The sequence below is a fragment of the Mastacembelus armatus genome, chromosome 8, assembly GCF_900324485.2.
Source record: "Mastacembelus armatus chromosome 8, fMasArm1.2, whole genome shotgun sequence".
Classification (NCBI taxonomy): domain Eukaryota; kingdom Metazoa; phylum Chordata; class Actinopteri; order Synbranchiformes; family Mastacembelidae; genus Mastacembelus; species Mastacembelus armatus.
The window spans coordinates 11,300,620-11,370,064 of record NC_046640.1 but is presented as its reverse complement, the minus strand read 5'-3'; the positions used below and the strand labels follow the sequence as shown (position 1 = coordinate 11,370,064).

Sequence of the window (69,445 nt, the reverse complement as noted above, 5' to 3'; positions counted from 1 at the left end):
TTTTCTACATCCACAGGATGACAGGACAGGACAAAAAGCATAAAAACAAACCTTTGGTTTCAAACCCTGTTTTCCTGAATATGATTTTTAGAGTTGGCCAATTCATGTTTTGTCCACAAGGACAAAACATAAACCTCAAGACAGAAGGAAATTGGGAGATTATACACTAGGCATTCCTGTGATCCAATATGGTTGCTAAATTTTAACGTTTTAGACTAAATGTCTTAAGCAAGTGCAAGCAAAAGTCACCTTCGTTAAGATGTGCAAAGTTAGTTTCTTTCTATCTTCTCAGAAAGAAGAAGTAAAGAGCGGTGTGACCGCTGCAGATAAAAATAAAAAAAGAAAGCAAACATTTTACCTCTGCACCTCCTTCTGTAAACTCAACCAGCATCGACCAATGGGAAATCAATGCTCTGACTGCTGCTGTGAGTGTCAATGAAATGTTTGGTGGTGCAATCCAAAAAACGCACCCACGTGGCTTCAGTCTAAGACAAACAGAAGCAAATGAGGACACACGGGCACACACATCCATTTCTACACAGACACGCATATACAAGGACAATTAAATAAGAAACAAATCTGCAAGGTGTCTTTTAGGTAAATTACTTCATTGCCAGGAATGTTTTACAGACCCATGAGATAGCCTTTCTTAAGTGTTTTTGTATTAAGTGAAAAGACACCAGAAAGCAATCTTAATCTGAGGATAAAAGCTAGACGCACACACAAAAAAAAAGTTTTATGTAAAAAGTGCTACCTGTCTCACTTTACTTTGTAAATCTCTCTTCACTGTCACACCAGGGTAAATGGAAGATGCAGCTCTGTACTGTAACACATCGATTGAAATATGACTCATATATTTCTGAATACCATCTGGGTGTTCTTAACATAACCCCAACCATCTGTGTCAGCACACAAGTCCGTAACAAGAAATTCGACTTGCAGAGGCAAATATGATTGAGGTAAGATTCTGCCTCAAAACACATTTGCACTGAAGAGAACCAAGGTAAACAGCAGAAGGGATTAATAAGCGAAAGAGAAAAAGAAAGGAGAGAATAAATAAGGAAAAACGTAGTAGTATGTCAAGAAATTAGTCATTGGTTACTATTCTCGCAGAATTAATAGTGTAACATTACTATTTTACTTTTAAAGAAAAAGACTTAGGAATAATAGAAATATTGATATTCTCAGCTAATTCATCCAAAAATGTGCTATTCATTTAAGATCAGTAATCACATCAGCCTCCAAAAATGGCAATCAATTGTGCGGGTGGTTTTAATCTAGACATCACACTTGACGGGTATATTTACCAAAAGATGAACGAATGATCAGTAAAGCGCCACGGGCTGTTCAGGAATAAACTTTACTGATGTCAAACCCATCATGCAAGATGTTGCCATCTCAATTGTAAATAAATAGCCTGAAAATAAACCAGTTACATAAAATTATGATATGGCAGGTGTACTATCTGTATGTATCTGTTTGCCTTTTTGATTTTCCATTGAGCTGTTTTCTTTTCTTGTCTCATTCTTGCACATGCTGCTCAGTTCTCAATTTATCTTCCACTGAGCCCAGGCAGATTAAAATGGCCTGCAACAAGCCAAGGTGCATTCTGGTGCTCTGCTCTACAAGCAGGAGGTGAAGAGGGACAGAAGGGTAAATCAAGATACATCCCTGGGTTGATAGATCCTGAACAGAACTGATAGAGAACATGGAGCAAGGTCGGCATCCATTAGCCATGCCTTGAAGTCACAAATAGACACATCGCCATTGTCAGTCTGCACTGCTGCTGTTTACGCCTCTATAATCACACTGGACTTTTCATGTTGTCTGCCAGCACACATGTAAAAACACATGTGCACAGAGGCATCTAGACTTGACAAACATGTGCATCAGATATAAACTGACTTGGTTATTTGTAATGGTGTCACATTACAAGTAATCAAAGTACTCGCTGTTGTGTGAAAAATAAACTCCACAAAAAAACATGCTAACCTCCACAAGCGATGCAGACGTTGTTGATGATCAACAATAAACATGAAGCTCATTGGACCAGCCATAGCAGTTTGGAAAATGCTGCAACATATTGTTGACAAGCTCTACTTCTCCCCTATTTCAACAAATATCAATTCAAACGCAAGTTTATTTTCACTATATTCATACAACATGCTTAAATTTACAGCAAATAAAAACAGTAACCACAATTTAATAATTATATTGAATTGTCCATATGAATAACAAACTTTCAGCATGAATAAATAAAACAAAATTATGTGTGTATACATATATATATATATATACATATATATATATATATACACATATATATATATATATATATATATATAGGATTACTATTGCAACAACACATCATCAGTAGGGTAAAACTAACTTGTCTCATGACGGTCTAAGCCGACCCCCCTATTAGTGGGTAACACTAACCATGGGGCTATGCGACTGTGATTAAGGCCACTGACTTTGATCGGTGCAGATCAAAGGGTTGGGGGTTCGAATCCTGACCATGGCATCACCAAGGTCATTAACACTACTAGCTTACCTCATTACAAATGAGCAATAGAAATACTGGAGTCGTACTGGCTCGGACGGCGCCCGGGTCAGGTGCTAGGGGACCAGGGCGACCTGATGAAAAACAGGCTACTGGAACACGACACTCATGGACGGGACGAGGGCTGAAAATAGAGAACTGTTGGAATGCTACTACTGAGTAACCCCAGCGATAGGGGTTACATGAATAGGATGCGGGACCTATGGAAACTTCGAAACGCACCATCTATACTAGGGCCAAAACAATCAGTAGCTCAGTGTTCCAACATCCGGCAATTGCTATCACAACTGGAGATCGAGGAGATACAACACAAATGCTACAGCAAGGGGGAGCCAGGACGCAAGGTCAGGGGGGAAACAATACCTTCCCCACCCGAAACTGGGTACCAAGCCCCAATAACAAGCCCCCAAACACTCAAAACAAGAACAGCTGACTTGAGTGAAGACATGAGTAAAGGAACACCTGGAACCTCCGTAGCCGGTTACCAAGACAAAGTGAAGTACCCTCTGAAAGTCTACTAGAAGATGTGAATGCAGCATTACGAAGGATCCCTACTGTGATCATCACTGAGACCAACAAGCTGATATACCACAGCAACAGAGATCCTTGAGATGCTTGGTCACAAAATACACACCACCAAGGAGCGGTATCCTGCATGGAGAAGGAGGTTGGAGGCAAAAATAAGGGCATCATGAAGAGAAGTTAGCCAACTATAAGAACTGCAAAGAAGTGGGATGAAGTTGGGTAAGAAGTACAGCAAGCTGTCCAGACCAGACGCCCTGGAGACTGCCAAACAACGACTGGTGTAGCTCTGGCTACACGCCTGAAGAGGTACACCAGAGAAATAGAAGCAAGGAGAGTAAACAGGGAGTTCTCCACCGAACAGTCCAAAGTGTCCTCTCAGTGGCAGGGTAGTAACATGAGAACAGACACACCAAGGCTGGAGACTAAACAATACCGGAAAAACATATGGGAGAGGGAGGCATCACATAACACCAATGCCCAGTGGCTGGCGGACCTGCGAGCAGACCACAGCAACCTCCCTGAACAGGAACCAGTAACCATCACAATGGTAGATATCCAAGAAAGGGTCTCAAACATGAAGAACTGGACAGCACCTGGGCCTGACATGACACCTACTGGCTAAAGAAGCTAACTGCACTCCATGAGCACCTGGCAGCTCAAATGAACCAGCTGCTAATGGATGGAACTCACTCAGAGTGGCTAACTGAAGGCACAACAGTCCTGATCCTAAAGGACCCCCAAAAGGGAGCAGTCCCATCCAACTACCGCCCGATAACCTGCCTCTGCACAACATGGAAGCTCCTGTCAGGCATTATAGCGACTACGATGACTAAGCACATGGCTCAATACATGAGCGGGGCCCAGAAAGGAATGGGTAAGGACACCAGGGGAGCAAAACATCAACTACTGGTAGATAAAGCAGTCACTCGAGACGGTAAGACCAGACAGACCAACCTGTGCACCGTCTGGATTGACTACAAGAAAGCCTACGACTCAATGCCTCACACATGGATCCTGGAATGCTTGGAGCTTTACAACATCAATAGGACTCTAAGAACCTTCATAAGGAACTCAATGGGACTGTGGAAAACAACCCTAGTGGCCAACCTCAAGCCAATTGCACAAGTTTCCATCAAGTGCGGCATCTACCAAGGAGATGCTCTGTCCCCCGCTGCTGTTCTGCATAGGCCTGAGCCCCCTCAGCCAGATCATCACTAAGACTGGCTTCGGATACCAACTGCGAAATGGAGCAACTATCATCCACCTCCTGTACATGGATGACATCAAGCTGTACGCCAGGAATGAGCGAGACATCGACTCACTGATCCACACCACCAGGATATACAGCAACGACATTGGAATGTCATTTCGACTGGACAAGTGTGGTCAAATGATAAAGAGAGGGAAGGTTGTCAGGACTGAAGGAGATAAACTTCCAGAAGGCAGCATAGCGGATGTTGAGGGAAGCTACAAGTACCTTGGAATCCCACAGGCAAATGAGAACCAAGAAGAAGCCACAAAGAAAGCCGCCACAGCCAAATACCTACAGAGAGTAAGGCAAGTCCTACGAAGTCAGCTAAATGGGAAGAACAAGGTCCAAGCCATCAACACCTACGCCCTGCCAGTCATCAGATACCCCGCTGGCATAATAAGCTGGCCAAAAGGGTCCCTTCTACACACACACACACACACACACATACTGCATTTAAATTTTAAGAAAAAAATAAACATTGGCGATTTGCATATACGGGTCCACTGCATCAAAAAAACCTCCATGCAATGTTGTCACTTCATGTAAACAAAGCCCTACTCATCTCATGAAGTTCCTGCACCACCAAAACAATGGATTGTCTTTACTTGTAAGGTATAAAGGCCAGATGTGGCCTCTTTCATTGTAGTGAAAAAGGGCAGACATGGTCCTCCAGGATCCCAAACCTGCACAGCAATGACGACGCCAATGTCACGCTGTCACCTGAGCTGAGCCATTATTACACAGGCATTCTTAATAGGCCTATAGATTAAAGTCCAGAGGAACAAGACACCAACAGATTAAAGAAAGAAAGATAGGAAAGAGGATGATGAATTGCCTCAGATTGCCAAGCAATCATGCATAAATTACTAGGATGTGCTTAGGTATAATAACCAGTGCTGTTTAAGTGATCACTCACTCTCAGGGAGCTGTTGTGTAAGTAGAAGTGGGTGGAGATGTAGGGGGGAAAGAGATGGGTGGTGGGTAAAGAAAGGAGCGGGTCGCTGCTGTCTACTCAATCACATCACCGTCAAGGGTATTGCACTGACACTGTCTCCACTCTGTGCCCCTAGCATCCACACAAATCTCCTGATAGACAGACGCAGCAGTCAAACCACCCTCCCCCAAGCTGGGGCCCGCGAGGTTCCCTGTGCGTGTCCCTGCGGCCCCACAATCTGCGGCTGGGAGCTCCAGCAACAATTGATTATTCAGGATCTAGGCTAACAAGAATCTGTCATGTGGATCTCAAAACAACATGTTCTGGTTGTGAATACATCATGAAGCAGGGGGAACAGGCTGTCTTCTGCTTCTTTCTCTCTGGATGCCTGCACTTTCAGTTACTGAGTAGGTTCAGCAAGGAGCAGTTTCAGGTAGGAGGATTGAAAGCAAACTGTTGGCTGTGCCATCTGGGTCCATGATACACATGCGTATATTGTATGGAGCAGTATGTAGAAGTTTCACAACAATAATAAGATTACTCAGAAAGACCCAAAAGACCGGTGGACTGTCATATGCAACATAGTATAAGCAATTCCTTATGTTTTAACTGTAATGCTGACATTTCTTGCTTAATGCCCATGGCCAGAGATCAGTAAACACACTGTAAAGGATGTTCAGCATGGGGCAGCAAAACAAAAATCTTCCCGGGCGACATCAGTTATTTTTGCATGGGCACTCACCCCTTGAAGGCAAGGTGATCAACAGCACAGCCTGAAAATAGCTTCATTAAGAAGTATAAATATTATTATACATTGTTTTCTTTCCTCTTCCATAATATGTGCCAGGCCACATCAGTGCAACTGTCTGTGCCATCTGCAACAACAAAAACAGCCAGTAAGCTTGGCAGGAGGTCAAGCTAGCCACAGTTGACTCTCCACTGCAGGGTGCCTCATAGGAACCATCTCTGAATGGTACAACACTTCTGGGCCCAGGCATTCGTCTCCCTTCACCACATGCTCCTTCATCAGCATCAGCTGCTGTACTTCTCACTTAAAACATGATACTGCAGTCCCTGTTGCTTTAAATCCCTGTATCTCTCTCGCCCTCTCTCGCTCTCTCTCTCTCTGATTGCTTATGGCTCAAGTAGTGTAGTAATGCTAGCACAGCAGGGAGCTGGGGAGCAAAACAAACTTAGGCCACTTAACTTAATAGTATTCACAGTGGCAAATTAGGCAGAAATACAAAAATGGTTACCAACTATTCCACCACACACACACACACACACACACACACACACACACACACACACACAGAGCATGAGGCTGTGCTTCTCCTCTGTGACTCATTACAGACCTGATAATAAGCAGAAAATGTAGGTGAACAGGCAAACCTGTAAAATGATACACCAGCTAATATTTATGTGGGACTCCATCATATCATATACACCACAGTGCACAGTGAGAGAGAAGAGGATTAATAGTCCCACTTTTCCTCCCATTAATCCAAGAAGACACTATAGAGCAACTCTCCTCCTCTCGCTCTGTGTTTTTCCTTCTCTCTTTTAGATCCCCCTATGACCCAGAGTTCAAAGCAGAAGTACAGAGCAGGGTTTGTTTGTACAGGGCTCTCTCCAGCAGTATCTGAAGGAAATGAGAAGGCACAGTTGAAGTCTGTCAGCCCTCGTCTCTAAATGGCAAGTGGCAAAAAAACAGAAAGAACAATGGTGTGGGAAAGAGGAAGTGTTGGTACGTTAGGACAGCCAGGGCCTTGGAGATGGTATGAGGATTCATTGCGCCAGAATAAAAACATTCACTCTTTCCGTTCAAATGCCACATGCATGCACACGCAAAAGGTGGACACTCGAGCAGATATAGAGAACTCATTTGGCACTGGTGCATTTGGTGCATATGATCTTCTACTCGAGCCGGAGGTTTCATCTTAGCACAGTCATGCATCTTAAGTTAGTTAGCCAGGGTTTACTCCTCTGGAAAAAGCTCCAAGTGGATCACACCAAAGACATACCACTAAACGCCGCTGCACAGAACAGAGGCCTCTAACGAAGGAGCCAGCTGCCAGCTCATACATGTGCTGTGGTGTACCATCCAAGCTTGGCACCACATACACGCAGGACTGCCATCGCTGGTTTCAACAGCATCACAAACACACCAGGCGTGCACACGAAGCATGCAACATGAAGAGGCAGCTGACCCGAGTGGGCTGAGCTCACCCCCAGGGTAGAAGCAGCATATAGATAACCAAAGTACAAACTCAGTGACCTGTAGAGACACACTCAGAGGACAAAGTGGATCTATGTCTGTTGTAAGTGGCAGTTCACTACAGTACCATTAACCTTGGAGAAAGGAACTAAAAGTGTGCTTCTGTACCCTTTCCTTACTCTACTTAATTTGTCTTGTAAATGAATTTCCCTGAGGTCCTGTGTCTGAGTAGACCTAAGAATAATGCAGGAATAACACAAGAATTTCACTAATATTGTGTGTAACATTTGCAGGAGTAGAATCCAAAAATCTAGGCAGTGAGTAGAAATAAAGAAGCAGGTTACAGCAGAGACAGAGGAACCATGCCTGCCAGTAAACAATGGGTTGGTAACATAAAAAAATACTTTCAGGGAGAGAAGGTTCAGAAAACATCATTAAAATCTGGATGGCTCTATCTCATCTGACCCCGAGTGCAAAACAGTAAGCATTTAACTGTCAGTGAATGTTATTTGATTTCAATAACTGATTTTTTCCCCCAGTATGGTTCATGATTGGCCAGTCACATCACTGTAAAGACAGAAGAAAAAAAACAAGAGGACATGACTCTTACCCAGCCACAAGCAGCCCCGCAGGTCAGAGCATCTGAAAAAGCGGAGCTGCATGTCAAGCATGCTCGTCTTTTTATTTCAAAAGACAATCAATAAAGGGTGATGCCTTCAGCAGCCACTGTGTGCATAGACGGTGACACAACTAGTATCTCATATGTCCTGCACTTCTCTCCTGCTGTCCTTGCACAGAGCTGGAAATCAAGAAGGTACAAGAGCAAGGACAAAGTGAGAATGTGGGCGTAAAGAAAGCAGGACCAGCATGCTGTAAGCAGGCAAGAGAGTGACATCCATCTCTTTGTAGCAATTAAAAAAGTAGCAAACAGGGGTTAAGTCAATAAAATGAACGCAAGCATACAGCCTCTCCTCACCAAGAATAACAAGTGATGAAGGCAGAGAGAGAAGAGAGAGATATTCGAAAGAAGAGCAAAAAGAATAAAGGGCAGGGATGAGGGACCTTCTAAAGGGTAAGCTTGTTAGTAAAAGGAGACAACATACAAAAAGGAGCGAACACCTCGTCAATTACTCACCTACAAACAGGCACAAATGGATATGATAACACACATTTTCATGTGACAGGCGTATGCATCCCTGACTGTGGCTGAAGACTGTGTCCCCCTGTGACATCAATACAGTGTAGCAGTTAACAGGCCAGACTTTGCCATTGTGCCTGCCACCCATCCTGCTCACCAAACAATAGACCAAACCTTGCACTTGGTGAATGGAAGAATGGGAAGGGGGAAGAAAAACAAAAGCGATTGATATAAATGATCTGCTGGCCAAGAGAGCCCCCCCAGGCATGGGCAAGCGAAGGTCCGCTCGATACCAATTGATCGTGGGAGGCCCAGGCATTTGTCTTAATTCTGACTAATTAGGGGAGCGGCTGACGAGGATGGGGTTAGAGGGACAAGTTGTTGGACAGTGTGTGTACGTGTGTCTGTGCATCAGTGGGACCTCCCAGATTACAAAATCAAGCCCCCATGTTTACAAAGCATGGAACAAGTGGAGGATTAAGAAAATCAGTTTAGGAAACAACAACCGTCACCACATTAGTGTTTCTGCCAAAATAATTCGCCTGTCTGTGCAGTGGGTTGCCTGACAGGCATGATGGGAGTAAATCCCTCCCTCACTTTTTTTTTTTTTTTATCTTGTTTGTGTGAGAACTGCTGATTATCTTCTGCCAGCACAACTCTGGCCTTTGATAGCCAAGAGGCACCAGAAGAGAGGCACTCTTCTAACCTCACCCATTCCACAGATAGACATCAAAGCCTTTTAATTGGCTGGAAAAAAAGTTTTACTTGATCACCGGAAAAGCTGGAACAAAATCATGAATTGCGTGCATGGTCCCCGGAGTGAAGAATGATGGGATACAAACTCCTGGTGTGAGGGTGAAAGAAACAAGACCATGAACACCTGAGGCAATTCACTTCAGTGTGCAATCCTGCAGTAGTAGATAATAGTGGGAACCTGATAATGGAGGGAGATGTGGGCTGGGAGGTATTTCAGAATTTAGAGTCAAAGATCTTTTAAGATCACGGCAATGGGGAGCAGACACGTGAACGGGCGCTGAGCTACTGAGAGCCCGGTTCAGACAGATTTCTATCTGTCACTCTCCGGTAGATGTTAGCGATGTGTAGTGGAAGGTGGCAGGAAGGAGGTAACGCCATGAACAAGGGGCAGCAGCGGGGACAATTCTACATGACTGGAGATCACAATCTGATGACAGAAACGCACACACAATGACATTCATATGAAGGTGCACCAGCTGGCCACACTGACAAAAGTGACAAAATATCAGTGAGTAAAAGTGACAGACAGGCAGCGTATCTGTATCAGACAAGTTGCCATTGTTGTGCAGAGACAAAAAAGCTCAGACAGGCCAGGCTGACCTGTGCCCTTTGTCGCTCGCGCTCACAGGCCAAGAGAGACTGACAGATTTAGCTGAATATCAGCTACTCGCACTTGTTCTTTGTCACATAAACTTCACTGCCCTTTCCACATCCAACAACCTGTTCCCTGCCAGCTATTCATATCCCGGCCCGCAGCACTCTACCGGGAGTTCAAGAACAAAACCACACAAACAAACGGTGGGTGTCTGATAATCCTCACCCAGGCTCCTGACGCAGTGTCATTCTACTGACATTAAATTAAACAATCAGACTGGACATGTCCCCTGAATTCTCTGCTCGTCAGCTCAAGTGTGATTTCCTAATGACTCCTTGGCCGTCAATACTGGTCCACATAACAATGGACCCTGAGGGGGACAATTAGGGAGAGTCAGAGATGTTTTTCTTGATAAATGTTGTCACTGCTGGTATTGGTACTAATAAGCTGTAATTTGCTGTTGTAGACTGATGATACACACTGTAACAGCACTACTGTAGACAGATGGGTGAGCCTTACAAGGCTTTACATTAAAGTGACACAAATGCTTTCATTAACTCAGAAGGGTGGGATCCACAAATATGTATCCAGTGTTTATGAGATTAGGCTAGCGTGACATGCTGAAAATTCACCAAATGTGCAGTTGTGTAACATAAAGAGAGCGTAAGGCACATTTCATTATCAAATCCCACCCGGAGTTTGGTTTCGATGATTACAGCCCAAATGTGCTGAATTTTCAGAATACATAACTGTTATTTTATGATATTAAGTTAGTAATAATCTACTCCTTCATTTTGTATCACTGATTTGAAGCTAAATTATTTTATATATATCAAACTGGGAAACTGGTGTTATCTGTAAACTTTGTTCGTACATAAACTGTACTAATTGTAAAAACCTATTGGTTGATCTGTTACTTTCTGTTTAAACACTGAATCACTTAGCCTATAGTGAATATCAAAGTTCTGCTAAATGCCCATCACAAGTTATTAGCACTGAACAAAACTCCAAGTCCCATTCAATTTATGATATGACAGCAAAAATCCAAGGAAAGCAAATTCTCACATTTCAACAGCTCGAACCAGCACATTTATCATGCTGTCACCTGAGGAAAGACTTCAATGATAAATCTATTATCAAAACTGTCATAGGGAAATTTTCTGCTGATTGAAATCTTGATTAATAAACTTATTGGTTTAGTATGGCTGAATGGCTACTGATTGCAACAGAAAAAAATATATATATCTTGTGATAGATTTCCTCTCTGACAAGCATAAGCGTGCATTAAGCTCTATTCCATCCGAACAAGAAAAGCTCTTTCTGGGTCTGAGCAGAGGGACCAGATGAAGAATAGGAGGCCAGAGAAACAGATCATCATAAAGGATGAGAACACAGACTACACCGCGCTGTCTGATGTGTGGGTGAATGACAGCTACCAGTAGAGCAGGGTCGACTCAGCCCATCATCAAATGCGACACCAGCAACAGTCTGCAGTACTAACCAGCATTCAGTATGAACATCTGAGCGTCGAACCGCTCTCTCTCCCTCTCTAATTTTCATGCTTTCTCCTGAGTGTCACCGTCCTGACAGAATAGTGACAATATGGGACGTGCACTGTTGTCAGCGTAGCAGCGTGGTGTCACCATAAACTGTCATGTGCTGATTTGCTTGAGCAAATATTTACACTGATTTGAGTAGCCTTGTTAGGCAGTCATCTGATTATAGACTTGTTCAAATGTGGCATAGGCAGAGAGGAAATCCATGGGAATTTGCTTGAATTTGGGAAAATGCTGGAGCCTGCGTGTAAACCTGTAGTACCATCAAAAATCCGTTCAGACATCAACAGTAAAGTAACAATTTGCTTCAAAATGAGGTGGCTTGTGTCCCAGTGGAGATGACTGTGAGGAGTGGACTCTTCTTCCTTTAGTGAGCTCACAACTCAGTCAGACGTTCATGCATTCATTTATAAAGACTCCTAAATGTAGCCTAAGTAAGAGCTAAATCTACAGTATCCATTTCTTTTTCATATCATCTCACAGAGAAGTCCCCAGAATCCATCCTTTATGCCCTATACCAAGCCAGGTCTTCAATTTAATTCCCCATCTGTGGCCAGCTTGAAATATTATCCAAGAAATGAGATCCGTGACCCTGAATACAGAGCATGAAGCAGGGAGCAGGATGGAGACATGGCCTGATTCTGTGACTAAGAGGCATGCCTTAACTGGGGGAGGAGGTCTGGATCCCCTCCCTAAGTGGCATTGCTAAATATTTGCCCTCCTCCACTTGGCTGTCTAGACACATCCACTCAGTCCCCTTCCCATCACTCCTCTGTTCTGCTCTGAAGCGGCGAGAGCTGGCACGGTCAGCCAGTCAGGTCGCCAAACCCACGACAAAAAGTTTCTCTTCACTGCCAGAGGTCACAGAAGTTCACCAACCAGGAAAGCATAGGCTTTGCATTTTTAAAACCGCTGGGCCACCATTTGGGGAGTCACATTTGAGAGACCGAAGGAAAAAAAAAAAAAAAAAAACACTGTCAAATGGTCTTTGTGCTTCCCAATGATTTGGAGAAAGAAACCCTCAGAACTCGACGAGCGGTCTCTCTGGACTTCTCTGAGTTAGTGTTCCATATTCATTACCTTTTTTCCACACTCACATGGCAGGGTTTTAATTGCCTACAATTCAGACGAAAAAGCTCGATGAGCAGAGGCAAAACACCATGCCTCCTGAGAGGGAGCTGTGGGAAGTCCACCACCAGCACACTCAACCTGATAGACGCATAACTACTAATAAGAGCCCTCATTACACATAACCAGATTATTCCCTCGGCTATCGGCTCAAGTTAATTTTTTCTCTTCCAAAGAGGCAGGCAGTCACTGGGATTCAACAAACTGATGAACCAGCATGCATCGTTGCTGTGTAGTGCTGAAGCTGAAATCCAAGCAGCCCTGTACAGATCATTAAACAAGGCAAACAAAACATCTTTACTTTAATGACTGGGTGGTTTTTATCCATCAGAGGTGTGAACTCACGTCAGACGTGAGTCACTGATCTGATAACTTTATATTGCACCAGACAAAAATCTACAAACATCCACAGTCTGGTACATTGGGCATATTAATATTGGCATATTTTGGCTTTTTAAATGAAATGACTCGACACCATTCATAAATCAAAAGATTTAAAATAAAAACATGCTATTAACAATTACACTTCCATTAACCTACATAAAAATTAGAAACAAAGTAAAACAACTAGATTGGTAATCTGTCCAACAGTTTAAAAAAAAAAATCAATTTTGGCTCAAATTAAACAAATGAAAGATAATATGTTAATGATTGAGCTTAATGGGTGCAGATTTGACAATTTTATTAAATTAATTTTAATTGTTATGTGTCGACCCATCCAGCATATCTCACAGGTTGGATCACTGATGTGAAGTACTGTACACTCTGAAATTATAACAATGAATTAGAGATTTTACAATTTAAGAGAGTTATCTAAAACATATATGTGAATCCAGGTCTCTGCACTGCCAAACATTAAAGGCAGCAACTACAGCTGATCTAACAGGTTTTTTCAGTAGAATTACCAGCACTCTAAACTTCCACCATTGCTACAAACCAAGCTACCACATGATGAGCAAGCAAACTGCTTAAAAAATGAGGAAACACGCCTGTTACACATGCTATTTTTCATTGCTCTGCACCGCCTGGTTGTTCTGGGCCCTGGTTATATTCTGTCACATTAACGCTGGGAAAGAGGATATGTTGACAGAGAGAGGACATTGCACATTGAGACTGTAGGGCTTTTCTAAAGCTGGTGGCACTGGGACATGAAGACAAGTGTGTATCTGTGTGTGTGTGTGTGTGTGTATGTATGTATAGAAGCAGTGGGTTGCCTGTGGAGCAGTGCATGTGGATGCCCACCCACTCAGGAGCCTCGCGGCCCTCGTCATTTCGCATCAATCCACAGCCCCTCAATATAAATAGGACAGGCATCCTAAAGCTACGCAGCACTAAGAGAAGCTTTGGCATTATGCATCAACCATGGGCCCCTCAGCTTGAAATATGACTATGGCAGTTTCTTTCTCACTTGAATCACCATGCTGCTAACAGGCCACTATTTTGGCTGTCAGTACGCACTGAATTAATGGACTTTACCATTTTGTACTGGCTACAATAATATAAGGCAAGTGAGCACCAAAGGACATCAAAGAAGCTGCAACTGTGGAAACCCAATTGTTATTTTAAATGTTGAAACCTCAAAAATGTATTACATTTTCTTTTGTTACTGGTAGTGTCACCCAACGTCCCTGTTAACTTTTGTCATTTTTTCCAACATGGCACCAAATCTTGGGCAGAAATAAATAAATAATATACAGCTGGAACACAGTCTTTCTGTTCTGGTACAACATGAAACATCTGCAAAACATTATTAGCACAAAAGCACTTAGCATGACGCATCAACTTATCAGACTGGTTTCATAATTGTATGAGGGTGTTTGACAAAAGTTAGTTTGAATGTTGCCCGTAGAAAGTACAAAGTGAGCCAAATATTTGAGCAAATGTATCTGGGCTGTAGGGATTTGAAGGTGGTGCACTAAAATAGAGTACAGTTCCACATGGTAGCTTCCCTGTGGCGTCACAGAAGCTTCACACTTCATTACTGCAAGGCCAGCGACGTGTGAAGCCATTATGTAGGAGCAGTGGGATGGGGTGCTTGTGTGTGTTGGTGGTATAACTAGGGGACGTGGGGCGTGGATGTGGGCGTGGGTGGAGGGGGTGATGGCAGTGTTTCTGGAAGCAGGATCAAGTCATTCACATGGAAACATTGTTTAATATATTCAAACAGCTGGGAGGTGTTGTCTGTTGTCCCAGTGTCAAATGAAAGAGGACGAACAAACAGCTGGCAGGGCATTTTCTTGCTCCACGGTTCTGCTTAAAAGTATGCTTTAACAAACCGAATCTGATGCACATGCATGGAGCAATTTGCAATCAATCACATACAAAATAAGCTCCAAACCACTGTCATGCAACCAAATCAGAGACTCAGCTACATCCTCTGTCTCAATCATAAGAGAAGAACGAAATGTATGTCCTCCACTTCCACCCAGTGGCCAAAAACAGATGTCGCACTTCTTTATGGTACTGAAATCTTGGTAGCACCACATCTGTATTTAATTTATTGTCATTCATACAGGTTAGATCCCATTACTGCAAAACTTAAGAGGTAAGCTCTATAAATAAATATAATCTTAAGTAACTTTTTAGGATATTACCTAATGTAATCTGTAACAATCAACTCAGAGCTTTATGGTCAAATTACTCTTCAAAAATGCCTTTCTTTTACTTAGATGGTGGAACCAAGTACTTTGTAAGTATTTGGTATAATGATGGATTAACATCGTCTGCTGCCCACTGAATTTAAAAAGAATAGCTGGATATTTAGAAATCAGAATTTCAAACAGACTAGTACTGGCATGCCTAGTACTCAAGGGCTATGAGAGAGTCCACAACTACTTCTATAAACTGTGGGACAATCGGGCTTTAATTTTAAATCAGCAACTTTGAGATTGATGGCAGTCTCCCAGGGCACATGTGGGACTGCCAGTGCTGGGCATTTAGAACTGACTGAAATTTTTGGCTTCTGAAATGACTTTACCAAGCCAGGCTAGCAGCAGAACAAAGTTAAAATCTAATTTATCAGACCACTGCCCAGTGCGAGGTTTGTGTCACAGCTGGTGATTACCTAGATATTTTGTTTCTGTAATAATTAATTCAAGATTCTTCATTTGTACAGACTGTGCAAAACAAAAAATGCCGGACAGCAAACAAAAACATTTAACACTGAGGGCATTAAAGAAAAGAACATGAAAAAATAAATAGCTTGCTTGTCCAGTAAATAAATAACATCTTGGTCCAGTAGGTGTATGTGGTAAATATTTAGACGACATCAGATATATACCTGTGTAAGCTCTTTAGTCACAGTATTATTGCTAATAGGCTACTATTATTATTAGTAGCAGTTGTAGTAGTGTTTCTAATACTAAAATTTAATTGTTATTATTATGCATGAATTTTGGAAGAAATGCAGAATAAAAAAATATTTTTGTTTTTGACAGCTACCGATACTTTAAAGTAGTCTGCTCAATTTATAAGCTGTTATATTTGTATATTAGTTTATTACAAAACAAATAAAAATATTTTTCCAGTTACCTGCTCTGCACGGTGAACTTGTTAGCATGAAAAACGCCGAAATACCAAACACGTGTATTTTTTAACAGGCAATGACAAAGGACAGCCATGAGCCACCGAAAGACCTCAAAGGGCTAAGATGGCTGCGCCCGTGACCGACACAGGGGGGTTTGAAAGCTGGCTCAATGATCGGCTGGACTCGTTTGAGGTGGACCGGGAGGTGTACGGGGCGTATATTTTAGGGGTCCTGCAAGAAGAGGAGAGCGACGAGGAGAAAGAAGATGCTCTTCAAGGGATTTTATCCGCGTTTCTGGTGAATAATCAAAGCGGCATGTGTTGCTGTCTGTCTTGTCACCTGTCATGTATGGAGCCAACACACAGACACCACAGGCCGACAAGCTCCATTCAGAAATCTGGAAATCGTAGTTATTTAAGGTCTTGACCATTAGTATGATTCAACAGTCAATGGCCAATAGTCACTAAAGGTATTTTGACTCAGTCGGCTCAGAAACACTGATCTGAAATCAGTCATTCATCATTTTGGTGCGTCTGCATGTTTGGAATAGTTTAACTAAGGTGTTTACAACAAGTGGCCACAATGTGTGAACTAAATTGTGCTTGTTTACCCTCTCAGCCTCTGGTGGACAAATCACATATGGGATCGCAGTACCATGATGTACTAAGAGTGTAAAAGTAATGTATTATTTGTCCTGTTGTACTGTCCTGTGTGTGCAGGGCGAGGACACAGTGGAAGAGGTCTGCAGACAGATCATCAGGCAGTGGACAACGTGCTGCAGCAGAGCAGACGCCAGAAGAGACGCTGATGATGGTAGTTATTTAATTTTGCTTCACCCACATTCCTCTTATCTGACATTCTCAGTAAGCATTAAATATTGTAGTAACAGCAGCATATTTATATTAAACTTGCAACAGTGTGGTCCAAACGTCAGCAGGCCCATCAGTACATACAGAGGTTAATTTGTTTTACTCTGAGTTTGGTGCAGAGTGCACAAAGACAAAAACAAACTAAACTAAGCAAACACAGTTCCTATCCTGCAGATGTATTTGTGTGTGTGTGTGTGTGTGTGTGTGTTTGTGTGTTTGTGTGTTTGTGCGTTCTGCGGAAGTGTTTATGCTGAAAAGTAAATTCCACCGAGTTTGTTTTGTCAGTGTCATTACTGGATAGAGATTGTTTATTGTGTACATAACCATAAGGATGTGTGTACTCAGCTTAGATGGGTGCCTCCATGGCTCCTTCTGCACTTTTAATGGCCAAATACTTTCACTGCATGTAAAGATACTAAATGTTATCATGGTTTATTTACACTTTGGCCGTGTTCTGTCCTTCTCTGTAGCTGAGGTCCAGGCCATCGCAAGTATGATAGAAAAACAAGCTCAGATAGTGGTAAAACAGAAGGAGGTGTCCGAGGAGTCGAAGAAAAGGAAAGAAGCCCTCCTTGCTCAATACGCTAACATAACAGACGAGGAGGAATATCCTTTATTGGGTTCTACAGACGTACCTATTTCACATAAATTACCAGCGTTTCTTTGACCATGCGGTGAGACTATCCATGAACACGTTTATGAGAAGAGAGCAAACATTTTATGTTGTTCTGTCCAGTCTGTGTTTGTTTTTGAAATGTTTAATCTGCTGATTCCTTGACAAAAGTACTGAAGCTGAAGAAGAGGAGCCAGCAAGTTGCATTAACCCAGCAGGGAATGAGAAATGTATCCTTTCTACAGCTCTTTATGATAATAAGCTGTTTGAAATGACTTGAGCTTCAGTGTTGCTTATTATAGTATGAATCAATGCAAAACCCTGACGATACACTGTTCTAATAATTTATACCTCCATAGTAGTAGTAGGTGATTATGATGCTTTTGGTTCCGCTTTCCTTTACTGAAGGTGTCAGCTCTGTTTAAGAACACCAACGTGGAGGAGGTGCTGATGAGACAAAAGCAGAAGCGGGATCAGGCTCGGGAAGACGCTCAAAAGAAGAAAGAACTGGACAAGATGCAGCGAGAGAAGGACAAACTAGCCAAACAAGACAGAAAGGAGAAGGAAAAGAAGCGTACACAGAAAGGTGAACGGAAAAGATAGAACCCACATAAAGGACACTGTATGTGAAGAGGTTTTGCTACAAGATAAAAAATGGAAATAAACAATTGTTGCCTCTTTTTAACTCAACCTCATTGAAACTTTCAGTATGTCAACATGACCCTCCTTGTTCATTACTGTCTGCTGCTCTTTAATACATCTAAAGGTCAATGTTCTGGGTGAGTGCACATTCTGACCTTTTTTTAAAGATGTTCCCCAAAAATTTCTGTGATGATAGTCTCATGTTGTCATCAAAAAAACTTTGCTTATTTACACTAATTCTGTATCAATGTCTTGTCCAGTGAGAAACATGCTTTGTATTAAGCTTTGACCTCGCTAACTCTGAAATGATTCAAGTATACACCTCACATTCACATCCAACGTTATTGCTTTCATTTCAGTGCGTTAGGTTTTAGTTTCACTGTTCTATGCATACTGCCCAAGAATAAGAACAAAGCAGCACTTGCTAAATTATACCTCAAATATCATGTACCAAGATTTGAATGTTTAGAAATTTTAAAATTAATAAACATTTTTCAGCAACTTGGGATGCTTTATTTTAAAAACTGTCAGTTTCCAGAACAACAACCAAGGCAAAAAACTCAACATGAACATTTAAAAATTACAGTGAATGGAACAACACTGCTCATATTCACAAAGCATAGTCGAAGGAATGCCGATACAAAACACAGTATGGCTGGGCAATGGATAGAAGCATTGGTCTCTAGCAGACAACAGCTCACATTTCACTGATAATTTTTTCATTTGAAAGTAATCTGGTGATTAATACATTTAAATTAATACATATAAATTAAAAAGGATGGACTTCTCAGTATCTGTTACAGTTCAAACTTTTGACAATAGTGCACATAAATAAAAGTTTTCAGTTTACAGTGTTAACAGAAGAAAAACTTGTTAGAAAACATTTTTATAATTTAGCATGTTCATTTTAAACTACTCAGAGAACAAATGTCCAAAGACTAAACTGCATCTAGATTTATTTTTCTAATTTGTGGGTTGCATATGTTATGTGTGTTACGTATCACTGATAGGAATGGTGTTTGTAAAGTTCCTTTTTGAATATGTGATTAATACATTTGCATGTAAAACACAGAACAGATAAATAGAACTTTTTTCTGATTAAAGCATATTAAGGTTACATAAGATTAACCGAAGCTGCAGAAATTGTAAAATTTCATTTTTAATGTTTAGCATGTTCATTGTAAACTACTGCCCTTATGATTCAATTATTGCTTGTGAATGCCCTGAAGTGAGATCCCACTACATTACAATAAATAGGTAAAACACTGAAGAAATAACAGAAATCTTACACATAAATAGTGTCTTTAAATACAACAGTGATGAAGCAAGATTGACATTAATTTGGAACTGACACTAATTAATTGAAATGAAGTTAAGATGCAGCAGGTTAAATTACATTTCATGCAATTCCTATATTAAGGCTGGCCAACTGAAGTTCCATGGTGCCAAATGCAGCCATCGTGAAACTCCAAACTGTTCATCTTATATTCTGCAGTGATCTCTGTGTTGCAGGTAAAATGTCACTCTAGACTTGCAGATGAGTAATACTATAATAACACTTGTTTATGCATAGCGTGGTTGCCTTTTGGGAATTTATCATCAGGGCATTCTGGCATGGATTTAATTTAATCTACAAGTTGAGCTCATGTTTGGCACCTGCTAAATTTATAACTTAAAAGAGTATCCCTCATATGGCGACGAGCACGTCTCCCTGTGTGTGACCTCAACATAGTGGTCCTGCCTCTTGACAGGTTTTGGTAGTATCATCTGGAGAGCGCACCACAGGGCTGTGCGGAGCTTCCTCGTAGTAGCAGCTAGGTCCTTCAGTGCGACCAGCAGCAGGGTGTCTATGAAACAGTAGCAAGTTAGGACCTGCAGCATTGTAGAGGGAGAATCAATGCAAGACCCCGCAATGAAATATGAGTTACCTCTGTCCTCTGTGAAATGAGCCCTCTGCTGCTGGGGCTTAGACATATTGGCAATCTCTTTTTTGCGTCTTGACTGGGTGATGCAAATAGCCAGATAATGCCTGTTCAGTGCTGTGTGGATGCTCATATGGAGAGGAACATTGCAAAGACACTCCATCCTATCCAGAAGACTTGACACCTGCAATAAACATCATCAACCATTACATCAACGTCAATCCTATAAATGGATTTCCTACTAAGGAAAACTAATGCAAGAGGACTGCACTGTAAGAGGGGTATCATTTGCAGCTCAAACTTCACCTATAGGTGGCAGTATGGACGCAATTAATTCAAGAGTCTCACCTTTGCTTGTTCTTTGATCAGTTTAACAATGAGATGGTCGACTCGTGTGGGATTTGGGGGAGTTTTGGGTAGGTTAGTGTTAGCCACTGCTGCAGTTCGTTTCCCAAAAAACGTCTTGGTAAGAATGACCTCTATCTAAAACAGAACATTAGTGAAAACTTGACAACACTTACACTGAAGTGACAAAACATGTTGCTTTCAGTCTTTTATATTTTTAAAATTTAACTGAACAGTCCAATGTAAATAAAAATAAAATACATGTATAATTTGAGGTTTTCAGCTGAACATAAATGTGGTGATAATACTGTAAATGAAATAAAGACTTGTATCTATTGCAGTGATTAGATTGCATCTTCTATCTTATCTGTGATATCACTCATCCTAATTAGACCAAAAAGAAAAATCACATTTTGAAAACATACCTTCTTGCGCTCCTTCTCCAAACACCTCCACTGCTCATAACATTCGTCCAGAAAGAAGTAAAGCTGGATCGCAGGTCCTGCTTGATTTATCAGCACTGAAGTTGTGATGGTTGGGGCAATGCCATGATAAGTGCCCTCTCCTCTGTGGGTCATCAAGTCACTGACACAAGAGTTAAAAACCGCAGACTCGTCGCCTGACATCATATCACCCTTGTCCATGCCAGGTACACCACCTCCATAGTGCAGTGTGGCTCTAGAGCTAACGTTAGAGTTGATGGGAATGCTTGAGTGCCTTCTGGGGTCACTTACAGGATACATGAGAGACATGAACTGCTGTGTATTATCTGCATTGAGCATGTTATTTTCTCCATCAAATCTCTGGGCCTGCATGTTTCCCTGGAGGTCAAAGTATGGGTTTTGTGAAAGAGCCTGTTTCTTATCTGTGTCTCTCATGCAATTGTTGGTTAATGGTCTTGTAGGGAACCCTTCTCCCAGAAAACCAGATATGTGCATCATCTTTTCTTTCTGCATCTGTGGCTTGATCTTGTTGAGTATCTGGCCCTGTTGGATGTGATGTTTTGAATACTGATTTATGCCCATATTAATGTTGTCTCTGTGCATGGCTGTCTTGTTTTGGTACTGTTTTGGGAGGTTTAAAGGTGCAGAGAATGCCTTTGGTTGCTGGAAAAACTCAGTCTTTTGTGGGTTAAAACCAGGTAGATCTTGAAGGGCATCACATTTAAATGTTTCTTTCCTCAGTCCTCCATTTCTGTCCCTCTGCACTATCCCAAATTCTGCCATTGGTTGTTTTGGGGTCTGCCTTGTAATAGTATATTGTGTTGACAATGCAGGACTGGTGCTTTTCCATTGTTCAACCATGCTGTCGTCACAGTGCATGCCCAATGTCTGCTTGTGCATACTTGGAAAATCTCCACGGCAAAAGCTATCATGCTCACCAGCCATGAACGACTGAAAACTACTGACCAGTTGATTAATGTCTTGAGGCCCATACTGCTCGTGACTAATTGGCTTTGTGCTGCTCTGGATGTAGTGGTCTTCATACAAAGAATCAACGCAGGGGCTGTTCATGTCGCTTTGAGGTCCAAAGACTTTATTGGGGTCAGGGAAATTATTGATAAGCTGAGTATTTCCTCTGTCTTTATCAGCTGACATGTCATATTTGCTTTGTTGCATCTGTGACAGATATGTGTTTCCTTTGTTGGGCACTGGTAGACCTGGTGGCAGTTTCGGGGAATGCAGGGTGTAGCTGTCCCTATCTCTGTTAGGGAAATTAAAAAGCCACTGTTGATTGGTAGCAACGCCATTGGGCTGTTGACAAAACTCTTCAACGTCTTTAAACACTGACTGTGCCTGTGCTTTAGTGAAAGCCTCGTGGGACAGACAGTTTGGAGGAAAGGTAGGGTTATGTTGGGTTTTAGCCTCTGATTGAAAATACTGTAGCATTTCTTCTCTCAGTGTCTTTGGAGACCAGATAGTATTATATGTAGGTAGGATCCTGAAAGAATTTGGGTCTTTAGTTAATGTTTGTGTGTATAAAACCGATACTACATAAATCTGTCACATATATATGGGTGTTCAATTCTATGTTATCAAAGCTATAAATTATATATCACATACTGTAATATACACTCATCACAAGAATGTAAAAACCTTAAATCTTGACACACCCTTCACTGTAGTAGCTCTCCTGTGAATCTGCTTCATCCAAAATATTTGAAACTAGACCCTGTAGATCAGTCTCCCCATCACAATCATTATTATCAGTGGGCTTCCTTAAAAATAAAAAAAATATAACTTCAGAATTGCACATGACTTTCTTTTAAAACATTAATTAACAGTATAGCTGACATTATTCTGCCACAATAAGGAACCCGGTATATTTAAGTGCCTCCAACTTACTCTTAACTACACTTAGGATAGTGCACAGGTGAGTAATCACGCAGTTATCCTTAACAGTTCAAATGAAATACCTGCTTTTAATGCTGCTCTGGGCATATTTGGTAAGTTCATAGGGATCATCATGAGCATTGTGTGGCCAGGGCACGTAGGCTGTTGTATCCTGTTCCTGAAGTGAGTCACTGGGGATGGATACGAAGGGCAATGCCAAATTGTTTCCACCACCTACATTTACACTAGCCTGAAACACAGACACAAATGTCAAATGATCTGAAGCTCACCTGAAAAAATAGATGTTACTGCTGTGCTTTCTTAAAAGACTTGTTACAGCCAAAGATGCTTCTATGTATTTAAGAATAGTGACAGAACTAAAAACACAAAATTACAGCTGAAATGATTAGTTCATAGTAAATAATTATTCAGCATCTATTTTGACAACAAAATAACTGCAACTGCAAGAAAATGTGTTATAACCCAAGGTGTGACACAGGAGTTACTCCATGGTAGAAAAGTAAAATGTTCTGTGTTCTTTTGTTTTTTGTAAATTAATTTCAGAGTCTTTGTACCTAATGGACGAATCAGACAAATTCTCAAGACCTTTAGATACTCTGCAATTTCCCCATCATAAACTCCTAGTTAGCACATGGAGTTGCTGTAAATATGTCATGCCATTTAAGAATATCATAACTAGCGTAAAGGCCCACAAATTAACATTATTGCTTACCTGACGCTGATATATGGGGAAAGGTGAATTTGTGCTGTGATGCCCGTCAAATGCCATTGTGCCCTTGAACCTGAACAGTCTTTATTCCATTACGGGTCTGGCAAAAACATAAAACACAGTAGTCAATACCACTAGTTGTTTATAAACGTGTGTGTGTGTGTGTGTGTAATAACTATGGCATAAGTTTGGGAGATATTAGCTAACGATATCAACCTGTTATTTCAGAGAAAGCAAATGAACCACCAAGCTAACTTTTCCGTTAACGTTACTGGCTTAAGCTAGCAAGTTGTCCAATATGTCTTGGCTAATTTCGACTACACTTTCGTCCGTTATAAAACTCCTTACCTGACTCTTAAATTTGGCTAACTTGTCTAAAAAAAGCGAGCTACCTGAACGAAATTACCCATTTGTCTTACCTAACTATAGATACTGGTGTTTTCGGGGTTCAATAATCGTCTTTGGGCAGTATCTTCAGATGCTCTCGTGCCCCCCTCCACCCTCAAAAGTTCGCTACAGGGCACGCGACCTGAGCGCCCATTGGCTGAGCCTGAGGATTCTTTTTTTTTTTTTTTTTGGTCCAATTACCATCAAGCAGGAGATCGTGCGCATAGCAACACCGTGATTTAGGCCCATCACGTCCAGTTGGCATAGCACACTTGAACTAATACAAAACCTTAAGTATGTAATACTCAGAACATTATTTTAGATGTATGAAAACTGATGTAGATTATTTTACTGTAAATTATGAAAGGACTTCACAGAAAACGAAATCTACATTACTTTACGTTTATTATGTTTTTTGTGTTTGTCTGATTGATTGATTGATTGATTGATTGATTGATTGATTGATTGATTGATTGATTGATTGATTGAGTGACTGATTGATTGATTAATTGAGAAACTCTTAAGTGGATAATGGATGATTCTTAAAGTGCCCTAGGTGGAAAAGTCCTCCTTCTTCTCCCATAGACATTGTCTATAGTTCAAAGAGGAACTTCAAAGTTTGGCTGAGACACGCAATCCAGCTGTCGATTCAACAAAACCAAGAAAAAGACGACCAGAATACCGGCTACACTATTTTCAAAATAAAAGCATGTACTTTGCCAAACTGCCGAAGTCTGGCAACGACCAGTCTCTTATTATTTTAATAACTACATATTATTGTGGTGTTGTTTCTAAAATATATCATGTTCAGATAGTATGGACTAAATGGACGAATTCAACAAATTTTACATGAATATGGCTTTCCATGGGAAAGCTCTCCCGTTAAGTGTGTAGTAACGGTCCGACTATTTATGAAAACATTTGTATTAAATATTTTTTTTTTTATTAAATCTGTGTGCCATATTGGTACTCTGGCATAATATTTTACAAATATCCCAATTTACAATTTGGATTTTAATTTGAAATCAAAAACCGGAAGTTATATGCATTACTATTGCTGCTTTGACCAGGCTGAGGGAATAGGAGTTTTGGAAAAGAAAAAAGTCACCCAGCGGTGTTCAAAGCAGAGACCAAGCACAAAGACAGCAGCGTTCAGGTCTTCACAATCAAACTTTTCCCTTTAGTGAGTTATTCTTCTCGATGAAGTGTTTGCCGAGCTGATGAAACATACTAAACAAAGTCACAGCAAGTTAATCTGGACTAAATTGTTGTTTTAACTTGGGAAGATGGCTTTTTGTAAGACCTGGACTGTTGCGGTCCTGCTGCCTTTGCTGATATCAGCCCAGTATCATGGGGACAATGGAATAGTGATACCGGAGCATGGATTTTGTCAGCCGATTTCAATACCTCTGTGCACGGACATAGCATATAACCAAACCATCATGCCCAATTTGGTTGGCCATTACAACCAGGAGGATGCGGGACTCGAGGTGCACCAGTTTTACCCCCTTGTGAAGGTACAGTGCTCGCCGGAGTTGAAATTCTTCCTGTGCTCCATGTATGCGCCTGTGTGCACGGTTTTGGAGAAGGCAATTCCTCCCTGCAGGTCGATCTGTGAGAGAGCCAAGCAGGGCTGCGAGGCTCTCATGAACAAGTTTGGCTTTCAGTGGCCGGAACGACTACGCTGCGAGAACTTCCCCGTGCAGGGAGACGGACAAATCTGTGTGGGCCAGAACGACTCCTCCACCGTCACCGTCCCACCCATCATGCCTGTCCCGGGGACCCAGGACATCCCCGTAGTCTCTACACATGACAGGCCTTTCCGGTGCCCCTCTGTTCTCAAAGTGCCCCCGTATTTGAATTATAAGTTTTTAGAGGAGACGGATTGTGCAGCTCCCTGTGAGCCATCAAGGAGTGGTGGTTACATGTTTTTCAGCGACAAAGAGATTTATTTCTCCCGCATCTGGATTCTGGTCTGGTCGGTGCTTTGTTGTGCATCTACTTTGTTCACAGTAACCACTTATTTAGTTGATATGCAGCGTTTCAGATACCCTGAGCGACCCATCATCTTCCTGTCTGGCTGCTACACTATGGTCTCCATAGCCTACATAGCTGGCTACTTCCTGGGTGACAGGGTGGTCTGCAATGACAGCTTTAATCCGGATGGCTATAAAACCATCGTCCAAGGCACCAAAAAGGAGGGCTGCACCATCCTCTTCATGATGCTGTATTTCTTCAGCATGGCCAGCTCCATCTGGTGGGTCATTCTGTCCCTCACCTGGTTCCTGGCAGCAGGTATGAAGTGGGGCCACGAGGCAATTGAGGCCAACTCTCAGTATTTCCACCTGGCAGCGTGGGCTGTGCCAGCCATCAAGACCATCAGCATCCTGGCCATCGGGCAGATTGAAGGTGATATGCTCAGTGGCGTCTGCTTTGTCAGTCTCAGCAACCTGGACCCTCTACGGGGTTTTGTGCTGGCCCCTCTCTTCATTTATCTCTTCATCGGAACATCTTTCTTGTTGGCCGGCTTTGTGTCACTGTTCAGAATCCGTACCATCATGAAACACGATGGCACCAAGACAGAGAAGCTGGAGCGGCTGATGGTGCGGATCGGCGTGTTCAGCGTGCTTTACACCGTCCCTGCCACCATCGTCATTGCCTGCTTCTTCTATGAGCAGGCCTTCCGCCCTCACTGGGAGCGCAGCTGGGTCAGCCAAAACTGCAGGGGCCTGGCTATCCCCTGCCCTATGCAGACATGGCCACACATGACCCCAGACTTCACCGTCTACATGATCAAGTACCTGATGACACTGATAGTGGGCATCACCTCTGGTTTCTGGATTTGGTCTGGAAAGACTCTACACTCCTGGCACAAGTTCTACACAAGACTGACAAATGGCAAACATGGGGAGACCACTGTGTAAAGAGACATCTGCAATATTTATTACTGGGACTAATTTGTGTAATATTACCTGTTTCCTATGTAACAGGTAAAATAACACACTGAATAGTTATTATGTCATGCAGCATTTGTATTCTCCTGAGCTTTATACTCACACATGCAAGCCAGTCTGAGGGTTAAGATTTGACAAAAAGACAAGCTGGATAAACAAGGACTGAACCTGACTGAACAAATAACAAGCATGGCTTTGGATGCCATGTGCTGCATTGCTCTCCTCCCCCTCTCTGGCTTTTTCAGCCACCATGAACTCTAGGAGCAAAGAACACAGGCTGCAGGGAAAAAAAAAACTGTTTATTCTCTCTTTAATCATTTCATGTGTAATTAAATGCAATTGTAAATAGTATTTGTAAAAACATGAAAAATTCTATATTTGTATTTAACAAAAGTAAATACCTTTTAGTTATTTTTCAGTGTACCTGCTTTACTACAACTGTAAACATGTCATCTATTAAGAGCGAGACCTGCTCCTTGTGTGTTACTGCTGTTTAGAAGTTATGTTTTTTTAATAATTAAATGAATGTCTACATATCACTCTGTTTGATGATGCATTGTCACTCCTCTTTCATCATACCATCAAATTTCTACATCAAATGCTTAAGTTAGTTTCTTTGATAGCCTAAAAGGTCACATCATGTTGCTTTCATAAGAGGGTGTGGATTGTGTCACGTGAACATCTGTGGCCCCTGATGGGCCGGTAGCGGTAGAAGGGATTATTGGAGATCTTAATGAAAATTAGTTTCCTAACCAAGACAGGAGTCCTCTGGGAAATAAGGAAAAACTGTAATTTAAACATACCTCTTCTGATAATCATTTAAAACCCACTGTCTGTATATTCTGAAATATATCACACTTTTGTGTTGTACGTCTGAGAAACTGGTGCCAACCTGTAAAAAAGTGTGATGGAGGACTTCTTCTCACATGCACACTACCATCGCCTTTAAGTGCTAAACAAAACAAGAAGCCTTTTTCGCCTGTTGTCAGAGTGGGCTCGGTTAAATCAACAGGAGTCATCTGGCAGGAGAAGTCTGAGCTGTTACACAGGTGTGAAAATGTTGGTGCGTGCCTCTTTGGTGAAAGAGAAAACAAGGGTGTTCAGCTTTGCCATAGTGTTACTTCTCTGGAGCCACTGTGCTCTGTGCCAAGTTGGAATCCCCCAAGCCATGCATGGCTGAAATTGAATCTTCTTAGCGCTGATGCCATGAAGTAGATGGGTGTGTTGGAGAAAGTTGATCCTCTTGCCTGAGAGCAGAAGCTCTGGGCTAGAAGCAGACATTTGAGAGTTGCACGCACATCCACATTGTTACTGTTTATAGGGGACATAATATGGCAGTACCTCTATAAGTTACAGTGTAGTTCTAAATATGAGCATGTAGCACAGCTTTTCTATTAATGGACCTGTCGGACGAGTTGATGTTTGTCTTTATTTTATTCTTATCCGGGGTTAAATAAAGATGGGTTGTAATAACATACAAGTAAGAGTGATGAAAGATAGGAGCAAATACTCTGGGGGGGAGATCATAAATCTACCTGTGCCTCTTTTATTCTGCCATCTTGCACCCCATCTGCATCCACCCTCCCTCCGTCTCTCCACACAGATGAATAGGGGGAATGCGAGTGAGTCAGTGAAGCGGCGCTGGGCCTTCGCCTAGTGACAGACAGTCTCCTGTGTGCTGCACACTTCAAAGCGCCGCTGAAACCTGACTAGTTCCTTGTAAACAGTGCTGCCTGGCCCGAAGGCCCACTTCCTGCGCTTAACTCAACTTAATGGCTGGCTTGTTTGGTTTTGCACTGAAGCAGCGAAACGAATGAGGAGTGAGAGAGTGAAGAGAAGCAGCATGTGGGTGGGGTGCTGGTGGTAAAGAGAGAAAGATTGTTGTAGGGTTTAGGGGAGGAGGGATTTGGAGAGCATAATGGAAAATTGAGTATTATTTGCTTGCTTTTGTCTTTTTCCAAGGGAAAATAACACAGAAAAGAAGAAAAAGAAAAATCCAAATGAAAAGTGACTGTGATTTTGTGAATATTTAAACTTTATCTCATTTAAACTTTGGATCAACATCAGAACTAACAGGAATCAGATGCTCTGCATTTAACTCATGCCAAGAAATGGGGGGAAAAAACTCTTTATAAAGTAATTTTCTCTCGGTAAATCATGATGTGTATGTTCCTTGACCTATGTGGGGTAGTTTTACATAGACTTTGCCTGGTGGACCTTCTCTGAACATTCAGAGGACTGTTTGGCTGCTATCCAGAACAGATTCTTTTCTCTTTAATGTCGGTGCCCAGTTTTTCAGCGGCAGTCTGTTGATCTCAGATCTTAAGTCTTGCATGCAGCCGTTTCGTGCTTGCTTGAGGGCAAGAAGGGACAAGCCAAGGATTGGGGGTAAGACAGGAAGAATGCTTTTCGAGATGATGATATGATGTCGCTCTTATTGGTGGAAGGCCTTGGCATGTCAGAAAAGATCACGTTAGTCACAAGCACAAGTGTTCTCACTGTTACTGTGCCTCCATTGTTCAAGTTTGTGCCAATTTGCCATGAACTTTTTACTGTATAGGAATCAGTCTATGAAGGGTCTGTGAGGGGGTTTAAAGATGGACAAAGAGCTGGGAAAAATGAAAAATGGGGAGAAGCAAAGAAAGAATAAAAGGGGGGAAAACCCTACCCCGACATATAGTAAGTCTGTTTCTAATCAAATCTTGGCACAAACTCAAGAAGAACTCCTGCTCTGAAGGCTAACACTGGATTAGTCGCAGTCATACATTATCCTAACCATAGGAGAGCAGCTGAGATTTTCCAGAGCACACACTGTATCTATCTATCTAGCACTCCCTTTAAATCTCAGCAGGAAGTGCAATATGTACTTTTTCTTCCTATCATTGCTTTCAGAGGTGGCCACTGTGAGTGGGATGGGGCGTAGCAAGTTGGCAGGAGGCTGGAAATTTAAATGTGCATTTCAGTTTCTGACTCTGATTCAGGGCCTCGAGCCATAAATACTGGCCTGACAGTCAGCATGTAGAGGTGTCCCGTTCCTCCATTTATCTTCTGTGTACTTTACTTTTGGTTAATTCAGAGGCACATTTTTTCACTGAAGAATTTATCATAAATGCCTGAAAACGTTTCACTGGTTAGTTTAAACATCGTAACAAAACCATGGCTGTTTGCTGCTGTTCGAGAACGACCATTGGTCTGTATTTTTATTGCTCAAAGACCACTCAGTGTTGACTTTGACAAGAAAACAAATACATGCATATACTGGAAAAGCCTGACTCTACGATTTTTTTATTTTTTATTTTTTTTCTTCAAGCTTTTGCTTCAGCGTGAGGGTGTTTATGGTATCAGGACTGAAAGTGAGGGAGTGCCTCAGAGCCTCTCCAGCTGCTGAGCAGAGACAGATATTTTGGGAGCCTGCAGTACGCCTGCGATAATAATGGGCTTGATTGGGAGGAGTGTGTGTGGAGAAGAGGAAATAGTTAATGTGCATCCAGACACCGCTGTGTGTACATAAACATGCCACTCTCATACACCTTTGGAGTGATAGCACCAGCAGCAAGTGATAATACAATGAGGGCTAATGTAACTGGTGATTTAAGCTGTTCTGGTGTTTCATGCCATTGCTTTCAAACTTTTCACAGTTGAATGTAGTTATTGAATTTTGAATACTTGATGCACTTGAGATATGTTTATTAAGTTGAACATTTTGCACCAGATGCAAAGATTCTGCAAAATGTTATTTTCAGGGTAATCTCATCAAAAACTCATGCATAAGTATAATATTATTTGATATGCGAAGCTGCAGTGATAGATCCTTTCTATATGAATATCCTGATAGCCCAAAGCATCCCTTTGATGTGTCATGTTTCATTGTGTTTAAATGTCCTGTAATGACTCTAGACTATGCTGTCAGAATATATGCATTCAATAATATTTGATCTTGTATGCATAGACGAGCGATATGATGGCAGCTTTACTGAACCTTTTTTTTTTTAAACAGCAACTTTTTCTTCTCCTATATAAAACTGTTCTGAAATACCAAAGATAATTTGGAGTTGTTAGATGCTGTTTCAGTTTGCGAGCTGTAAGTAGGTGTAATGGGCCCAAAGGGAGTTTTGATCCTTTGCAACATAGACTAAAAACCAAGTACTCAACAGCTGTGGATGAAATCACTGAGCTTTTAATTGATAAGTCAATCAACAGCCTGCAGGTAATTTATTAGGCAGTAAAATCATCCTTATTGGCTCGCTCTGAGCACCTGTGTTGCCAGAAACAGAACAAGGTAATACTACTCTATTCCAGTCTCTTACTCTCCCATGGGCCCCATAAGGCCTCAGGCTGCGGTGGTGACTTATTGAGTTGGCTCCTCTCTGTCGAGTAGCCCCCCCAACCCGGTTTTAATGGAGGCCCTCTTAGCTGCTCTTTTTGAGGAATTTACAGCCCCAGCCCCATCCTACTCCAGCCCAGGAGAGGTAAGGCAGGGAGGGAAATACACTGCAGCCTTGTCCCAACAGAGCCAGCAGTGGAAATGTACAGCTTCAGGCAAGGTGGCAGCAGAGACCCTGTGTGAGCATATGTGTATGTGCTCATGTGTCCCTTCTGTGTGTATGTCTGTGTGTTTTCACTTTGCTTCTGATCTTGTGTTCATGTGTGTAAATCTAAGTGAATGAGTAGTGGTTATAGGAGGGCTCTAGTTCTGTATGTTCGCTCTGTAATTTCACTCTCTGCACAGTGTAATCGCTTCCATGTGGGCCCTGACCAACAACACAGTGGTGGAGGGGCCTCATTGCAAAGGTGGGAGTTAAACACATAGACACAAATGTTCTCTCTCATGGATAAATGTTTGCCAATCCTTTTGCCAATACTAGATTGCAAGAAGATATTTTACATTTGGTGAGGTTATTAACAATTCTCTCACTTTTAGAGTCAGTGCAATCTTTTGTGGTGCATTTTTTATTTAGTCTTCAGTTTAAAAACATAAGATGCTGTAAAAGACGTATCTTGCCTCTGGCATATCAAACAACCCTGTAATGTCTCAGACCTGCATACAACAAAGCAGATAAAATCTTATTATTACAATCTCTCTGTGAAATAGCAGGAAGTCCAACTGGCCAATTTATGCTCATTAGTAATTTCCGTTAGCAATATTCAGAAGTTTTGTGGTTTTCATTTGCATCCTGTATTTTTTTTTTGTGGTTGCTCCTACTACACATGTTGAGCTGTCGACTGGAAAGCCCCGCGGACTACTACGCCAGACAGTCACGGTCAATGTGTGAAACCAACAGAGCGAAAAACAACAGGACCTTTTGCAGAAGATCAGCGTTCACCTCTGTAGAGCTCAGTATCCAGCTCAGCCACATGCAAGAGAAATTATAGGGTAGACAAAAAAACCTTATAGGAAACATACTATATTAGGCATTAGGCAGAAAATGTAAAAACATGGGTTACGCAATGTGACCTGATCTGAGACTGTGATTTATTGTTGTACTCTGTGTTTCATCAATGTTATTCAAATATCTGATTACAGTAAGAAGGTAAATGTATTGATGATATAGGGCAAGAGTTAGGGTTAGATGCAAATGAGGGCAAGAGAAAACAAATATCAACAAGAAAGTACAATGCAATTCCCCCATAATGCCCTCCTGAGAATCAGATTCTAACTAGCCAGAGTATTTTGTACATTGATTTTGTGATGGTGAACAACACCCCCTGCTGTTTTAGTACATATACTGCTGCAATACATACTTGTGAACACATGTATGAAACATATAAGTAAAACATGATGAAATGAGCCCACAGCAATAAGACTTGTGTGTCCTATTAACTGGGACTATGCCTTTATTTCAATATTAGTCCTTAGTCTTTATTTTTGATAAAAAGGCCTTTTGAAGAAACACATTTAGTTTGCTGTGAGAATGGTGAGTAGTGGTGTGGCCAGCAGGCCACAGAGCACCTTTGGCCTCTCAGTACTACAGCCAGAGGCAATGTATGACTGTTTGTCCTGTAAGCGTGAGAGCTGCTGTGGGAGAAGTCAGGGGGTCAACAGTCAACTTAAGTGTCACATTTTTCATGGCACCATTGAAGCTTCATAGTATTCATGTTCAACATTTGTATATGTTTTGTTTGTTGCTTTATGAACCAAACGCTAAAACAAATGACTCTTCTTCAAGCCACAAATGATAAAACATACATGCATGGTGATGACAATGTGATTATTTTGTGAGAGAAGCACCACTGTGTTTGTATGAATTGTAAATCTTATTTGTAGTGTTTAAGGCATAGGCTTTAAATACCAGAAGCAGTGCAGTGATTATATCTGTTATGCTTCAGGGGGATTTTATTTTTCATTTTTGGATCTTCTCCCCATTTTGTCTCTACCTCTGAAATTCTCAATAGTGTTGGCAGTAATGGGTAACCAATGTAAAACACAGTGGTTCTTTATTATGCCAGAGAATAAAACACCCTAAACCTACCTGGGGCATACAAGATTAGAAGAAACAAAGCCCATGTTGATCTTTGGTTGGAAAGTTTGAGTATGGGATGGTCAGTAATCATTATACATTTGATACAAAATCAATAGCTCATCCTGGCAGAAAGTGGAGTCCTCATACTGAGAAAGTTGATGAATCGTAATCAAGCACTGACACATTTTTATTGTTGCTGCTAAGGGGAAGAGATGCAAGAAATTAGAAATGAATTTAGATGTTTGATAACGGTTTTACATGACTGTGTTTCCAGAGTGCACAGTATATGATGTTTTTCCACTGGTAGTTTACACTGCAATTAGACTTTGTTCAAAATAAGCAGAGAAGCAATACGCAAAATGTATGCAACTATGTATGCACGTACATAGTTGGCCTCTAGGTGGTGCCAGTGTCAACATTCTCGATGATGGTGTAGAGGACTGACTTCTGCACTGAGGAGGTGTAATTAATTAAACATGCAGTTTTAGAGCTTTATTGTGAAGTGGACATTAGGAATCAAATTTCCTTTTACATGTCTATGCCCAGGGGCCCATTGTTACCTACTCTGTCCATGATAATATATAGAAGATTATCTTAAAGATTAACATTATCTCTTCACTTTGAATATGAATAGTATATAATGTCCATCCATCCATCCATTATCTATACCCACTTATGCCTATTTAGGGTCACAGGGATCTGCTGGAGCCTATCCCATCTCTCTTTGGGTGAAAGGCAGGGGTACACCCTGGACAGGTCACCAGGTATATAATATTTAAAAAGAAAAACAGATGAGCACAATCAATCAATTACATTTTAACACTTGATATTTCCAAGAGTCACGGTGGATAGTTCTGGAAAGAAAAGGAACTTTTAGTTTTAAATAATTCAAGGACAGAGAGCTGATCTAGCTACCTGCATGCACACCACCAGTTGGTGAATGCTACAGCAGTAATGGGTCAGTCAGCATGTGTCCTTCCTGCTCTAGACTCTATTGTGTGCAGTAAGTGGCCCTGTGCCTAAATTACTTTAATTGTGTTCCTACAGTCCAAGGCTCTATGGGAGAACTGCAGTACTATCACTGATTCCCCTTAATGAGCAGTTCAAAAGCTGAAAGAGCTTTCTCTGTGTGAGTTTTCTTTTTCTCAGGAAGCTGTCACATCTTGTTTGAAGCTTTGAGTCAGACCTTATTAGATACTGGACCTGTCATAATCTGCAACAAAAAAAGTGGCACTTTATGGAGCCCCTAAAGTCCCAAAAATTGTAATTCTTTTTTTTATCTTGTGTGTGCAAATTATTATCTTGTGGGAACAAGTTTTAATCTAGTGTGCGCAAGTTATTTATCTTATCAGAACACGCTATTTATCCTATGCACACAACTTATCTGGTGGGAACAAGCTTTTATCTTGTACGCACACGATAATAACTTGTTCCCATAACATAAATAACTTATGCACACAAGATAAAAATACTATACCATTCTGGATTTTAGGGTTTCCATATTGTTTTGTTTTTGTATGTTATTTTTTATTAGCCTTATTTGGTTGAGGGCCCTTAACATCATTACAATCAGACAATCACTCAGTGTCATCTAATGTGTGTAGTTTCCAGAGCACGTGGGGCATAATTGGTACCATGATTTGTTGACAGATTATATTTATCAGTCAATTCTGCCTTTGAAAGCTGGACCCTGTGGCTATGTGATAATCCCAAACCAGGCATGGATGACGTCCATATGCAACTGCAGAAAAGAAAGGCCATGTGATGAATTTTATAAATTTGGCCCATACTTTCAAGGTACTGTATAGAACAGCAAATTTTAAAAAAAGTTCTACAGAGCAGTGTCTCTGTGTACAGCGTTGTGGTAAATGTTTGATTGGGGAATTCTTCCCTCACGGAAACTTAAACAGGCCCCTCTCAGAGCTTTTCTGTGTGGTCACTGATGTGGAATTTGTGAAAGTGATGGAAGTGGAGTGAAAAGAGATGGTACAATCACCACATTGGGCGTCTGTTGTAGTTGTTATTTGTTGCACTCAGCACATTTAATTCAGTTTACATGCCTCAGTAACTCTGATGTACAATAATTTAGTGCAGTCATATTGATAATTGCCACACATTTGCTCCACCATTATTGCATTCCCACAGGAAATGATGCAGAGTGGGATGTTACGGTTCTGTTGGGTTTATCATTTCAACAGCATCTGTTCTTCAAGAGAACAACTCTTTGGCTCCTTTTCATGCATCTCCATGTTACCATAGCAGCAAGTGGATCTGCTGAGGTGATGCTGTTACCCTGGGAACAGGCTCCCTCTGTGTGTGCAGGGATACAGTTTGAACTACACCTGTACGATGTTTGATCACTAACTTAAAGCCAAGGTGCAATTTACAGGAGATTCCCCTTAACCCTCACACACACAGCAGCTGACACATTTGTGATGCTTATAAAAGCATATTTCACCATTTTAACAATGTATAACAATGTCACATTATTATTGTCACATTATTGAACGGGACCCTGTCATCTCCAGTCCCATTCATTAGTATTTGTTAGAAGAAGCCTACTACACCACAGGGCAGGCCTTTGCAGTTGAAGCCATGTAGCAGTGAAACAGGTTTACAGTCCAGAGGGGTGAAATGAACCTTTGGCACCTGGCATGACAAAGTTCAGCTGCAGCATTGATAAGTGAGGGAGCAAACACGGAAATCGATAAACTGCAGTATTCAACAAACAGCACACAATACGACCCTTAGCTGGGTGAGTAGATAAGTCCTCCCCACACACACTCATCCTTTTCTCCTAGTGGGTTTCTGTTAGTCATCAGTGGGTGGGGGATCTGGCATTAGATAATAGGATACCTGCCCAGCCTAAAATGGCCAAGGTAAAACACAAAGATATGTGAAGTGGGTGGAGTTTAGTGTCGAGCAGGGGAGGGGGAGAAAAGAGGACTCGGACATGTGCAGGAAAGTGTGAGAAGCCAGAGCCGTACTGGCTGTGAGAAGAGGAGGCAGAGGCGTGTGGTTTTTACACAGAATAGTTGTAGAAGTCCGCACAGCAGTGACAGCGAGAGGAAGTGTGATTATCAGCTTGGGAAATGACTGTGTAGATTATTTGTTGGTGCTGTGGTCACGGTGTTTTTCAACAGACATGAACGGCGATGGCAGCAAACAGCGCTATGTGTCGACCTTCAGGATGCACATCAAGCCGCCCCGTGCATCGCCTGCACCGGGGAATGGGCCACGGACTACTGACACCAGGACCCGAGGCAAAGTTACTGATACAGGTAAAGGCTGCGGGACGGCAGAGAGAGAGTGGCGGCAGATTGGCTGGAGATACTACCTTGGCCTGAATGCCTGACAAGTCTGAGCATGATGATGATGATGATGATGATGATTGCTGTCAGGTGGTGGACAGATTTACTTTTACATTTCTTCCACTTTTTTTTTTTGGTTGTTTTTTTATTTTTCTTTGCAAGAGACACAGATCACACAGTTTGTTACTGAACATTTAAACATCAAGTGTCATCTCTTCCAAGTAAAGATTATGTGATAGCATTACACAGTCTGATGCTGTATTTTGGACAGGGGGATCTAATGGTGCTGCCTATTGTCTTATTTAAAGTATTTCTCTGGCAGACTATACATTTTCACACATATCTTTCTGTCAGCAGACAAACTTGAAGACTATCTGTTACTAGTCTGAATTTTAGGAAGTGACAAACAGACTTGACTGGATATTTGAAGCAGCCCAAAATAGTCAGCAGCAGTAGAAGGACTTTAGAGCAATCTGTGTTTTGTTATGACTACAGGCTGATAAACGCTTTAAGTTCTGCATAAGTCTTGTTTACGACACCTGACAGACCTCTGTAATGGAAATTGTAGTAACTGCACATGTGATTACCACTCTCCATGTGCACTTCCTTGGAATAACTGCCCAGGTCTGGCTAGGATCCAAGCTTGATGCTAGGTTTCAGATTCAGTCAAGTAGACTACTGCATTAAATGTAATATGAGACTTAAAAAAAGGCCCTACAGTCTAGTCAGCATTAATTGTGTAGTGTTTTATTGTGATATATGCCAGAGGTGGTGCCCTGAGGTTATGAGATACAAAAGCAAGAAGGAAGAATAAAAAAATAAACAAAAAAAGATGAAGAGGTGTGAGCTGTTATGGTAGCTGAGCAGATGCAACATGGCACTTACTGTAGCACTTCTAGCTGGTGTTGCATCTCACTTAAGAAGAAGCAGCAGAGTAACACTGTGATAAAACAGTTGAGAGTACAAGTTAATGTATAACCCACAAGAAAATAACATTTATGTCCAATGTTTACATTATAGAAATAAATACATTTAAAAATAGAATAACTATACTTAAGAGATGAAGGTAAGTAAATGTGTGTGTTTTGCCCTCTTGTGTAAAATCAGGTAAAGGTCACTCACTATAAACCCTCCTGCTTTTGTTTCTGTATCTGACTCCTTATCTCATTCCACTCCTCCCCTCCACGTCCAGGGGGTCTTAACCTCTCACCTCGTAAACACCTGGAACCGCCCGTCTTCATAGAGCCCCTGGAGGACTGCTGTGTGGACGAAGGACGTGACATCAGGCTGCGTGGGTTTCTCACTGGAAGTCAACCTATCAAAGTGTCGTGGTTGCACAATGGTGAGCAGAGACAGTATATACCGCAGATCTTGATGTTTGTGTGGTATCAAATGTTGACTCAAACTACTGTAAGGCCACGATACAATAATCAGTATTTGTTTATTTAATATACTGACTACATTTAAAAAAATATATATAAAACTTCAATTCATTTTTATAAAAAAGAACAAAACTAATTAGGTTAACAGCATTTTTCTCTCTTTAGCACTTCCTGTCTTTAAAAGTGTGTTTTCTAGTTTGTTTGTTTGCTCCTATGGGCAGGTGAAGTGGTCCATTTTGGGAGCCCTTGCTTCGATGGCAGGGAGGTGAGTTTTGTGGTGAGGGATTGCCTGCCGGAAGATGCAGGCGCCTACACCTGCTTGGCAGAAAACGGTGTGGGGAAGACATCCAGCTGTGCTGCTGTGTTCGTCAGAGGTGAGGGACACACTGGGCTGCACTGGAGACTTCTCACAGTATCTTTCAATTTCTCACTAGTTCCGTTATCAAGAAATCAGTCTACAGTGCAACTGACTGCTAATTATACACACCGTTTCTTGTAAGATGTAACACTGAGTTCCTCATTCAATAAAACATTGTATTCTGTTAGTGGTGACAAGTAGGAGCTAGCTAGCCAGAGTTTTATTTCTTATTTATTTCTTATCTCCTCTTATTGGCAACCAATGCAGACTTTGAAACCATCTGTGGAGTTTCAAAGATCCCTACCTCACAATCTCGGAGCATTATCAAGAATGGAAGCTCGCCACAGTCTCCCAAAGACGAGTTGCAGAGGTCCCAAGGATCTATCTGTACCTCCGCTATAAGCACTGATAAGCAGAGCCCAGTCTCATCTCCAAGAGGTAAAAAGATAACGATTAGTTTCACATATAGGCACTAAAGAACTGATATTTTCTCTCAAAGTATTAATATTATAGCAACACATACAGTAAAGTTTCTTTCCTTCCTTATGATTTGATGCACCAAGAAAATATTTTGTTCGTTTTTATTGTTTTAACTTCTTCCTGGATATCCTTATGTTTATAAACGTAAAGGAAATGCATCATTTCTGGTTCCTGTATGATCGGCTGTCAGGCAACACATATACTGAACAGGAATTATGCAGGACTTTTACATCAGTACAGCTTTTCCATGCACCCTCTGAAAGTTTTTAGTCACAAGTCAGTGCCATGTAGGGAAGTGGCCAGTGAACAGTACAGTAAAATTGGGTGAGTCTGATAGCCATAAACTGAACAGAGCCACACCTCTAAACTTCACTACTAAAACCCACCTGCCTTTTATCTTTCTATGCAGAAGTCATCCCAAAGAAGAGAGCCAACTCAGGAACAGGTGAGGAAAACCACTCGTGTTTTTTTTTTTTGTTTTTTTTTGTTTGTTTTGTTTTGGTTCCCCCTCCCCCCTCACTCACTAATTCTGCCTCTGACTGAGCAATGCACCTGTTTTTTCATCATTCAGCCTTGTATTTCTCATTGTTCACTGCAATATTTACTGATTTGTCCTCTGCTGTTCATGTTAATGTAACATATTCATTGGAGCCTGGTTTGTGTGTGTTTGCTGTTGTGGTTTGCCCTGGAGCTACACCTTCTTTTTATCCTTTGTTTTTGTTATAATGTTTCTGGGCTCTAAACTATTGTGCTCTCATATACTGGATAACTTCACCTTAGGGTGTAGACTGCACCAATAAAAGCATGAAAAGCTCACATAATAAGGTCTGAATGTGCGTTATGAGGGCACGGGACATGTCGCAACCATACAGCAAAGAAAAAACTTTTATGGTTTAATTTAGATTAAAGTGAGGGCAGTGATCGACTGTGTAAGGAAGAGAACGTTTTATCAGATAGTCTCCAGTCAAATTCACCATCCTGATGCTATACCATTTGAATACTGGCAGAGGATATTAACTTCAACCCATATATGGAATTTTTTTTAGTCTCATGCAAAAACATGTAACGTTATATAAAAATAGTGTATGACTTCAAACCTCTGTTTGCTTCCTTTAAGGATGTTTAGTTAATGAATTTTGCATTAAATTTGCATTTGCATTTCATTTCCACTTGAGACACTTGATGTGCTTTATGTCAAAATAATAAGGCTTTCTTAATAAACTATTTCCCATTAAAAAAAAAAAAAAAACACAGATAGGCACTGCTAAGGTTTTTTTTTTTTCCTCTGTCTCTCTATCTCACACTCACATACCACACTGGAGAGTTTCCTTCCAGTGTCCTTTTAGTTGATGAATTCAGCCGGATACTGCAATGAGCAGACATGCTTTGAGTCAAAACACTCTGTTTGTTTTGTCTCTCCAGCTCCAACATTACATTTTCAAAATCCTCCACAGCACCTTGATGTGAAAGCGGGACAGACTGCCCGTCTGACTTGTTTTTTCACCGGCTGCCCTCCTGTTGTGTCCTGTTGGATCCGAAACAAAGAGCAGGTGTTGTAACCTAAAGGCTAATGTACAAATATCCACTGTCTGCTGCTCCAACTTTGTCTCCACTTTTCTCAGCTGGTGCTATATTTTGGTTTCTACTCTCTAATTTTCTTATACTCATATTCCTATTTGTCTTATGCATCTGCAGATAGTGGATGGTCCAGAGCTGTGGACTGAAAATGGTGATCACAGCAGCACATTGGTTATAGCAGAGGCTAAACCACAGCACGCAGGTTGCTACACCATTGTAGTGAGGGACCGCAAGAGCTCGGCACAGCACACACTCACTCTTTCTGTCATAGGTAAGACCACCCACTTTCTGCATTGGTAGGACAATTTGAGACAGTTATTTTATCACATTTATTCATCACCCTCCCACCAGAGATACCCCAGCCTCCTGCCTCCTGCCCTGTGATCTCCTGCGTTACTACCTCCAGCCTTGTGCTTTCCTGGTCGGGCCCCTGCTACGACGGTGGTAGTGCCATCCTGGGTTATGTGGTTGAAGTAAAGAACCAACGACGAGCTGGGGATTGGAAGGAGCTCACTGCCCAGTGTAAGAGTACGTCATACAGAGTGTCCTCTGGGCTGCAGCCTCAAGAGGAATACTGTTTCAGAGTGAAGGCCTACAACGCAGTGGGATTAAGCGAGCCAGGACCTGTGTCACCAGTAGTTAAGATGGAGCAGAAAAGTGAGTTTATCTGGATTATTGACATCACAATTGTAAAATATAAGAAAATATAATGAGGTTTATATTCCGGGTCATGTCTGTGTGCTTAGATTCAGAGAAACTCCAGGAAGTGGAGGACCCTCAAGCATATGCCTGTGTCACAATCAACTCCTCTCACAAAGTCACAGATTACTACAATTTGCATGAGAAACTGGGGATGTGAGTATCTGTTGGGTCAAACCACATACAAGCTGTTGAAGGTGTGTGAGAAAAAATTCTTCAGAAATCTCAAGGTTTTAGAGATTATCTGGAAGAGGTCTGGAACATAAAGGGGCGAGTATTAACATGTGTGCATGCACAAACATGCAACAGGTGTGAACCAACAGAGGTTTGAGGGCACAAGTAGCCACAGGTAATGTCAAGATATGTTACCTGATTAACAGATGAAGTCACAGCAGAATCAGATTGCAGATGGGAAATCTTATAATATTCAGTCTTCATCCGTTGTAACTCAGTATATTTCCATTGTAATGGGCTCATGACTTATAAGACAGTGTTTCCATTTTTTTTTTTTATGTTCAGAGATAAAAATAAATGTTTGTCCTCATTAGGGGAAAGTTTGGCCTGGTGTTCAAGCTAACACACAAGGAGACAGGACGTGTGTGTGCTGGGAAGTTCTACAAAGGCCGACGCGCCAAGGAAAGGGAATCTGCTCGTAAAGAGATCGAGCTAATGAACTACCTCCACCATCCCAAACTGGTTCAGTGTCTCGCTGCATTTGATCACAAGCCTGAGATGGTCATGGTCATGGAGTTGTGAGTATTGTCATAAAATCCCCGGAGTCATTTCATACATACAAATTCTGGAGGTATGCAAAGGAATACTCTTATGGTTCGTCTGTCTGCAGTATCGCGGGCGGGGAACTGTTTGAACGTATTGTGGATGACGGCTTCGAGCACACGGAACCAGCCAGTGTGCACTACATGCAGCAGATCCTGGAGGGGGTTGCCTACATGCATCAGCAAAACATTGTCCATTTGGACCTCAAACCTGAAAACATTGTTTGTGTTGACAAAACAGGCACCTCCATAAAGATCATTGACTTTGGATTAGCCAGCAGGCTTGGTATGTAAGATGAAAAACAAATCTCCTAATGTTCACTTGTCATTCTTCTGTATGTTTCAATACCGAATGATACCATTTATGTTTAACAGATGGCAACACGCCCCTGAAGGTGATGCATGGCACTCCAGAGTTTGTGGCACCTGAAGTGATCAACTATGAGCCTGTGTGTAAGGCCACTGACATGTGGAGCATTGGGGTCATCTGCTATATATTGTGAGTCACACTATCAAACTTGTAGCCCTTTGTTTTAAGGGAATAGTTTGACATTTTGGGAAACACATCAGCTTTCTTGAGAGTTGGATGAAAACATCAGTACCACTTTATAATAAATATGAAGCTACAGTAAGCACTCAGCTAAGCTCTGTGTTGGAAATAGTCTGGCACATAACCCAATGCAAAAATTTAAAATGGTGGTTATTTAAAAAAATAATAATATTGTGTCAAACAATAAAGCAGGAGGCTTGGTCATATTTGTGAGTGTACAGAGAATTATCACTGAATCTGCAGCTCCCCTAGCATTGACAGAGCTTTTTAGAGTTTCAGCTCAGCTGTCTTGTACACAGTTTTACATTTATGTTTTGGTTCTCCACCCTGCTCTCATGTCATTGTCAACGGCCACAGCAGGAACCTGTTTTCTGCAAAACGGCTCCAAAACACCCCACCGTACGCTGCCTGCTCAACGCCACAGCAAACATTCAAAGTTAGAAAGTAGCTGGTGAGGAAAGTGGAGCATTTAGCAGCTGGGGGCCCAGATAATATCCCTCAGGTAGAAATATTGGTGAATATTGGACTTGCATTTATCAGGTTACCAGACATGACTCCAAATAAATACTAACGTTTCTCCATAAATGCTGGATGTATAAATAAGCAACTGTTTGCTAAAACTTTCAGCTTAAAAGATTTGCTTTTGTTGCCCCTGGAAAAAAGTTTTTGTAAGTTTAAAACAACAAATTAATGTTTGGTGGGTTTCTGGACTATTTCACTGTATTTCCAGGCTTTATACTAAGATAACTGTCTACTGTTGGAAGCTTTATATTTACCAGGCAGATATATGTGTACTAACCAACTTAAAGTATTGAATGCACATCCAATGTATTCCCTTATCTGATCTGGTGAGAGCAGATGCTCTGACACAGAAATATACTAAAACTTAATAGACTGAGTTGTGCTGATAATATTACTCGTGAGATAAATGTATTGAATTGTAGACTTTAAGTGCCACCTAGTGGATTTGGATTGAAACAGTCAGTATAATACTACTTCTGTCTGGCTTTCAGACTGAGTGGTGAGTCTCCGTTCCAGGGGAACAGCGATGCAGAGACCCTGGCCCTGGTCACAGCTGCACAGTGGGAGTTTGATGAGGAGAGCTTTGATGAGATAACAGATGAGGCTAAAAGTTTCATCAGTTGCCTGCTCAATAAGGACACCAGGTGATTTTATAAACACATATTTAATCTACAGCAACCAGATGCCACCCTGACTTTACCCAGATTTAACCCTGTGTGGGATTTTCTAGGCGAAGGATGTCCTGTGAAGAGGCCCTTGCCCACCCTTGGATGGCAGCATTTGACTCTGGAGATCTTGCCACCACTAAGTCTCTATCCAAGGAGAAGATGAAGAGGTTTCTAGCCAGGCAGAAGTGGAAGGTAACACATCTCCCTATTCTACTATTAGGATTTTTTTGTTTTGTTTCAGGTGTTCAGTTCAGTTTTCTGTTTTGTTTCATAGAAAGCAGGTAAGGCCATGCTAGCCCTAAACAGAATGGCTTTACTTTCTAAAGGAGATGGCTCTGGATCTCCTGTAAGCTCTGGAGAAGGTAAGTCCCCTGCATTCTTTTATTGTCTTCCCCTTTCATTTTAGTTTCCTTGTGTAACTTGGCTGTATAACCAGTGCTGTGGTTTTCTCTCTCTTTAGTCAATTTCTTCCTTCCTCCCTTTCTCTATCCCAGACTCAGTCCTGAGCCCTGAGGCAGAACACGCCCTGCAGTCTCTGGAGCGCAAGATGCAAGGACCACCAAAGTTCACAGAGGTGCTGGAGGACCAGACAGTAGCTCAGGGCTCCAGTGCCCGTCTCTCATGTCACCTCACAGGTTCACACCCACTTCTTATCCTGAGATTAAAGAGATCAAATGGGCCCTGTGTTCATAATATTTTACTAAGCTTTGTTTAATGGCAGTGACTGCAGGCTTGACTTGAAATTTGAAAGCAAAAGTATTCAAGTTTTAATACAGATGTCCTCATATCAATCCCATGATGCTTTGCAGCAATCTATTGTTAGCAACTGAGGAAAACGCTATTAGTTCATAAAGTGTGATTTAATATGAACTTGTATTACTCCCTCTTAACCCTGGTGTCACCCCTTTCCATCTATCCTGGCAGGATACCCTGACCCAGAGGTGGTGTGGCTGTGTGGGGAGGAGCCTGTGGTGGAGTCATCCACAATGCAGATAGAATATGAGGAAGATGGCCGCTGTACCCTGGTCCTTGCCAAAGTTGGCCCCAATGACTCCAATCTTTACACCTGTAAAGCCACCAATGACCATGGGGAGACATTTTGCACGGCTAAACTCACTGTTCAACAGTAGATTCATTACGTCAATATATATATCTGACACATGACAGAGATAAATATATTAGCAACGTAATGAGTAGGTCAGTTGTACTGTATATTCTAAATACAAATGGGGGCCAATTTGTACATGCTATGCTGGGGGTGAAAGTTTATAACATGTATTTCATGCAATATGAATCGATAATTGTTACAGAGCTATAGTTTATGGGGGTTATTTCTTCGTGGAACTAAGATATGGTTATGCACTGTCTGAAACATGTTTAAACAATTTTAATATTCCCTTTAAATATGAAATAAACTGATACATATCTAAGCTAAGCCTGAAATGAGGATGTTTGAATTGGACACTAAATATCTGACTTAGTTTCTGTTCGATTAAAAAAAAAAAAAGTCTTAATTTTCAAAATAATTTTCACAATAGTGACATATATTATCCACACTATTAACAGTGAACTGACTAGTCATTAGAGAATAAGATGGTGACATTTTCCATTATAATTATCAGCCAACAGTTATGATTTATATTAATCATTTGGTCCAGGGTAAACACAGTGCTGAGGTCCACATGATGGAACTGGTGAACTAGGTTTCCAGAAGTTGTGTATTCCTGTATTTAATCAGGTTCCTCATCAGTAACACATGCTGGGAGGGTGTGGCAAACAATATGCTTGAAAAATGATGTTAACTGCAGGAAACCTTTGGCCTTAAAAACTCTCCAAAGAACAGACCATTCTGGATACTGACACATGGCTCTGTTTAAAAAAAAAACCAAAAAAAAAAAACCCACCAAACAGAACGATTATGTGTATATGTTTTACAAGCAAAAACTGCATATACACTTCTGTATACACAAATATAACAGAAATAATCTGGGATGGCCTACACAAAGCTTGCACGCTTCTTCAGTAGGAATTAAACATGAAGGATAGAGGGTTTGTGCAGGGGCAATGCCACGAGTGTGTTATGTGTAACTATAACTGCTGAAGCAGGACAAACGACAGACTGTAGGTTCATGAACAGAGAGACAAAGTTGATGTGTCGAACCTTCCACATCAACTAACACAGAAAAAGGCACATGGTCTTTCTTTGCTGCTTTTTGCCTCGATTTGCAGGTTGCCATCATTGATTCTTCGACAATATTCAGAGACACCAATGCCTCAAGACCCTCTGTGCTAAGAAACTTCTCGTGAGCAATTTTGCTGCAGTAATCCAGTGATCGACTGTGCTCACACACTGTAAATTAGCCCACAATGCTTTGCAAGCAACTGATACTGTGACAGTCCTCCAACCCGCGTGACCAACCCATGACACTGGAAATCCTTGCTCGTGTTAACTGTTCAGTTGCTTTGGTCCATTGCACTTACACTGTACATGTACTGGCACAGAAAACCCATGATCAACTTTTTGGATAGCAAATCTTCCACGAGTTTCATCAACACACACATATTTTCTGATGTTTCTCTTGTATAGACGAAGTGAGGATACTGGTGAAGCTACAGGGGAGTGGTGAGAAACTGGGAATGGAACAATGGTCTTGATCTACCACTGATGCTCCTCAAGCAGATCCAGGAGAGCTGGCCGAGGCGCTGAGTTAGGAACCGAAAAACAGTCACAGCTTCAAAGCTTCAGTCTAAGTAAGAACAGTGACATCTGGTGGCCAACTGAAGCTACAACTCCACAATTTAGCTATTACTAACATCAGCCTTAGTTCACCTTTCTGACAGGAATCACTGACAACGGTTTTGGCGTTTTTGTTTAGGAAAACGCAACATCAAGAGAACAGTTTCCTTTTCCTGTTTTCCCGTTTAGGTCACAGCAAGTTGCTCTTGCTGGTATTGTTGTTTTTCCTTTTGAGCTGTATGGATGTGCTGGAAGGACACTGGGTATTAGTCACCGAATTATTCCAGAGTGGACAGTCCTGTTAGCCGGACCAGCCCACTGACTGTGAAACCATCGACGGTATATATCACCTCCGGTACAGCACGTGGCAGCATACAGAACATCAGCTGTAACATCTACAGAACTCACTGAAACGGCACTGGCCAATAAAACAAGTAGAAGAAGAACAGTAGGTTCATTAGACGACTGTGACAGGACTGGACTGACAACATGTTAAAAAGAGGAAGTGATACAACACTATACCACTTTCTTTGCAATGTTAAAGCAACTGGCAAAGTCTTGGTGGATTTGTGGACTTCATTTAAAATTGCATTTGCGTGTACATGGAAAAAATAGTGATATAAAAACATTAGGATGAAAATAGAGCATAGCAAAAAGAAAGACGGACAAATTGTATTTCCATTTCTCAATACTGCCCACACACAGCACAAGTCTTCTGTGTAAATAATTGTTCACTGAATCTACTTTACAAGCTCCCAGTTAGACATTTGAATAAAATGAGATCTTTACTGTAAAAGCACAAAGAGACATGCCAGCCTCAAATCATGTTTGAATTACATAGTGAAGAGCAGAAAACCACTGAAGGTATTGTAGTTCATGCCGTCATCATAGACAATCCTGTTTGGTTGAAGCTCCACATACACATTGTCTCCCACCTCGAGGGGTATGACCACAGCATTGCTGCCCATATCGTGGCTGTCAGACCCTGAGGTGTCCCAGACAGATGTCAGCCGTACACCGTTCTTCATGAGGCTCACAACAGAGTTGGGAACAGGGTTGAGGTTGTTGAACATTGAGAACCGAAAGAAGTACATGCCTTTGACCACTGCTGTAAAAATACCTGCCAGGATAAAGAAAATAGCTTCAATTTCATGAGCTCTCACTTGTCTTTCTCTCTCTCCCTCTGTTTTTCTCTCTCTCTGCTTTACACTACCTGTTGAGGGATTGTAGCTGTTGCCAGTGTTGGAGAAGATCCTCTTGTACTGTAGTGGGGTAGCGACAGTGAAAGGTCCAGTGTCTCCAGAGCCAGAATCTCTGAGAGCTGCAGAAAAGGCCACCTGAGGCGTACCTGAAAGCATCAAAATACCATAAACACATAAGAATTTATACTCAGAGGAATCAAATAACATAACTGTATCTCATAAAAACATTTCCCCTGTGTTACCTGCAGTAAGGCTCCGCAGCTCCAGGACTTCTTTCTCAGTGTTTAGCAGCTTCTCCTCCAGGAGTGTTATTTTTTCAGCCATGTTTGTGATTTTCTCCCCCACTGCTCCCAGGTTTTGGCTTATGGAAGTGAGGGAGTAGATTTCACAGCAGCCGATTGAGCCTGAACACTCAGGGACTTTGCCATTGTTTACATTATGTTGCGCTCCACAAAGACAGCAGCTGACTGCAAAAATTAGGACTGCAATCCTCTTCATCCTTGTGGTTTTCACTGCTCTGTGTATATGGAGTCTCTCCCTGCCCTCCTGCCTCCTTTTATAGCTACTTTATCTGACATTGCGCAAAACAGGAAAAAACAGTTTAACTGTAACTGCAAAGTCAAACATTTTATTATTGTTAATTATTTAACATTTAGCATTTAGCATAACATTTAGCAAACACACTAAAGACAACACTCTTCCATTAGACTGTGTCACTAACATAGCTAACCATAATAAAATGACTGATGCTTCCTTTCTCTGAAAAGAAACTGAAAGTCAGTCAGTTTTTAGCTTAGAGTTCTGTACGTTAAATCACTTCTGCATCTGTCGTATTATTTTAGGCTATAAAACACTCAAACATTCTTTACCTTTTCTGAGAATAAGCTTAAAGAATATTGGTGCTTTGTAAAAGCACGCTTGTTTATTACAGTAATAAGTAAATTCATTACAATCAGAAAGACTGAAGTTGCTGATTTGCTGCAGAAAAACTAGTAGGACTTTGAACACCAATGACTCAACACTGGACTGTTAATGTGACTGCAAATACACTGTATACCACACTGCTTGGATAAATGTGCAATGGACATTTTATATTGCGAAATACATTGTCTGTTACCTATAATGTGTCTCAGATCAGATCTTTGAACGGTATTGAACTGTAAAAGCAAACCTCTGACAAATTTGTGGCAGCGATTGTAGTAAGCAAAGCAATTGATCTTGTACTGTCTTCATACTGTGATTAAAGGGTCACACGATGTTTGGAATGTAGACGAGGAACAACGTGTCACTTTAAAGGTTCCTCAACATGAACACGTTATCTACCACATACTTACCACCATATTGACTGTAGCCTTAAACCATTGGTAATGTTCCACCCGCATGTTTTTATATAACGTACTTCTGCTCACAACAAGGGGTAAGTCATCACACATACAATCCACTACACTGGAAATCCTTGCTCATGATAACTGTTCAGTTGGTTTGGTCCATTGCACTTACATTGTACATGTACTGGCACAGAAAACCCATGACCAACTTTTTGGATAGCAAATCTTCCATGAGTTTCATCAACACACACATTTTTTAGATGTGAGGCAGCAGTAATATCCTTTAGCCCTGAATATTTCCTTTGAATGTGGGCACCCAGCTTTTGCTTATATAGACAAAGTGAGCAGTGAGGACACTGTGCCAACTTTAAACGTCTGAAACCATAAGACAGCTGCTTTGCTGTATCATCAGAAACCATACCAGCCTCAACTGATGCCTCAGGTGAACAAGTATCTGTGCTGGAAGCCTCTGGTTGTGAAGCTGAGACAATATCACTGGATTCTGGTGAAGCTACAGGGGATTGGGGAGAAACTGGGAATGGAAGCGTGTAACAATAGTCTCGATCTACCACTGATGCATTAGACTCTGTAGGCTCCTCAGTAGTTTGAAGTTAGGACACAGAAGACAGTGAAACATTGTCCTGTTCAGATTTGAGGACTGTATTTCAAACTGGCCCCCAGCCTAAACTATTGATGGGTGGACCTGTAAAGCAGCAACACAGATTACAATAATAGACACTTTATTCTTCAAAAAAATTAGCAGTTTGTGCTTTTTATGTTTCAAAGATTGTTTAGTGCCTAAATACCAAAAAGCAAACAAAAAAACACATGCAAGTGCCGTGTTTAACACTTACAACATCAACACTTACAGATGCTGACAGAGTTTACAGCCACTCACTTTCATCATGTTTTGAAGCAGTGACTTCCATTACAAATGTAGTTTTGCAGGTTGTGCAAGACTCAACTCCACGAAGGCCACAACTGCGCAAGCGCGACATTTGGAGAAGGCCCCTGAAGGCTGAACCGGGTGTTCGTCCAGATTGCCTGGTTGAAAAATATAGTGTCTAACGCTAGTGGCTCTCCGAAGTTTAATATCACACATTGGTAAACGTTGTATCCCATTGCTCGAGGGAAAGTAGACAGGGACAAGTAAAGCATCATAAAACACGACTATGAGTTAACGTTAATGTGTTTCACGGCGCTAGTAGGGATAAGTGTGTTGCTCTCGATTCATATCTAGCTAGCTAACGCTAACGTTAAGCTGCTCATTGTTGCCAGTCAAACATCTAAACCTTCCACTAGTTAGATGTTAACTAGAGTCCAACATCTGTATCACTGCCAACTATATAGTTAGCTTCTCCAAAACACAGCGGGAAAAGTACTTCAGTGAAAATGTGAATGAATTCAGCTGCAGATTCACTCGCTGCTCCACAACGGTAACCATGGTAACTGTTCACAACAGAAATGTCGACTGTCTCCATCTAGAGGTTGAGTTATGGCAACTGGACTTTCAGTTTTTAGGTCGAAACGTTTCACCACTCATCCAAGTGGCTTCATCAGTCTGAGAAAAAAACTGGACTGGAACCTCCAGTTTATCTTCCAGGTTAGTTTTACTCCACCCTTGGACCCATATATGCTCATTAGGTGAACTACGTACGTAAATCAGGTGAGAGTCGTTAGAACTCCAACTCCTGAGTTGGTTTCACTCCACACCTGGTCTGAATCGGCTCATTAGGTGAACAATAGAAGTGAGCTCAGGTGAGGGTCATTAGGATCTAATAGTGGACTCATGTCACCTCTCTGATTCACCAAGAGTGTGTGCTCCCTGGAAAACATTTGTAAAACGTAAAGTCCAGTTCCCATAACTCAACTTCTAGATAACTTCACCTGAAGGACTGAGAATCTTCACAGATGACTGTCTCTATAATAAAAATGCAGTAAAACCTGACTAAAACATCTTCATTTTTAAAACTAAAACTCGATGAAAACTAACACCAAGAAAAAAAAGTTTACATAAATTTAAGTAAAAGGTATCGCCTATTCATTTTTTTACTAAAACACTAAATCTAAAATTAAATCAGAATTATTAATAATTGTTAATAACTTATGGGAATGATCTGATAACCTACATGTCTGTTAGCTACAAAAGCAGAATTGTAAAGTTTGTGTTTTTCTGTAGGTTACCATAAGACTAAGGTGTGGATAGTAGCTGAGCCATTGCTTAGTTGTCTGCAGCTTTCACTAGACGACTGACAGGACTGGACTGACAACATGTTAAAAAGAGGAAGTGATACAACACTATACCACTTTCTTTGCAATGTTAAAGCAACTGGCAAAGTCGGATTTGTGGACTTTATTTAAAAATTGTAATTTTGAGTACAAGAAAAAAATAGTGATATAAAAACATTAGGATGAAAATAGAGCATAGCAAAAAGAAAGACGGACAAATTGTATTTCCATTTCTCAATACTGCCCACACACAGCACAAGTCTTCTGTGTAAATAATTGTTCACTGAATCTACTTTACAAGCTCCCAGTTAGACATTTGAATAAAATGAGATCTTTACTGTAAAAGCACAAAGAGACATGCCAGCCTCAAATCATGTTTGAATTACATAGTGAAGAGCAGAAAACCACTGAAGGTATTGTAGTTCATGCCGTCATCATAGACAATCCTGTTTGGTTGAAGCTCCACATACACATTGTCTCCCACCTCGAGGGGGATGACCACAGCATTGCTGCCCATATCGTTGCTGTCAGACCCTGAGGTGTCCCAGACAGATGTCAGCCGTACACCGTTCTTCATGAGGCTCACAACAGAGTTGGGAACAGGATTGAGGTTGTTGAACATTGAGAACCGAAAGAAGTACATGCCTTTGACCACTGCTGTAAAAATACCTGCCAGGATAAAGAAAATAGCTTCAATTTCATGAGCTCTCACTTGTCTTTCTCTCTCTCCCTCTGTTTTTCTCTCTCTCTGCTTTACACTACCTGTTGAGGGATTGTAGCTGTTGCCAGTGTTGGAGAAGATCCTCTTGTACTGTAGTGGGGTAGCGACAGTGAAAGGTCCAGTGTCTCCAGAGCCAGAATCTCTGAGAGCTGCAGAAAAGGCCACCTGAGGCGTACCTGAAAGCATCAAAATACCATAAACACATAAGAATTTATACTCAGAGGAATCAAATAGCATAACTGTATCTCATAAAAACATTTCCCCTGTGTTACCTGCAGTAAGGCTCCGCAGCTCCAGGACTTCTTTCTCAGTGTTTAGCAGCTTCTCCTCCAGGAGTGTTATTTTTTCAGCCATGTTTGTGATTTTCTCCCCCACTGCTCCCAGGTTTTGGCTTATGGAAGTGAGGGAGTAGATTTCACAGCAGCCGACTGAGCCTGAACACTCAGGGACTTTGCCATTGTTTGCATTATATTGCGCTCCACAAAGACAGCAGCTGACTGCAAAAATTAGGACTGCAATCCTCTTCATCCTTGTGGTTTTCACTGCTCTGTGTATATGGAGTCTCTCCCTGCCCTCCTGCCTCCTTTTATAGCTACTTTATCTGACATTGCGCAAAACAGGAAAAAACAGTTTATTGAGAAAGTTGAGAAAACACTCAAATGTCCAACAAATGATTGATAATGATCTATTTTGTGTAGCATATTACCATAAAGCAAAGTCAAACATTTTATTATTGTTAATTATTTAACATTTAGCATAACATTTAGCAAACACACTAAAGACAACACTCTTCCATTAGACTGTGTCACTAACATAGCTAACCATAATAAAATGACTGATGCTTCCTTTCTCTGAAAAGAAACTGAAAGTCAGTTTTTAGCTTAGAGTTCTGTACGTTAAATCACTTCTGCATCTGTCGTATTATTTTAGGCTATAAAACACTCAAACATTCTTTACCTTTTCTGAGAATAAGCTTAAAGAATATTGGAGCTTTGTAAAAGCACGCTTGTTTATTACAGTAATAAGTAAATTCATTACAATCAGAAAGACTGAAGTTGCTGATTTGCTGCAGAAAAACTAGTAAGACTTTGAACACCAATGACTCAACACTGGACTGTTAATGTGACTGCAAATACACTGTATACCACACTGCTTGGATAAATGTGCAATGCACATTTTATATTGTGAAATACATTGTCTGTTACCTATAATGTGTCTCAGATCAGATCTTTGAACAACGATGTTTGGAATGTAAAAGAGGAACATTTCACTTTAAAGGTTTCACAGTACTGACTGTAGCCTTAAGCCATTGGTAATGTTCCAGCCACATATATGTTTTTATATAATGTACTTCTGCTCACAACAAGGGGGTTAGTTGTCACACAAACAACCCACTACACTGGAAATCTTTGCTTGTGATAACTGTTCAGTTGCTTTGGTCCACTGCAAACTTCTCACAACAAAAAAACAACAATATATTAAAATAATAGTTGCCAAATATGACACATGGACATAGTTTAGCACAACACAAGAGTTTTATAATTCCACTGGCAGGAAGATGATGGACAATACAAAGCTCTAAACCGTTTCACATGTTTCAGCACCAAGCAGGAGTTATTTGCTTGTACACAGGTTTTTAACAAGGAAAACATTTGTCTCTAAAATTATCATTTATAACCATGCATTAATTGCTATCCTTAAAATAAATACATATGTACATAACATAAATAATTTAAAATTTGGCTTAAAAATAAATAGTTTTAAGAGCATTTCATGTGCATGTCAGCTGAAAGATATGAGTAGGTGTGCAACAAAAAAAAAAACAAAACTCCAGTTTCAGGTGTTGATATTAGGTAAGAAGTGCAGGCTGGTTACATGTGAATCGAGAGGAGGTCAGCGGGGTCAGCTCATGTTGACCGCCTCCTCAGTGACGCTTCCTGCTGGTTCCTGCAAAGTGTCGCTGCCCGTAACTCAAAGGCACTGACCATCTGTTTAACTACCTCATCAAAGAAGACGCTGGCCAGCTGAGAGTGCAGAAGAGACTTGAACTCAAAGGACACCTACAGTACAGAGGACACAGGAGGGACGGCAAACATGTTAGGAAGTGTGCAGTGTGTGACACTGCATGCATTTTTGATTAAGAATTCTCCCTGGTATTGCAAACTGAGACCTACACCTCTGTTGGTTTTGTTTACTTATATAAAAATACATTTAGCTACCTCCTTAAAATGTTTGATAACCAGTCTTGCAGCATCATGTGCATAAGATGTTCTGCTGAAATCCAGCAACTTCCTGTCTGACCCTGAGATAATCTGAGCCGTCAGCAGCTGCTTAACTCTGTTCCATGACCTGACAGCTATTTCAGGAGTACCAGTACATACAAGACTAAATTTAGAACATGATGAGATTTTATTCTACACATCCTTTCAGTTGGTAATCCATTAACAATGGTGCAGGACTAAAGACTTGCAATTACTTTCTCCCAAAGCAATTTAAACTGCCAAGTCCCATAGTCCACTGATAAGTGGGTTTGTTAATTTCATGGGTTCACTGTCACTGTTGTTTGATATGTATCACACTTGAACTGCAGAAATCTAATTTCCCTGATAACTAATTTTTCTCATATTAAAATGGGTGCTGTAAAGATCTGTTTTCTTCATGGTCAGATATTCATTTGATCTTACATAGAAATCAACGGTGCAGGAGTCTGGTTGGTCTTTGGCTCCAGGGCCAAACCTCCATATTGTTTCAAGATGGCTGAAGAGGGATCCATCAGTACACACAGCCTGTAAAAAATAAAAGGGACCCTTTTAAAAATCAGTGAATGGAGACAAAGACAAAACTAATCATAATCTAATTAGAATCTCTGCAGGAGCACAGAATTAAAAGTTAGAGTGAAAGATACAAAAAGCACTATAAGAGAGTGATATCACTGTTTCTCTAATGTCTGTTCATGGTCATTCTAATAAATGTTCACAGTAGTGATTAAAAAAAAAAAAAAGCTTCAACGTAGCTCTTGAAACACGAAGTCCAGATAGTTTTTATTGCACATTGACTATGCAGCTATATTTAACATGCACCTTGGTGATCATAAAACCTAACTGTAGCACCTCAGGTACACCTAGCCTCTTACTCTGTGACCAAATGAAGAATTCATAAATTTGCAGGAGCAAAACAGTAGTAAACAAGTAACAGTGTGTTTCTGGAACTACCAAGGACTTACTCTGACTTGGTGGTTTGGGATGAGTGTGACCTCAGAGGTGTAACGCTCCACCATTGGAGGGAAACCTATTTCGAGTTCTGCCCAGATGTTGCTGTTTCGTCCTTTCATCACCCGAGACTTCTTGCACCAGGGAACAAAGTGCTGATACTGGGCCACAGTGGCCACCACATTGTACATCTGCTCTGGAGTATACCTGCACACACAGCCACATGAAGCACCTCTAATTAGTTTTTCTCAAATTTATACACTCATAAGTTGTAAGTTTACATTTGCTTTCTATTTCTATTGAAAGCCAAGTGTAAGTGTATTTTGTAGCTTTGTACACAACTTTTTAGAGGTTACACTGTGACACTCACTGTAATGTCCGGCATTCAGTATACTCCATCCTGCGGGTGCTGATGGGAGCAGCCAGGTTGATGAAGCTGCGGCTGGGTATGCTGATGGGGGTGGCATGGCACAGGGGCAGGCTGGCCCTCCTGGCTTCCAGGGCCCCACAGGAGCCCAAGTATCTGATGGGAGGAAATCAAATATATGGAGACACATTAATGGATTTGTGGGGAATATGACAAAAACACCTAAAGTTTAATTTATAAGAGGACCAGATGAAGAGTTAGTTAGTTTGATATATATGTATAATGATATGACTTCAGTTTATGAGCATTATTTTGAAACTACATTTCCCTGTTGCTGCTGATGTTGAAACTCACTTTTATCAATTTTTATTTCGCACTGAAGAAACTTACTGGCATCTTATTGAGCGCAAATATCAAAAGAACCACAGTCTCAAACAGTCCAAATTCAGTCCAGCCCCTCAATTAATAATCCAAAGGGAAGTGAACCTTTATCCCTCTTACCTGTACCCCATCGCCACTCACCTGGCATTTGCTCTTTTAACGTTTCCCCGCACGACTTTTGAAGAGTGGAGCTCACACATCTCCAGCAGCGCCTTAAAGAGGAAGGATCCGGTTTTGATCGTCATGGTGACGTTTACAAAAAAAGAAAAGAAATGCAGGTCCTGAAGAGAAACACCGGTGATTTTACTCCAGCCACAGCAACAGCCCGGCTTTGTACTGTCGGACCAGTCGGTGCACCTGTTCGAAAGGACAGCTGTGACGCAACGACGGACGCCGATGGCGCTGACCAATCACAGAGAAGGTTTTGATAACGTCAGAAAGCTGAGATTCTTTAAATGATAAATGATAATAAAATACAGGTTTATTACTTTGCTGTAGGTCACATAGGTTAGGTACATATTAATCTTTTGTGATTGAATCCCTGAAAATAGTTGGTAGTGTGGTGATTGTGTGGTTGAGCTGGTGAGCAATGAGTCTGGCAAACACATGCTGTGTGCATGATACAGCTGGACTTTGGTGCTGCACTGAAATAAAGGTCATCATCTACACTCAAATAAACAGAAGTAATATTTAATGGGCAGCTAAAAGAATAAAAGTATGATAACATTTCATAACAGCCTATCTGACTCATTATATGGGTCTGCATAACACTGAGGAATCTAAGAGGCCGTTCAGTGCTGCTGTATTAAGTAGCTATGTGGTAACACAGCCAAAACGGGTAGTACAGGGTCGGTTTAGTGCTGGAATTAGGGCACCTGATGAGGGAGGGATTTAAAAACCTCAGTCAATCCTTTCCAAGACAAGCCGGAAACACAGATGTACAGACAAGACAACCTGTCTCAGGATATAAAAGAACCAGTGTAGACTGAGCCAACAGTTACACAGGGAATAGAAGCCGTTCCAGCTGGTCCGTGTTCAATCTTTACCACTGAACTTTATGCAGTCCAGTGACTCAACAGACAAAGTCAAGTCAGTTCAACTTCACTTTTATGAATTTATTTACAACCATATAAAACATTCCTTGAATGTCCATAGGTTTTAAATGACCTGTTTTATTTTTATTGAACATGAAAGCTACTAGACGTCATTCTCTATTTCTGACATCTTCAATCACTGTATTTCTATTGTATTTGCTTATGGCGATTAGTCGTCACAGGACATTCAGTTCACCAAACATCATGACTTCAGCCTATTGATGTCACTGGTTTGTGAACACCACTGATTCACTGGCTTTTTAGCCTATTAATCAGTGACAGGTCTTCATCCAACCTGTCAATAAACCTATGCCTACACTTGAACTATGTGTATACAAAATAAAGGAGGGCATATATTATAGGTGAAAGGGCCTTTTCAGACTAACCCACATACTGTATTTCCTGATCATCATAGCATTTGACATTATCATAAATACAAGTGAAATAATTTGACTCTGCTGTTTAATAGTCGCAGTGATTACAATAACATTTTCCATTGAGACAGAGAAGCTAAACTACAGAGAACAATCTACAACAAGTGTATACAAGAAATGATTTAAGTTTTTATAGTTAATTTTAAACTTTTCATTAATTTATCCCAGAATGGGAAATTTAAATAAACAACAGAAAAGTCAGGGAAAACCTTCTGGTTTCTGGAAGATTGATATATATTTTTTTCAGGTCATACCACTACATGTGAAAATATGCAAATAAGTAAGTAATAGTAATAGTAAGGACAATGATCAAACATCTGGAAAGCTGTTGCGTCACTCAATAAATAAAGCATAATCCTTATTAATTATTATTTCTTTACAAACACAAGGATATTGGTTAGTTTGTGCATTTTTTGTGATAAGGACTTCTTCAATGTGACATACAAAAACTAGACATGAATGTGAACTTTGAGCTTTCAGCCTTTTTTTTTTTTGAGTTGTGCAACAACATGAAGTGAGTGTACATCACCTTTATTCCAGAAATCAGAACTGAAATAGCTAAATATTAACCTCTCCATATAAAGAAGAGCAAGTCTGAATGTGAATTAGCAGCTTAGTTAGAAACAAGTCATGTGAAGAGTGGAAGTTATTGATCATCAGATGAGAAAATGAGTTTGCTCATAGTGTGGATGAACCGAGAGCCATCTGGCTCTGTGACCTTCAGTTGGGTAAGAGGAGGCACGACACCACTGGTGAAGTATCTTAATGCAGGGCTGGGTGACTGGATGGCCTCTAGAAATACCTTGGAGACAAAATGTTAGGTAAATTTTTTTAAGAAATAGACTCAGAGGACGAACTTCGGTAAGATTATATAGAAGTTTTACTTGCAAGGAGTAACAGTCACACAGCACCTTGGTACAGCATGAGGATCACTGGCTGCTTGCAGCCTAACACATCAGTTTTCATGGAAATACAAAAGGGAGGGGATTTCTCCCAGAAAGACATCTGGGCCCTTATCAAATAGTCAAGGTTAGAGCAAACTGTGCTCACTGAGAGCAACAATTATATTTCTACAATGCACAATAGGCCCCATTCAGAAGTGTCTCAGTTATACTAAAGTCAGAAGAATCAGGTCACAGGAGGGTAAACATTTTAATTTCTCTAACACAAAAACAAACCAAAAAAAACCCCCAAACACATCACACTGCTTATCTACAGATGTGCCCCTATATATTTCTGGATCTTAAATGATAACGACAAAAACTACTGAATAGCTGACAACAACACATTTCGGCTGGGTATCATTAAGGTGCTAAAATCAAACACAAACACAAGCACCACACAACTATGAGTTGCAGGTGTGTAGACAGAAGAAAGGCGGGGATGCAGAAATCACAGGAACTAAAAAAAAAAAAAACACTTTCCTTTCCCACACACCCAAAAAAGTTTAATAGTGGAGGGTCAGAGGGGGAGAAAGTACAGAATGTAAAATACTACTGATATGGGATTATGTATATATATTCAGAGAAAATACATTAATAGAAGTCTTTGAAACATCCAGATTACTTATATTTTATTTGAAAAATTAGGTTATGATGGGAATAACAAACATACCTTTACAATGTCCTCGGTATCCTGTGCTGCATTTTGGAAAACAGAGCCACAGTGCTGCAGGTATTTTTCATAAAGACTCAGTGTTTCGGTATCAACCTGCTGGAGAGACGTATCCCCAAGCTCTGCCTTCTGCAGGTTGACCAGGAAGTCAGTGTTGACTGGACCACACTCGATGAGACTCATACTGTAGGATGAAGCGCTAAGTCAGTAGTTTCTCCTATTATTAATTTGTACCATCACCAAAACCACAGGGAATAAGATGCTGCCAACTTTAAAACTCACTGAATATTGAAGTGTTGCAGGAGGATAGCCAAACTCTCACATGCACCCTCTATTGCAAACTTACTGGCACAGTACACTTCATTAAAAGGGAGGCCTGTGAGAGAGCACCATGTCGACTTATTTTGTAAATACCACACATGCAAGACTCAACATGATCTGCTTGCATGCTTTTATCAAATCATTGAAAAGACAAAACACTCAGTGACTCCTCTGTGATTTGCATGTCTTACCATGAAGACCTCCGATGCTGCCAGTAACCAGTATGTGCCCTTGTCTTTGAGCCTTCATCTCTGGCAGGAAAGCCTGGATGGTCCGGATGGTACCTACGACATTGACCTCCAAAATGTGCCTCAGTGATTCCGAGGACTGCACCTCCAGAGGCCCCATCAAACCCACACCAGCATTACACACTGTGAGATCAATCAGGATAAAACCATTAACACACACAAAATACAATCCCGAGAAGAACACACAGGCACAAGAGCATACCCAGAATGTCCACTCGTTTCTCCACAACCCTGTCCCTCACATTCAGGATGGACTGCTGGTCCGTCACGTCCATTTGGAGTACGTCCAAAGTGTCCTTATGCAAGTCTTTCACACACTCTACAAGACGCTCTTTCTTGGCCAGGTTTCTCATTGTGGCATAGACTAAAAACAAAGCAGCACAGGTTATTTGTTAAGTATCACATACAGTGCACAGCTACAGTCCATAGCTACAATTAAGATATAAAAAACAATGATTGGTCATCAGCAGCTCTGATTACCTTTGTATGCTTTATCTGAGTCAGAGGCCAGCCGCACAGCCAGGCTGAGACCGATCCCTGAGGAGCAGCCTGTGATCAGGACCACCTTCTTGTCCATGGAGTCTGACTCACCAGTGTTATGCTTCAGTCGAAAGTAGTTGGAGCAAAGTTAGGATGAAATGAGGCGGATGATGATGCAGTGGCATGAGAAAACTTCTCTCTGTAGTGTTTTCATGTCCTTTGTCAATAGCAAGGTCAGTTAATCCAAAACATCTTTCCGTTATCAGCCAGCTGGTGTCTTCCCGTTCGTTCTCATGTCCTTGTCCTTATAGTTGGACTTTTTTTAACATTTAGACATGTGGGAAACATTTGTAGGGGCTTATTTTTTTTACAGTTTTATTTCAAATGTGTTCAGTTTTTGAGAACAATAACAATATTCAGAAGAATCTTGTATACTCTGTGCTCAACCTGTTCATTGCTTGAATTGCATCATTCACGAGCACCAGATGGCAGCAAAACATCAAATCCTGTACAACATGATGAATCTGACAACATCAGACACAGTTAGTACTCAACTGACTAATTGACAGTGAGGCTGAGTTTTGTTCCCAGGAGGGAAAGCTGAGGTTTCTAATTCAGAAAGACTTGCACTTGCTTATGTTGAGGGAAATTGTTATTTTAAACATGTCCAAAACAGGTGGCTTGACCCAGTTGATGCCCTTACATGGCTGACCATCCAGGTGTACATATTTTCAGCCTTTAATCTTATCTCACCATCTTCATCAGATGATGAAAGCTCTGAAAATGTCACTCTGTGGAAATTTGAGTTGGGATTATTATCTGACAAACTGCTGCTGTTTTAATTTTTTAAATTTCAAATTTAAGGACACAATCATGTAAACGTGACATTCCACCAGGTGGTGACATAAGCTCAGGTACAGTCTTCTCTTCTTTTGGCCACAACTTCCTTCCTCATTCCTGTTTTGTTACAGATGTCTACCTATTGAAATGTATGTAAATTAGTAAACAAGCCTCACATTTTTAAAACAAATTTTAAAGGCACTTTAAGTGCCATAAAAATAAAAATTTCCACTCTTTTCTTTCTCTTTTTTTGCCTTGTTGGCACCTTGTTTCTGCATTTAACTGGTTACCATCACTGTGCACTACAGCTCTGGTCAGTCAAAAGAACTTGCATTTTAATACAACATTTCAGCAGCCTGATTGGAAAGAATTCCTTATTTTGGTGGGAGCAAACCAAGTAGGAATTTCCTGCTATTTTGTTTTGTTCCTTTCCATGAGATGGCATCGGCTGGGCTGATGTTTCAGACTTTGTGGGAGAGATAACAACAGACCTTGTGAACCATTTTTAAATATCCACAACTTCTACGCATTGTTAAAGGTTTTTAACAACAATAATACTTTTGTTGGTGTTCTCTAGTGTAAACCTTCAGTTGTTACTTTCCATACTTGCATATCCTCTTTAGGCTTAAAGTGTTTTAACACACTAGCGCCTATACATGCTGTATTGTTAATGTCTGTTGTTAAAGTTATATCCAACCTCATTACAGGGTATACTGATCTTTCCAACTCCTTTCCTCTCATACTGTACAGTGAAGCAGCCTTTATCCATTAGTCTGCTGACATATAGAGTATGTGGTGCAATACAGTTGTTCAGCTTCCTACATGTGGCCTACAGTCTCCCTGTAGCCTGGTAATTGCCAAGAGATTGTCAAGTGGAGGTGCACAGTGGTCTGGAAAAGCCTTTAAAACCCCTCCTGGACAAGATTGGCCTACAGCAGTGAGAGACAACCCAAGCCTGAAGACCTTACAGCTGCAAAGAGCGAGGCATCCCAAGTGCAGCAGCCGTGTATCTTTGTGGCAGTTAGTTGTAACTCGTGGAGGCAACAAACTGACCATGTGCTCAAGGAGAAATGCATGAGATGGAACAGTCATGGAGTCTGCACTGCAACTGCGCTGCAAAGAGTGAGACAGGTATCTTCTGCTGCTTTAGGAGGAAAAGTGTAACAGCTCCCTGGTGTCACTTCATTTTTGTGCTTGCCCTATGGAGGATCTGGCTAAATCAGTCACATTATTCAGGACAAACACATCTAACAAGTGCACAGTGAAGCCTCAATACAAGATTTGTAATAACACTGAGTTGCTGCAGATGTACTCGACAGGATGTCCCTTGTGAGACTGATGAGCAGAAGTGAAACAGCCGAGATGTGGTGTGGTGGATGTGGTAAAGCTGAAATGTCACGCTATACCTGGCAACAAAGTAGATGCTGTTCATTTTAATGGGGGCATTTCAGTTCAACCAAATTACGCATCTTTTACAATTCTCAGTAATTTGATAACCTCCACACATTTTATCATCACTGTGCAGTGGATACATTACAGCAGAAACAATGAATGCATATCCTTTTCTTCACATGTCGTCTCTAGCAATTTAGCAGGTGTCTCAGCACTTTTACCTACATTTTTGTTACTTCTGGTGTCTCCCCAGAGTTTCTTCTATTTCACTGTTAGATTGTATGCATGTATGTAGCTCTCTGCTGTGATGTGCCCCAAAGTTTTGTACTTATGTGTATTGCAATTGGACATCACACTCTCATTGTAAGTTAGATGTTGCAAGGATACGTGTTTAAAATAGAAAACATCTTCTGTTATATGAAACCCATTCAGCCAACTGGTACTGGAGTATTTTAAAAACTCAAATTTTGGAGCTATAACTTTATATACCTGCTTATAAACCACCAGCTGATGAGAGATGTGGTTTAAACAGATTGTTCTGTTTTGACTACCATGGAGCATATGGCAGGTTTACCTCAATAAAGGGCAAAGACAGAGCATGAGAAATCCACAATGCATTTTTCGCAAGGTAATATAGAAGCAATGGGGCTTGCTCCTTTCTGGTAAAATCATCATGGCTGAAACAGGAGAGGGTATGTGGAAAGTATGAATGGTTATGAGCATCCATGCAGCCTACAGCAGCAGAGTCAGCACATTTTCACTTTCTCATCTACAAAACAGATTTTTAGCATTTTTAGCTAAAACCTCATGAATTATATCCACCTAATAATTTTGGAATCGTATTTGTGCATGCATGTTATATTTTTATGAAAGGGAAAGGTGCAAGTCTATCAACTGTTGCAAGACGATAACAGAGAGAATATATAGTCATCATTTTTTTCAAATACTAAAACATTATAAGCTGGTGGTGAACTAAAGGGAGGGACCTGGCAAAACTTTCATTCCAGAGCAAGTCCTGTCAGAAGAAGGGGGTTTAGGGCATCATAATTCATACATGTATACTTTCCCAGAGTTTTTGATATATCATGCACGGTTTATAGCATCCTACTGGACATCAGGCTTTACGTCATCTGTAACCTTCAGGGCCACTGCTTGACCTCCCGGTTTGGCATTCCACAGGATCTGTTTGTATACAAAACCTCAGTGCTCCAGGAAATGGCAGCGATTGTGTCATGGGAAATGTCCCCTTCGTTTTGAATCGACCACTCAAGGCATTCTTTCTCTCTGTTAAATTGGAGACATCCTGTTCATGCTCTTTTCTGGGCCTTCAGGGACTCAAGTCTGTCTCGGGACTAGACCTGACCTGTATTTAGTTCAGAGCAATGGTTTCTGAGTCATGGCTTGAGTTGGAGGTCAAAGCAGGACAGTTTTGATGTAAGGTATGCATACCTTATACAGCTGCACCATCAGGGGCACTTTTGTTCTGTCAACAGGTGCAAACGTATCAGAGTTACATATCAACGATATGTTCCACTGAGAGATCCAGTTTGTTAGATAACATACACTAGAAATCTCATCAGGGGAGGTTTGCTAGGTCGAAATTCTGGTTCAACTGGGAATATACAGTTGTAGACAGCAGACAATTATGGTGGCACTATGCATCTTTAAGGGGTCAGTGGCTGAGTGGGACCAGGACAAGGACCCTAAACATTAAAAGGATATTTTGAGATGGACTGATAGCAAACATTCCAGTATTTATACAGATTCCCTCTTTATTCTCTATTGTAGCTCCAGGTGCAGCAGGCGGAGAATGCCAGGCGTTCCATGCATCACTGCCTCACATGTGATGTGGTGAGATGGGTGGTGTGTCGGGGCATAGCAAGTGACTCAGTCATGCTGGTATTTATCCAATATCGTACTTTATAAAAAGAGTTCTTGGCCGTAAATGCAGGCATGGTTTAGCGCTCACTCTCACTCAGCACAGTTCACTTGCCAAATAGCTTCTTTTTGCCCTCACAGTTTATACTTCCTCTTTGTTCTTTATCTCAGTGCCCCACAGGGTCACTCTTTTCGTCTGAATCACTTCTAAATTGTGCTTCTCCATGTGCATTCTTGCCTTGCCACAGACACAGATGAAATCAGTGGTGCACTCCACACCCTTGGTTACCTGGATACCCTTTGTTTACCGCTGAGTCTTGACACAGTATAACAAGGTGTGTAGACATAACATAATGCATTGTGCTTGCATGCATGGCAGTAAGCGACAATACTTCCTTCACAGACCTTCCCTTCTTTCAAAACTATACACTACATTTAAAAACTGCAAATCTTTTCATTTGCATTTGCACAGAAGGAGATTAGTGTGCTCAGCATTGAAGACATTCACTCCTTAGCCCTGAATAATGAAATCTTGGCCTGATGTTGTCTTAGAGACTGCATTGCTGCCATTTCTCTTGCTTTTTGCTGGTCCAGGACACCTCACCCATTTTACTGGCTTCATAAATCACTGCTATTGCCAGCCCATACCATGGTTGCAAAATCACCGCCTAGACTTGCAGTTCCCAGGAGCTAAGGACACAATGACACCAAGTTTTACACCTGTGGCATGCAAAGTTGCATATCTCACTGAGTATTTTTTCACTCCTGTGCACTATTGACGTGCTTGGAGGATCATTTTTCCTCTGAACCTTTTGTTACCTGCTATTGGCACAGGCCCAGTATGTCCCACACTCCCACAGTTGAGCGCTAATCCTTATTTGTACTTCAACAAATACTTCTCTCACACACCTGAATAGAGAGAAATGTCACCTGTCCTCATATCTTTCATGCCTGTTCTGGTTTGTCATTGTTTTTTCCAACACCATGGTGTTCTCATTGGTTGATTCCTCAACAGTTTTTTTCTCCTGCCACATTTGAAAAACAAAACTGCAATGAAAAAGAAATAGGCTTGTCCTGCAATGAAAGCTAACATAACACGTCTTACATAACAGTTTAGAGTATCTGTTCCACTTTCTGTTGTGGTCCTTGTCCATTTTAGTTTAGAACACGGCTAATGGCTAAATGATAATAAAATATCATATATCTATATCTATATCTACATCTATATCTATATCTATATCTACATCTATATCTATATCTATATCTATATCTATATCTATATCTATATCTATATCTATATCTGATGACCACTCCAGCAAAGTCTAATAACACCACAGTCATTTTAATCAGGTGAAATACCACATTCATTTTATAGAGAATAGTAACAACAACAACAACAACAACAACAACAATAATAATACTAATACTTTATTGTTATTATTGTTCTTCCTCATCTTCTTCTTCTTATTATTATTATTACCATTATAATGGACACTTGGGTCTTTGAAGGCACCATGTGGTTTCCCTATAAGATCAAGCTTTTAAGAGAAATGAAATACAAATAAAAAGAGCAAATCAAAAAAGAATAATATGCCAATTCAATTCTAATAATTGGCTCCCTTTGTACCAGAGAGGGGTATTTACTGTTAAAGGGAAGTTTTATTCTAAATAAATAGTGGATGATATAAATGTACTTTTCTAAACAGTCCCCAAGGCTGAGCTAAGGATGCATGTACTAAACATTCCCAAGAACCATCTGGGTCTTATCACCTCCCGACATCATTTCCTTCGGTAAAAATGACCAGCAGCCAAGTCCCCAAAGTGCACTTGTGTTTATTGTAAATGGTGCTACGTGCTTATCACATATCACTCCTTAGTGTGTCATGTCAGTAGCCCTTCATTTTATTGCTAATGTGGATGGGAGTTTCTCTTAGTCCATCCGTGCTTTAGTTCTGCTGTCTTTTAAAGTGATTAGGGGAAGAGTTAAAGGATAAAATACTGTTCAACAGAGATAAAGAGGTCACAGTGACAAGTTGGGGAATTTCTCAGGCATCCCTCTGGTAGATGGCAAATTGGATCTGTCTTGCAGTTATGAGATGAGAAAGCAAAGGCTAAACGAAAGCTCTGGGAAATGTGCTGTGCCTCATGATCCTCTGGGAACTGTAGAGGTCCCCCGACATGAGCAAATCACAAGGCTGTATTTGGGGTGAACATTTTTGTTGACAGTTTATCACAGTTATTACATAACGACTTTTTGCCCTGTAATTCTAGAAAGCTAACGTCTTTAGAGTAAAGACAGGAAAGAAAGCTAAATTCATAATTGTCAGCTGCTGGTTATATAACACATATATGTTTTGTTTTCTTCTAATTCTGGAAGGGACATGCTTGGCAATCTTCATGATTGGCATGTTGGGAATGCCATTAGAGCCTAACATCATCACAGCCTAATATGGGCATTACACAGAGTTGACGGGCCTGTTTGACTCTCGATAGCCATCCAGCTTCATTTCAACTTTCTGTTGATCAAGCTGTTATGAGCGTGCCTTTACTTTCCTCCCTTGTTTAAGGCTTATTTGGATCGTGACAGGATTAGCATGTCTGAAAGTATGAAAGTATGTCTCATAACCTTCACACCCTTACACTTACGATAAACTGAAATTGTTCTGCCAGTTAATGCTGTTGTCAGACGTTGGAAGTGTTTTTGTATGTATAAAAAAAAATCACAAAATGTACTGCACTAGTCATTAGTGTTCACAAATAATGCTTCATAGATTAGTAACTTTGCCTGCTGCAAAGGGTCAAAAAACATCTGAGAGGTTGTGAGATGATTAATGAGAGGAGAAAACAAAGTTATGATGATATCTATTCTTTGCTTTTATTGTGAATTATTGGGAAAATACTTTATGAAACCACCTGGGAGGTTTTAAGGAGGAATGTTTCCTTTTATAAACTGTTTATTATATACTGACTTATTAAGAGTTTATGATTTTTATGTAAAATAGAAATCTGAATAGCAACAAGTTACTAAATCCAGTCCTATATTGAACAGCTTATTACAAAGTGAGAAAGATCTGACCCTTTCTTAACAAATTACCTAAACTTGGAGCTAAAGGCATGATGGATAATTAGCATCTGGCTAAAATATTAAAATACGTTTTCAGGTCTGTAACCTGCATGTCAACAAAATCAAAGTGTGTTATGAAAGAATGAAAAATTTGTCTGGGTGTAATCTGCTTCAATCGATGAACACTAGCTGGTTTTCCCTGAGAATCATCATGTAAAGATGGCAAGAGATAAATTTCCACTTAAATACATGTGCGCATTCATTTTTGTTGGAGTTTAAGAACATAAAAACAATGAGCAAACACACTTGTGAGCCTCTGCCATGTGAACTTTGAATTGATTTAATTCATGAGTGTCTTGGTTGTCTGAATCCCACAGTAGACTCAGCCAGATCATATGACTGATCTGTCCGTGGGATCTTTGATCAGTGCTTGGGATTACATACTGCAGTGGACATATCCTGTTCCCCTCATTAACATTACACTCCAGACAAAGGTCAAATGACATCAAAGGTGCTGGAGACTTATGAGAGAGATACCTGGCTTGATTTTGCATTTTTCATTTGTACAGCAAAATATTTTGTTTCCTGTGATTGTAAAATCATCTTTATGCAACTTAATAAAAATGATCATATTTAAAGTCTTTAAACAACTATCAACTTTATTTAGACAACTCTGTTTAAAGTGGTATCGTGATATGTCTCTAAGGCTTCTGCTCATGCCACTGCTTGTTCATGTGAAGGTCTTGAGGTTGTTTTTTAGTAAATCAAAGGCTCTATAGTCTTGCCTCTGATTTAACAGGGATATAGCAACAGATTCTTCTGGACCGGCCCTGCGTCAGCAGTGGGATTCTTCAAGATCCAGCATCTGGGTGCTGCATTCTTGCTGTCCCTACACATTGCCATCGCAACGCTCACGAGACACAACAGTTCCACAGCTGCAGTCGCACACAGAGTCGTTTCCTGTCCCCCAGCTGGAGTGAGGGGTGTGAGAAACATGCTTGCTGAGTTCAGAGTTATGGCCAGAGAGGCGAATGGTAGCACAAGAACCAAACAACCCCATCCCACAGCGCCGATGCTCTCCTCTCCAACAGACACTTCACTCAATAGACAAGGAAGAGAGACAAAAGAGTTATTCATTATCTATTAACACAAGAGGCCCTGTCTATAATAAATACTAAGCTATGAATGAAGATAAAGATGTGTAGGGTTTTTATCCAAGAGATTAAACTCCAATACCAATTTCACCTTCTGCAGACACAACATATGGAAAGATCATAGCTCCAAACCCACAAATCATATTAAGATCCACAGACAAATCATTGGAATTAATTAGGAAGATTATGTTAAAACCGAACAGATGGCGCTAACCCCTGTCTTTATTTGTGGAGTTTTAGGATTTGGAATTAGAGGAGGACCAGTCAGGGGTGGGTGTGTCATCAAAGCAGGGCCACGCCTTTGGTGTGGCCACAGACATTTGGCTGGATGGTGGCTAATTCAGTCTGAAGCCCTGTCAGAGTGTTTTATGTGCCCATTCAGTCTAAGGAAAGAGCTACAGACCACTGGAAGCTGAACACTTTCCAATACTTTACATATTATTTAAAGGGCTATTTATTTTACATTTACATTTTCAGTTGCCACTACCCATCAGCTCAACATTACATGTGCACTTAAGAGGGTGAAATGCTCACTTCTGTTAAAAAGCAGCCAAAACAAATTCCTCTAGCTGGAAAATTAGATTGTCAAAGAAAAGCATGTTAGGGATTGTTTGATTCATTGGAGGCTGTGGGTAACTTCCATGATTTGTGATGTGATCGGCTGAAAAGCAGAGGGAGGAAATAAAGAAGGCAGTTTTAACACAGAGGTCTGCAGGGACACATGAATAACTTGCTGTCGACATGAGCTATAAGTCATAGCTGTGGGGGTCCCGCTAGTGCTAAGCTGGTGGAAACACACACATATACATATAACAGTAGACACACTTTAGTCTAAGTGCCTCATTAGGAGCTATTGCAGGGATGAAAAACTAAAGAAAGTGGGAACAAAATATCATATTATGGGAGTGAATGAACAGCCGGATTCTGGTTTAAGTTCACTGGGGACACAAGTTGCCTTCTGGATTTAGTGGGGCTGAAGAA

The 69,445-nt window shown here is 41.0% G+C and overlaps 8 protein-coding genes across 10 annotated transcripts; 3 read left to right on the top strand and 5 right to left on the bottom strand.

Annotated features, from left to right (window-relative positions):
- The first annotated feature begins 16,295 nt into the window (after window positions 1-16,295).
- On the top strand, window positions 16,296-18,816 carry ccdc43 (coiled-coil domain containing 43). Its single transcript, XM_026325217.1, has 5 exons — window positions 16,296-16,488; window positions 16,911-17,004; window positions 17,531-17,666; window positions 17,848-17,903; window positions 18,089-18,816. Exons 1-5 carry the CDS (start codon window positions 16,315-16,317, stop codon window positions 18,274-18,276), a joined length of 648 nt encoding a protein of 215 aa, XP_026181002.1. The 5' UTR covers window positions 16,296-16,314; the 3' UTR covers window positions 18,277-18,816.
- A 1,164-nt stretch (window positions 18,817-19,980) lies between these two features.
- Window positions 19,981-23,705, bottom strand: moto (minamoto). Its single transcript, XM_026324420.1, has 7 exons — window positions 23,649-23,705; window positions 22,999-23,165; window positions 22,694-22,800; window positions 21,008-22,539; window positions 20,586-20,720; window positions 20,244-20,421; window positions 19,981-20,162 (listed from the first exon to the last, which is right to left on the bottom strand). Exons 1-7 carry the CDS (start codon window positions 23,703-23,705, stop codon window positions 19,981-19,983), a joined length of 2,358 nt encoding a protein of 785 aa, XP_026180205.1.
- A 1,442-nt stretch (window positions 23,706-25,147) lies between these two features.
- On the top strand, window positions 25,148-27,272 carry LOC113141675 (frizzled-2). Its single transcript, XM_026326235.1, has one exon. It carries the CDS (start codon window positions 25,319-25,321, stop codon window positions 26,954-26,956), a length of 1,638 nt encoding a protein of 545 aa, XP_026182020.1. The 5' UTR covers window positions 25,148-25,318; the 3' UTR covers window positions 26,957-27,272.
- Window positions 27,273-36,449: 9,177 nt separating this feature from the next.
- Window positions 36,450-45,201, top strand: mylk5 (myosin, light chain kinase 5). 3 transcript variants are annotated; one of them, XM_026326043.2, is made up of 17 exons: window positions 36,450-36,728; window positions 38,002-38,100; window positions 38,362-38,514; window positions 38,766-38,936; window positions 39,388-39,423; window positions 40,401-40,528; window positions 40,674-40,827; window positions 40,908-41,213; window positions 41,303-41,411; window positions 41,804-42,007; window positions 42,100-42,317; window positions 42,407-42,530; window positions 43,595-43,747; window positions 43,834-43,963; window positions 44,046-44,133; window positions 44,266-44,406; window positions 44,696-45,201. In XM_026326043.2, exons 1-17 carry the CDS (start codon window positions 36,593-36,595, stop codon window positions 44,899-44,901), a joined length of 2,556 nt encoding a protein of 851 aa, XP_026181828.1. In that variant the 5' UTR covers window positions 36,450-36,592; the 3' UTR covers window positions 44,902-45,201. The 3 variants fall into 3 exon arrangements, with proteins under 3 accessions (XP_026181828.1, XP_026181829.1, XP_026181827.1); XM_026326044.2 differs by having other exon boundaries at window positions 38,358-38,514; XM_026326042.2 differs by having other exon boundaries at window positions 37,951-38,100.
- A 2,066-nt stretch (window positions 45,202-47,267) lies between these two features.
- On the bottom strand, window positions 47,268-48,269 carry LOC113141273 (complement C1q-like protein 2). Its single transcript, XM_026325589.1, has 3 exons — window positions 47,953-48,269; window positions 47,722-47,856; window positions 47,268-47,628 (listed from the first exon to the last, which is right to left on the bottom strand). The coding sequence occupies exons 1-3, from the start codon at window positions 48,206-48,208 to the stop codon at window positions 47,342-47,344; spliced, it is 678 nt and encodes a 225-aa protein (XP_026181374.1). The 5' UTR covers window positions 48,209-48,269; the 3' UTR covers window positions 47,268-47,341.
- Window positions 48,270-51,575: 3,306 nt separating this feature from the next.
- On the bottom strand, window positions 51,576-52,522 carry LOC113141296 (complement C1q-like protein 2). Its single transcript, XM_026325623.1, has 3 exons — window positions 52,261-52,522; window positions 52,030-52,164; window positions 51,576-51,936 (listed from the first exon to the last, which is right to left on the bottom strand). The coding sequence occupies exons 1-3, from the start codon at window positions 52,514-52,516 to the stop codon at window positions 51,650-51,652; spliced, it is 678 nt and encodes a 225-aa protein (XP_026181408.1). The 5' UTR covers window positions 52,517-52,522; the 3' UTR covers window positions 51,576-51,649.
- Window positions 52,523-53,347: 825 nt separating this feature from the next.
- Window positions 53,348-56,288, bottom strand: LOC113141015 (coenzyme Q-binding protein COQ10 homolog, mitochondrial). The gene is made up of 5 exons (XM_026325191.1): window positions 56,087-56,288; window positions 55,568-55,720; window positions 55,212-55,404; window positions 54,673-54,774; window positions 53,348-54,048 (listed from the first exon to the last, which is right to left on the bottom strand). Exons 1-5 carry the CDS (start codon window positions 56,188-56,190, stop codon window positions 53,896-53,898), a joined length of 705 nt encoding a protein of 234 aa, XP_026180976.1. The 5' UTR covers window positions 56,191-56,288; the 3' UTR covers window positions 53,348-53,895.
- Window positions 56,289-58,119: 1,831 nt separating this feature from the next.
- hsd17b1 (hydroxysteroid (17-beta) dehydrogenase 1) lies at window positions 58,120-60,233 on the bottom strand. The gene is made up of 6 exons (XM_026325190.1): window positions 60,137-60,233; window positions 59,859-60,020; window positions 59,600-59,779; window positions 59,370-59,463; window positions 59,088-59,271; window positions 58,120-58,275 (listed from the first exon to the last, which is right to left on the bottom strand). The coding sequence occupies exons 1-6, from the start codon at window positions 60,231-60,233 to the stop codon at window positions 58,120-58,122; spliced, it is 873 nt and encodes a 290-aa protein (XP_026180975.1).
- Between the last annotated feature and the right edge of the window lie 9,212 nt (window positions 60,234-69,445).

Excerpts from the sequence above, each read along its gene's own strand:
- ccdc43 (XM_026325217.1), top strand. The coding sequence starts at position 16,315 with ATGGCTGCGCCCGTGACCGACACAGGGGGGTTTGAAAGCTGGCTCAAT. Across the intron at positions 17,005-17,530 it reads CAGAAGAGACGCTGATGATG|CTGAGGTCCAGGCCATCGCA; the intron begins GTAGTTATTTAA and ends CCTTCTCTGTAG. Across the intron at positions 17,904-18,088 it reads CCCAGCAGGGAATGAGAAAT|CTCTGTTTAAGAACACCAAC; the intron begins GTATCCTTTCTA and ends TGAAGGTGTCAG.
- moto (XM_026324420.1), bottom strand. The coding sequence starts at position 23,705 with ATGGCATTTGACGGGCATCACAGCACAAATTCACCTTTCCCCATATAT. Across the intron at positions 22,801-22,998 it reads CAGAGCAGCATTAAAAGCAG|GAAGCCCACTGATAATAATG; the intron begins GTATTTCATTTG and ends TTTATTTTTAAG. Across the intron at positions 20,422-20,585 it reads TGATCAAAGAACAAGCAAAG|GTGTCAAGTCTTCTGGATAG; the intron begins GTGAGACTCTTG and ends TGTTTATTGCAG.
- LOC113141675 (XM_026326235.1), top strand. The coding sequence starts at position 25,319 with ATGGCTTTTTGTAAGACCTGGACTGTTGCGGTCCTGCTGCCTTTGCTG.
- mylk5 (XM_026326042.2), top strand. The coding sequence starts at position 36,593 with ATGAACGGCGATGGCAGCAAACAGCGCTATGTGTCGACCTTCAGGATG. Across the intron at positions 40,529-40,673 it reads GGATCCGAAACAAAGAGCAG|ATAGTGGATGGTCCAGAGCT; the intron begins GTGTTGTAACCT and ends ATGCATCTGCAG. Across the intron at positions 43,964-44,045 it reads TAGCCAGGCAGAAGTGGAAG|AAAGCAGGTAAGGCCATGCT; the intron begins GTAACACATCTC and ends TTTGTTTCATAG.
- LOC113141273 (XM_026325589.1), bottom strand. The coding sequence starts at position 48,208 with ATGAAGAGGATTGCAGTCCTAATTTTTGCAGTCAGCTGCTGTCTTTGT. Across the intron at positions 47,857-47,952 it reads GCTGCGGAGCCTTACTGCAG|GTACGCCTCAGGTGGCCTTT; the intron begins GTAACACAGGGG and ends TGATGCTTTCAG. Across the intron at positions 47,629-47,721 it reads CAGCTACAATCCCTCAACAG|GTATTTTTACAGCAGTGGTC; the intron begins GTAGTGTAAAGC and ends TTATCCTGGCAG.
- LOC113141296 (XM_026325623.1), bottom strand. The coding sequence starts at position 52,516 with ATGAAGAGGATTGCAGTCCTAATTTTTGCAGTCAGCTGCTGTCTTTGT. Across the intron at positions 52,165-52,260 it reads GCTGCGGAGCCTTACTGCAG|GTACGCCTCAGGTGGCCTTT; the intron begins GTAACACAGGGG and ends TGATGCTTTCAG. Across the intron at positions 51,937-52,029 it reads CAGCTACAATCCCTCAACAG|GTATTTTTACAGCAGTGGTC; the intron begins GTAGTGTAAAGC and ends TTATCCTGGCAG.
- LOC113141015 (XM_026325191.1), bottom strand. The coding sequence starts at position 56,190 with ATGACGATCAAAACCGGATCCTTCCTCTTTAAGGCGCTGCTGGAGATG. Across the intron at positions 55,721-56,086 it reads GTTAAAAGAGCAAATGCCAG|ATACTTGGGCTCCTGTGGGG; the intron begins GTGAGTGGCGAT and ends TCCTCCCATCAG. Across the intron at positions 54,775-55,211 it reads TCCCAAACCACCAAGTCAGA|GCTGTGTGTACTGATGGATC; the intron begins GTAAGTCCTTGG and ends TATTTTTTACAG.
- hsd17b1 (XM_026325190.1), bottom strand. The coding sequence starts at position 60,233 with ATGGACAAGAAGGTGGTCCTGATCACAGGCTGCTCCTCAGGGATCGGT. Across the intron at positions 59,464-59,599 it reads CAGCATCGGAGGTCTTCATG|GCCTCCCTTTTAATGAAGTG; the intron begins GTAAGACATGCA and ends GCTCTCTCACAG. Across the intron at positions 58,276-59,087 it reads ATACCGAGGACATTGTAAAG|GTATTTCTAGAGGCCATCCA; the intron begins GTATGTTTGTTA and ends TTTGTCTCCAAG.